The sequence below is a fragment of the Carassius auratus genome, chromosome 39 (genome assembly GCF_003368295.1).
Source record: "Carassius auratus strain Wakin chromosome 39, ASM336829v1, whole genome shotgun sequence".
Classification (NCBI taxonomy): Eukaryota; Metazoa; Chordata; class Actinopteri; order Cypriniformes; family Cyprinidae; genus Carassius; species Carassius auratus.
In genome coordinates, this window is record NC_039281.1 from 5,150,358 (window position 1) to 5,222,446 (window position 72,089).

The following is a 72,089-nucleotide window of genomic DNA, read 5'->3' on the forward strand; positions in this document are numbered from 1 at the left end:
TGAAGCTAATCTATTTTAAAGAATCCCCCGCAAAGTCCCTCTGTTAAAAAAAAGGCATGTGCAGAAGAGGTTACAATTTTTGGGTCCAAGGGCCACAGGCAGTTTGTGAGACGACCCCCAAACTCTGAATTCAAGCCACAGTACACAGTGAAGACAGTGAAGCATGGAGGTGCAAGCATCATGATATGGGCATGTTTCTCCTACTATGGTGTTGGGCCTATTTATCGCATACCAGGGATCATGGATCAGTTTGCATATGTTAAAATACTTGAAGAGGTCATGTTGCCCTATGCTGAAGAGGACATGCCCTTGAAATGGTTGTTTCAACAAGACAATGACCCCAAACACACTAGTAAACGGGCAAAGTCTTTGTTCCAAACCAACAAAATTAATGTTATGGAGTGGCCAGCCCAATCTCCAGACCTTAATCCAATTGAGAACTTGTGGGGTGATATCAAAAATGCTGTTTCTGAAGCAAAACCAAGAAATGTGAATGAATTGTGGAATGTTGTTAAAGAATCATGGAGTGGAATAACAGCTGAGAGGTGCCACAAGTTGGTTGACTCCATGCCACACAGATGTCAAGCAGTTTTAAAAAACTGTGGTCATACAACTAAATATTAGTTTAGTGATTCACAGGATTGCTAAATCCCAGAAAAAAAAAATGTTTGTACAAAATAGTTTTGAGTTTGTACAGTCAAAGGTAGACACTGCTATTTTTTTGAACACACCCCTTTCAACTAATTGCCCAATTGCACAGCCTTAAGAGCGTGCATATCATGAATGCTGGGTCTTGTTTGTTTTCTGACAATCTACTGAACCTACTGGTAACTTGTTTGCCACGTAGCAATAAAAAATATACTAAAAACCTTGATTATTCTGGTTAGTCACATTGTACTGCTATTATTTTGAACAATACTGTATGTGTATGTGTATGTATGTTCACAAACACATATTAATACAAATATTTATTAATAAAAACTATTATTATTAAATGTTTACAATGTTTTATGTGTACTATTATTATTATTATTAAAATATTTATATTAATAGTGTCTATGTAGACAATACACACATTTAAAAATGTTATTTAAAAAAAAAACTATATGTCTATGTGTACACATATTTATGTGTGTAAAAAAAAAAACACCCACTTTTTATATTATTAATGTTTATAAAACTTTAATTCAGTAACACTTAAACATCTTACAGTGTTACAAAGCAAGTGAATATTTTTTGTCCTGCTCACTCTTCCCATTTGTTGAAAAGTCTCTTTGACATTGATTCATTTTTATGGGACACTGTGACACTGAAACCCTAAACGGGTCATCGGCAGACCCCTGTAGTGAGGTGAGTCATCCCTCTATCGCTGGTGATTGGAGGGAATGGGAACACATGACAGGCGAGCTTGGGCCGCACTTGACTCTCTTTATGTTTGGTGATGTGACGGCCCGCTTTTGGAACAATAGCAGGATTACAACGAATGACTATTAAAAGACCGAAGCATCCATACCAAACAATATAGGGGTTGACTCAATCACACTGGAATGACCATGATCTCCACCATCTGCCAAGAATGCCTCTAGGGCTCTCTTCTCACTAAATTAACAAATAAGTGTTGGCGAAAGTATTTAAGTAAAATCAAGGTCCAGAGTCAAAATTTGTGTGTGTGTGTGTGTGTGTCTGTATTTGTAGACTATCGATTTAATTCTCTGGTTGATTTCTTGATTGTCTTTGATGTTTTCCTTTTTTAACGTTTGCATCTTTAAGTATGCATGTGCGAGCTGGAGTCGACGCAGAAACCTGAGATGCATACAAATTAATCGCAAAGAAACACTGGCAAATATTCAAACGAAAAGCTGCCTTATTTATTACGACAGTGAGATTGACCCATTAGGAGAGTCATAACTTCAGCCTGTCATGGCACTGGCATGTTTTTAATGGCGCAGGGACTACCTCTCTCCAAGTGTCATGACAAGTATTGATGGCTGAATGAAACCTCGTCCAGACAACAAGCAAATAGGAGCCACTTGTGCTGCATTGTTTCAAAGTTATCCATGACAATTATTTTTAGCGGCTTATACAAACTATTCCATGGGTCCTCAAATGGTCATTCTTGCAAGCTCCCATTTCATCGGGCCACATTAGGAAACCAAACCATTTGTTTCCACTAATATCTATAGTTTTGCTTCCTCTTCTCTTTCCTCTTTTTCCCCTCTCTACAAATGAACTGAAATCCTAAAATAAATAAATATATAAATAAAGGCTCTGATATTGCATCATCTCATAAAAATATGCTAAACAATATTAAGAAAATTAAATGTAAAAAATCATCTGGATCCTACTCTGTGTAATGCTATTGATGTTTTGACTATATAAACTTAATCTTCCACACACAAAATATTAATACGCTTGCCATAATTTGTGACAGTAGTTGATGGAGTGGGGCATTCAATAAATCATACAAGATGGAATATTACTTCAAATCCATCCACTGATTCTGCTTATAGAAACAAGGTGTTGTGTGGGTGTTGAGTCTGGCTCTGAAAACTACACAGCATTAGGAGGTATCACTTACAGTGGCTCAAAAAGAAACATCTGGAAAGGCATGACTCCAAAGAATACAAACCCTGCTGAGACTGGAGGAATATTGGAGACCTGGCAACCCACACAATTAAACTCCACCTCTTATTACATGTACATAAACACACAAAATATAAAGCTTTCTGTAGTGCTAATTTTCTTTATCTTCCGAATTCGCTAGGATTACTATTCAGTAGGTGCGTGTTTTCGATTTATAACTAATAAACCTGAAATATTACATGATTTGAGATCGTATACAATACATCTGCTTTGCATTTGATTCTGGAGATATGTCAAAAGGGTGCAGCTAATATAAAACCCACGTTCAAGAGGCTAATATATATTTAGCTACCAAAGCACAAAGAAAAAAAAAACTTAAGAAATGGAAATAATATGAGAAACTTTAAACTAAAATCTGCATTTGGGAATGGCAGATATTTACATAATTGTATTGATTAACAATCATGTATTTTATATCATTTAAAAAGTGTTGCTAGTTGATGATGAATAAGGAACGTTAAATGTTTAGCCACCAGATTGCTAACAACCCTTTATTGAGAGGCAGAATTACTAGTTCTCATAAACACCCTCTTATTCTGGCTGTTAGCCCTCTGCTCTTGTTCTGCACACCACCTTCTTCAGAAAGAATCTTCCTCTCCAACACTCATAAAACTTACTTGGGACAGAGCGTGTGACCACAAAGCAATGTTTCGACTGTCGAGCCAAATTGTCATTTGCATTAAGACAGACAAAGAGTGTGTGGTTACTGTGTAGATATGAGGGTTTAGGAAGGGAGTGTTAGACCAGAAACAGCACTTGCACAACAAGCTGTAGTTCCTTGAAAGCAAAGTGTTAATGCATGAGGTCAGTGTCACTATGTTTGACACTGATGAGGACAAAGGGAAAGCTTATGTAATGCAAAGTGTACACATAGGGGTTTTCCCCTCAGCCTGACCTGATTCCGCTGAAAATAGACCAAGTACGAGAGACTTACAAAAGAACAGCTAAGACCAATGGAGAGAGGAATCATTCAGGAGGGGAAAAACAGCAGGATTCTTGAAACAGTTTCTACATCTCTGACACGTCAGGTTGTTGATTGACCACAGAAATCTGCCGGTGAACCACCATTGGCTATTATTGTCGCATGGATTTTTTTTTTTTTTTTTTTTAGGTTTTCGACTGCAATCGTTTACTGCAACATCAGCATTTTACCTAAAATTACATCTGAGGGCAGTCCTTACACATACCGAACTTCCAAAGCTGCACTGGAAACTACTTTGTGGGAGCAATGCTAGATTTTACTGCTATAAAACTGAAAGTGACTCACTCAGCAGTCAATGAAAGCCCATGTGAGGCATTTTTACCCAAAGGGTATATGAAAAAAAAACAAGACATAAATAGAAATCTGATCACTTCATCACAACTTGCTTTCAGTATAATAATATTATAAATTCACACATTACTTATCACAGATAATGATGAAAGTATGTACATCTCTCAGTCAAAGAAAGCTCATTTGTAGCTGTCAAATATAATCTCACTGCAGCGCTTACACTGACACTGACGACACATTTAACTTCTAAATCAGGTGTCATTTTAAAATCTCAAACAACAACTATAACCATGTACAAGCACGTCTTCATGAGAAAACCAAACTTTTTCCTGGCAAGACACGAAGGCTTATTTCAAATGACGACGACTTCTGGTCTGCAGAGCACAGGCTGTGGGCTAAGATTACAGACATCTCAAGTTTAAAAATGCCACCGCACTTTCTCGCTCCGCCGACAAACTGCATCCCACTGCACTTTTGCAGATGCTTCACGAATTAATTGCGTATGAGCATTTCTGATTGAGCCATTTCTGGCAAATTCTTTGTCCGCTAACAGATTGAGAAACAATTTGTAGAAAGCTGGCATCTTCCAGGAGCAAATTTATGAGTTAAATTTTCTGCTCTTTTTATGTTTTACAAGCTCAATTTTTACCAGTTTACTTTGGCAACACTTAGCGAGGAACATGACTGAACAAGATGTCGCTTGTAAATGACGAAATGGTCTTTTTAACATACATTTAGCAATATCAAGGAGAGCAGTATTTTATACTGATAAAGGTTCTTTGCACCGATGCGATTGGAAGACTACATTAAAATACTCTGACAGTATTCTGCACGCTGCTGATTCCATGGATCTGCAACAATGCTACTAAATCTAGAGCGCGAACAGTGCAGTCTGATTTCAAAACAAATGACTCGATCCGGTACATTTTAATGAATCAAGAATATACAGCACAACTAATGTATCCCAATCCCCAAATGAATAACTCTTATGAATCGGTTATTTTAATGAAACCCATACAGCATAAAACTAACTAGCTAAGCAATCAGTGTAATAAAAATGTATAGTTAAAGATAAATATTACTATATTTTTTTACAGTAACATTGTATTAAAACTAAAAAACATTTAATTGCCATACGTATATAGTAATAGGAATCCCTAAAGAATCAGAACTCAAAACAAGAAGCATCAAATTATTAGATTTACATTCATAATTGGTTTTTAATGTGCAGCTGGCTTAAACAAAAGCAAAAACATCAAACAGCCACTCCGGTTTCTTATTAAAACTGTTGGTGTCTGGGATATAAAGGTTGAGCAGCAGCATCTGGGGTTGTGATCTCAGATATGGAAAATAATATAAAGCAGACACTAAAATATTCCCTTGGCTAAGATGTTCAGCCACAGCATCACTCCTTTTCCCTTTCCGCACAATCAACACTTTTTATAACTTCCCTAAAGCTGTCAGACTACCTGAGAGCAGCGAGGAGCACTCAAGAGTGGAGAGGAGGAGGGGAAGGAGAGAATGATCATCAGCTACTGCAGCTTAAAAAGAGAGAGAAGAGGGAGGAGAGGAGAGGAGAGGAGAGTCTGTCGGTGCCTCTCTGACCTTCACAGTTTGATTTGGCAGAGATGGCGGATAATAGGTCAACATCAAGCATGTAGAAGAGGGTCAGAGCGAGGCAGGAAGAATCAAGGAAAATGGAGATGAGATAAAGTCTGAAGATGGAACGAAATGAGGCATTCAGATAAAGAGAGGGGGTATGGTGTCACTCTAGTGTCTTCTGGCCGCCTGCCCTGCTTGTGTCTTCTCCACAGTGTAGGATCTCTCCTTCACACCATAGACAGCTGGAGGTGTCAACACTTAACAGGGCCTAAAGCTCTTCTACCCACAAGCCCAGCCTCTGTTTATGCTCACAAAGCAGCCGCCTGTCACAATACACACACACCCCTCTGATGCAAAGCCTTGTGTATCTTGGTGTAACTCTGTGGGTCTGTAGGCCCCTCCCTGACATGAAGTATCATTTACTTCCCAAGCAATTTCAAGACCGTAGCTTTCAGCGTCTTTGTCAAAAGCACAGAGATCCCTGTAATATGTTTGGATAAACGCCTGAGTTGATACATTTCAAGCAGATCAATAGATATTATTTTGTTGCAGAAGACTACAGTGGTGTTAAACGTCTGACTGTAGCATCTGTAGAGGTTTGTTTTTTATGTGCAAGCCATACATTTCAAAGCTACAGAGAGTAAGGCTATCACCGTGAGGAGGAATGAAACAGTTCAGTGATGCCAAAGACAATAACATTAACATGTTTCAGTCCAAGCAATCGCTTTCCTGTCTTGATACTAGCTAGGGGTTAAAGTTTCTACTACAAATCACAGTGTGGGAACACACTTAATATACTTTCTTAATAGGTTCCAGAGAAGCACATGTCTGGCAATTAAATGTGTTTCCTTGTCAGGATGCGTCCCATGAACATTTTAGTGCAGACCAATGAGGAGAATAAACAGGAGAATAACTAAAACAACACATAGGGGGTTCTAACCATTCACATTTTCATTTAAGAAAAAAATGAATGTCTGAACTTAAAAAAAAAACCTGTGTTGTCTTGCCACAGAGTAAAAGAAGATATTGAGAAGAAAAAAAAGTGGAGGACAGCACATTCCTGTGGAATGAGTTGGTCTGGCTGGCAGAGATGGCCCAGAAAAGCTGAGAGTGATGAATACCATAGGCCTGTGAAGTGGAAAAAGACAGAAGGAATCCTTATGACACATCACCAAAACCATTATACCAGTGTAAAAAAAAAAAAAAAAAAAAAAATACACACACACACACACAAAACAATTACATAAAATATAATAAAAACAAAGAACCATGAACTCACATTACAGATGCTCTAAACTGGCTGAATGTTGGACCAACTGCATCCCAGATGAGCAAATCTCCAAAACCACAAGGGTTAGTTTCCAAATTACTATTAGATCTAAATTGCATAGAAGCCTCAAAAAACAAACTGAACTGTTGTCTCTTCAGATGGGTACATAAAATAAAAATGACAAAAATGGTTTCCAAAAAGTTAACATTTTTGTCATTATGTACTCTCCCTCATGATATACCAAACCTGTATATCTTAATTTATTTTTTCTGAAATATATAAAATACGTTTTTCCATACAATGGAAGTAACTTGGGTCCAAATCTGTGTGGTAATCAATATTCTTCAAAACGTCATACAGGTTTGGAATGACATGAGAGTGAGACATTTGCGTGAATTATCCCTATAAGTAGCAGATGTGAAACCATATCTGACAGTCCAGTCTTCCCAAAAGCATGGCAATTCCCAGACAATGGCAAAGCTTAGTTACATTAGTGAAAGTAGCATTGGAAAAACATATAACTCAAAGATACCGCTATGATAAGATTTCATCTTCACCATCATCTCTGCAAATGTTGGGTGAGAAACGGAAATATGAAAGGGATTTTATTATTATTATTATTATTATTATTTCGTTTTCCCATTTATTTATTTTTTTAATCAAGGAACATAAGCAGATATCTTTTCAAATCCTCGTAATTCTACCTGAGCGAGCCTGACAAGATTTGAATCTTCTTGTGATATACTTCCAACAATCCAATCCCCCGCCCGACGCCCCCCGCCCCCCCGCCCCATACTCAAGTCATCACAGGGACACAATAAATAATAAATGAACCTGAAATTTCTGACGGAATTCCCATTTGCTGTGGGGACCATTTTTCACCACTAAGGATTACTGTTCATTTCATGCTGTCGCCTTTTCAAACGTATCTGCTTGTCGGCAAGCACACAGATCTCTTACAATCACCAACCACGGCACAAATTAAACCAAACACACAAGCCTTCAACACTTTTTTTAGATTCAGGGTCAGATTTTCTTAGATATGATTTTTGATGAAAGTTTCCAAGGTGTTGGAAGTAAAGCCACTTTCTCCCGCTCCCGCTCAGATGCTCAGATTCATTTTCATTAGGGATTCCCACCCTTCTGAAAGACTGAGGTCACAGACTCTTTGCCAACTCCTCCTTGAGATACATATTTTGGTACTACAGACATGATAAAGCACCAACAATTTCCAATCAAGATTGTCAGTCTAACTAATAGTCCAAGACAAGAGCCTATAGGAAAATAACCACGCGTCATTTTACATTCCTTCAAGCAAGCACTCGTCTTTTTACTCTCTAGCACACTGTTACATAATTTGCTACAATCAAGAAAAAACGGCTTTCATCACGCCATTCTAGTCCTCAAGGTGCCATAGGCTGGACGGCAGGGTGTTGGGAGCAGCAGGGGTGACGATGATTGATGACTACAGCTGGCTGACCATTCTTCTCAGATTCCAGTTGTTGTGGTTCATGCTCTTTGCACCTTGTAAAGTTCTTTGAGAGGAGTGTGTTGAACAAGAGAGCAAGGAAAATGGAAGAAGGTATTGGGTCCAACAGGTGCCAGTCTAGCCCCCCAAGTCATCAGCATGTTGCCATGGAGCCATTACTGCCCGGCCTGTTCAATGGGTCAGTTGGGAGACCCACTGTAGGCAAATATAAACTGAGAAACTTCAGGAAGAAAAAAAAAAACGCCATGGGTCTCAAAGCAGACAATCATGAAATTTAAGGTTTGTTTTACACTTTTTCACATAATCACAGTATTAGCCATCAACCAACTTCACTTGCTTGGCTGGAGGACAATGATCTCTTTCAGTGATGTCTACATGTTATAATGAGGGACAGGGGGCATTGGATCGATTAGCCTCATCTCTGGCTGGGATTGTGCTGAGGCAGCTGGTTCAGGGCTTCAAAGTGACCCTGCTGGTGTCAAAACTAGCCTCCATCCTTCAGTAATCAACCCCTGAGAGAGGGGTCATGGGTTATCCAGCATCCAGCAGTACAGCCAGGCCCACCACAAGCTGAAGGATTCACACCTACGTGCCACATAACCAGGTTCATGAGGTTTATTTTTTTATTTTCTGAATGAATAATTCATGATTTGAAAAACAAACAAAAAAAAAGTCCATAAAATATATTTATTATTATTATTTTTAGTAATATTTTTTTATTACTTGACATTTACACATGACATTTGAAGAATTTATGAAAAATGTTATTCTTCTTGAAAATAGTATAATGGTATAAAGCTTTTCGAAAACCTTTTGAACAGAAAGAATGATTTGTTATGCAATGTGTGATTCATTCTCATTCTTATGTACACTGAGAAACAGAGAAAAGAATTGGACAGACAGGTTACAAGACCAAGGTTGGGTTAGGGTGAAAATTAGACTGTTTTCCCCCTCTTAAAATAATGCGATCGCTATTCATCTGCAATTTAAGAACAGCAAGAGGAGGCCAGAAATATCACAGAGCATCCTCCACTCAAATAGCCCTTATTCTCAGAGTCCAGATAACTATCAAAATAAACAAAGTGATTTCAAAGACCTGTGCAGACTAACACCACAGGAATGTGAGGCAATAAGAAAAAATAATGACAATAATGACATTTCTTTTTTTTGTCGGGGTGCCTATTCATCACATAAGAGAACAAACACAAAAAAGCCCCACTGGGGTTGACTGTAATCAGAGCCAAAACACTTCAGCCTCTTCCAGGACATGCAAAATGAAGTCATTTTCTACACAGATGGACCTGAAATAGAGAGAATTCATACCTGATTTAATGAAGCTGAATTTTGGCTATAGCAAGTAACCGTGTGAATCTTTCGAGAGCCTTTGAGGGGGTGATAAGTCTAAATGCCCTTTGGCAAATCACTGGTGTGTAAGCACATGTGTGATGTTACGGACACAATTTTATCCTTGTAATTTTAGCGCCACAGACAAAAAGACTCGTTTGTTATGTGTGGCTCCACACACCTTGAATTACATCTGTCATCTTTGAAGGGTGGTTGGACAGAAGCAGAACTCATCCTGTCAGCCAAGTAGTGGCGTGAAAACTCACATTGAGCTACTGCCACACGCAGGGAGCAGACTGAACACTCAAAGTAGCCTTGAGCATTGTATCGCAATACAACCAATAAGAGAGAGGCTATGTTCGGCAAAGTTCTCCAGTGCACATAGTGAAAGGCTTTGAACTGAGCAAAACTTTATTCAAAGAATGTCCCATTATTGCCTTCAAAGATCAAGAATGATAGAATATAACATTATTTAAAAAATTTAAGGTGATGATGGTGATGTGGATAATGCAGGGAGTCTGTAAAAATGTCTGTTTAGGACAAGCAAGCAAGCATTTAAATATGACACAAGCAGTTACTGCTTCCAGATAAACTAGCTTAAAGAAATACCTCTGAATTAAAAACAACTGAAAACGTATTCTTGCAAATTAACTCGGGGGCAGAATTTTTATTCCAACTTTGGAAAGCCCCCCTGATGTTTGAATGCATTCGGTACATACCAGGGGTTACTTGCCATGCGGGAGAGCGAGGTGCCATTAAGACCTCTTGAAAACTTTTTAATTTTTAAGCAAAATTTATGAGGGCAGCTTCCATCAAAGTAAATTATGACAATGCTTAAGCTCGGCCCATTAGGAATTTATGCAGAACTATGTAGCACTCAACAAATCACAGACAGTCAGAATGGAATTTATGATGCCCGTCGCCCTTCATGCATTACAGCAATAAACTTTCAATGCAATTAAATTACACTGCTGTGACTTCAGCCTTTTTTTATACAAGTATGGTCATCTATATATCCCTTATCCTTAAACAACTCAATCTAGATTTAAAGTTTGTATGAATTTAAGAGCAATTCATAATCATAAGAGAGCAAAGTATAATCGTGGCACCCTGCTTATGTGCCAAGAGAATCTTCTATATTATCACTACTATTAAACCATTAACTACAACTTTTGCCTCAATAAACTCCTAATTTACTGCTTATTAAAAGTATTATAGCAAGGTAGTTTTTAAGTTTAGGTATTGGATAGGATTAGGGATGTAGAATATGGTCATGTAAAATAAATGCTTTATAAGTACTAATAAACAGCCAATATGTTAATAGTATGCTAATAAGCAAAAAAGTAATAGTGAGAATTGGTCCCTATACTAAAGTGTTACCAAAACTTCTTAGGTTTGGATATTTAAAGTGGCTTTGTGGGTTTCCATGCCGGTCACAGTGCACTTATCTATATGCTGATAAAGACAAAGAGATCATAAGGTAAAGTTGCAGAGATTTTTCTGTTTTGCTCATCTGTTGTACCTAGTATTGGTAATAACACTAGCAAAATAGTTATGGTTAAAATATGCAAACGCATAACCACTGTTATTGAAACATCCTTCCACCATTAAGCAAAGTCAAAATCAATTCAACTATGAGCACATAAGTGAGTCAGATACTTCAAATGCATTGCGGTGATGCTTGTGAGTGAAACATACCAACAATGAACAGGCTCAGAGGAGCAGGGCATGCTAGATTAAAGTCTGAATGATGCTTAAACCTGGCCTCTGCTGAAATGAACAGGACTTTACCTCTCTCTCTCTCAAACACACACACACACACACACACACACTGACACACGCATACACAAACAAAATGGCTTTGATTCACATAAAGTGGCTTTGCTGGCTGAGGAACAGGAGCCTTGTGGAATCATCACAACCTTATCTAATCTTGGCGACCAATGCTTATTTTTACTAAGCATCTAAGAGTTACAGTGTCTTTATCTGAGATGCTTCATACATATGTGTCCTTGTCCAAAGATAATAAATTTGGGTTTGGTTAGTAACATGTATATTATTAAAAGAATATGCGATGTGTTCTACACTGTGCATGTCTATGTGCTGTTTAAGCTATTTGTGTATTATTGTATGTGTGTCACAAATATTCTCATTTTCCTATCACAAATGAGATAAAGCTAAAGACTTCAGATATACCACAAATAAAATGTTTTAAATACATTTTAATACATTGTCATCACTTTGCAGCATCATTACTCCAGTCTAATATGCTGATATTGTGCTGAAGAACAATTATTATTATTACTGTAAAATCATATCATATATAATGTTATTACAAGGGTGAATTAATGCTGCTTAATGTCTTGTGGAAACCTTGATGCATTTTTTCAACAAAAAAAATTATATATATATATATATATATATATATATATATATATATATATATATATATATATATATATATATATATATATATATATATATATATATATATATATATATATATCTCGTTCTCATTATTACATGATCAAACACACAGGCTATTATACCTCGTGTCTTATGACAGTATATGAAACAGAATCATCAAACATCATTAGGGAAAGAACTGTATATTTTGTTACATCAAAAAGGAAGATTAAAATAAACTATTGAACGATATCTAATGAACGTCACACCAGGCACTTTACTAATTTATTAAAACTGTTATGATTCTGACATAAAAATATGTAAAAAGATAAATAAAAAAAAGGGGGGCAGTCATGGCCTAATTGTTAGAGAGTCAGAATTGTAACCCAAAGGCTGTGGGTTCAAGTCTCAGGTCCAGTTGTCGGTATGGGGACTGAATAACCACACTCTTCGAATTTCTTTTTACAAAATCTGTCACTGGGTGGTACCTTTACAAAAGATACACATTTGTACCGTTTGGGTACTAATATGTACATTTACCTTTTTTCTGGGAATGCAGCACTCACTTCCAACTTCAATACCACAGCTAAAATGAGACCCTTGAGCAAGAACCCCAAATTGCTCCCCCAGGCGCCACAGCACATGGCTCCTCACTGCTCTAGGTGTGTACGGTGTGTGTTCACTGCTGTGTATGAGCACTTGGATGGATTAAACGCAGAGCACAAATTCCTAATATGGGTCACCGTACTAGACCAAACTTCACTTTCACTTCACTTTTTCAAAACATCTTAGGGAAATGATATAAAGTGCAAATGCATCATCATTTCACAGTAAACATTGATCCATCTGAGTGTGTGTGCGTGTGCATGTGTGTGTGTGTTCTTCACATCAGGGCAGGGCATGTCTCCCTGTCTCCAGTAATGGGTAGCAATGAGAAGCTTGAGTCAACACAATCAATAAGAAAGAGTACAGCACACACAGGCAAGATACACACCCAGACAAACATAAACACACATATGAACACACACCCCACTCCTGGCACCCACTGCACCATCCACAACCACTTCCACTGTCCAGTTATCGATCAGCAAAAACTACCCAGCCCAAAGAAATTATGGTAGTCACTATCGTCGATTTAGAGGTATACTTAAAATAAAAACTGCTCCGCCTGTGAGCAACTGTCCCCCTCTCACACTTTCTTTGATGATTTCAGATTACAATCTCTTCATCAATTATTGATGAAGTTAAAGTAGTGGCATGCTGAATGTGTTGCATAGGAGATTTGGGGCTAATCCAGAAAACAGGAACAGGCACGTAATGAAGAAAAAGGCACAGATGTCAACAGTTTCACATGGGGACTGGATTAAACAGCCCCCCACAAAGAGACGGTCTACCCTTCATACACAAACACTCACACTATGTCTCACCCGAGGATTAACGCACAACCAAATAGTAAACTTGAGCTGATTTGTGTGTCCCAAAGTACCTCTGGAGGCACAAGGATGAACATAACAAAATATTCTCAGCATCAAGGTAAAGGTACAAAAGATGTTTGCTTTGTCAATATTGATAATATGGCCTTTCCTTTTCACTTTACGTCTCTCTCAGTCTGTCTCTCTCAGCCACAGTGGACTAATTAAACACTAAGCTGACTCTAGTGGAGGTTTGTGGTGCACCTGAGCAGTTGTTGTCAATGGTTCAGTAACCATCTGATCTCTTTTGCTGATGACCTCCATTTCATTATTGGACAATTTTCCCTCTGGCAAACCAGGGGCATCACCGCAGCTAACCACTCTCACTCCAGCTGTTTATTGGTCCCCCTACATCATAATTAACACTGTGCTCACATTTATATTTTCATTTCATATTTCAAAAAAGATACATAAGCAACTTGTTATATATGTAGCTGTAGAAAATTTTCTTTATATAATTTCAGATCCAACACACACACACACACACATATACATATGTGTTTGTGTGTGTGTGTGTGTGTGTGTGTGTGTGTGTGTGTGTGTGTGTGTGTGTGTGTGTGTGGATAGATTGCTTATATAGCTTATAGTTAATAGTTTAAACTGAAGTAATGCTGCCTTATTCACTGCACTGAACTAAAGATATTAAATCATTTAACATTCAAAACCGGAATACATCAGTGAACTTTTTTGCCACCATGGTAAATGTGATGTTAATAGCATATCTGCCCAAAACAAACATTTGGGTGTTTTATTTATTTATTTATTTTTAATTTGTGTGTATATATATATATATATATATATATATATATATATATATATATATATATATATATATATATATATATATATATATATATATATATATATATGAAGGTTGGAGCGAGCATCATATGTGTTCCAGAGTATTCTCACAGCCTGGATTTTGAAACCTTTGTTATCTATTGCAAGAACTGTCTGTAAAACAGCCATAAAGCTAATGAAGGGCTCTTAAGCATATTAGCTAATCTTACAAATCAACCAAGCAAATGGAAAATCTTTTTTTCCCCTATAGATTATTTATTTCCCTCATCAGGCACTTTTCCTATCGCTACCCTCCAGAGATATTTTCCTAACAACAAGTAGTCATGGTACAGAAATTAAACACACAATAAATTCTCATTTCTTGGTAATACTACTAGGCTAACATATAAGGAGTTCATAAATAGATTTGTTTCATGGTTTGTGGCTTTCTGTGCACTACTTTGATAAGCAACTGTGTAAGTATCATGAAAACACTGTGTGAAGACAACAGTGTGTGACAGCCACTTTACAGCAATTGAATGTAATCTATGAAGCAGCATTGTTATTATAATCTGAGTTATATCAATAATCTGTCAAACTATATCTGGTTGAGCAAACAGAGCTTCCTGTGTGCTGAATAGCATCATAATGAAACATACAATTATTTATTGTGCCCAAACTAAGTTATATTTAATTGATTCCTTTTGTGAAACTCAGTTCACCCTTAATGAATCCAAACTGAACAAAAGTAAAAATTATTTGTCATACTGAAGCAATTACATAGTGCCATGGGGATCTAAACTGTGATAGAAAAAGATATTTCACACCTTCTCTTTTTTTGTATTGTACTGGTCAAATCATTGCACTGTACCAGGAAATGTGCTGAAATTGCCAAGACATTTTCATTTTAGCAAAATAATTGTTTTATATGGGTATGAGAAATAGGTAATCTGTCAGCCATTTTGAATAATAAACAATAACTGACACAAAATACTGTGACCTCTCAAATGACAAACCATGTAAACCAATCCTAAAAACAAAAGTTGTAAACATTTTTATGTTTACAATTCATCTTTACATTCACCTTGATATCAATAAATATATATTTCTATGCATTTCATCATATTTATTTATCATTGGTGAGGTCTATGTGGTTGTAAAATCTTTGAACAGAGTTTTGTTGGGGACATTTCAGCCCACACATCAAAGTCCTATACGATATTATTTTTCAAGTGTCCTTCTACAACGCCAAAGATGACTTCAGCGAATCGATAGAGAGGCAAAAATGAAAAGAAGCCTCCGGTCGGCCCCCGAGGCCAGAAAATCTGCGAGCGACCCCTTTTTCTGAACTTTAGGAATTCCTTTGCAGGCTTTTTCAGCGTGAGAAAGTAAAGACTCCAGCTGCAGCCAGATGAAGGTAAGAACAATGCAAGGACAGAACCGCTGTTCGGATGAGACGGGTGTGATTGTCATTGGAAAAAAGAAAAAAAAAGTTATTCGTCGATTGAAATATTATTGATCTAGACATTTTTCTATAATTTTATGGATTAGTAAAATCAGTGTTTTTCTGATGTCTTTAAAATCATAACATAGATGGTTTTATAAAGAAGATAAAAAAGGGATTTGTAATTGGAAACTAACAATATGCAGATTTATGTAAACGAAGACTGTGATTGATAAATAAATTAATCTGTAGGCTATTAAACAATTAAAGAAAAATAAAAAAAATATTGGGAAAAGCAACGCTGTAGTATTTTGTAGCGCAAATTTCAATACACTTTGCACACGGAGGATGGAGGATGAGGTATGTAGCTACTAGATACATCTATTTTATTTGCAACAACAAAGAGATGCTCAATGAGTTCGTTTTAGTTTGATTTGTATCGGGTAATTGCAGTAGATAATAACACCAGTCAGCGTGCAGAATTACAGATAAACATGCTTGTCATTTTAGGCTCCCAGGCCTATTAAAGCTGTGATTGAGAGAGTGGGGTATTCCAGCACAGACTTGGGAATTCCCCCATGGCCGAGTGCATTAATTACTTGCTTAACGGATGTATGACCCACAATGTAAAAAACGGATTAGGCGCGTGTCCGGTCTGCTTCGCTCGCGTGAGATGCGGATGGAAATCAGTCCGATGCACGCAGATCTTTAAAGATTATTTGCATGCAAGCCAGCTGTTCACTTCGTTAAGCACACACACTTTTCAGCAGAAGTTAGCCTAGTATTTGAAACTACAGCAATGTTTTTAGTAAAAAAAAAAAAAACAAAAAAAAAAAAAAAAATTACTGTTATACAAATAAAATAAAAATTAAATTAATAAATCAAAATAATGTGTTTTCAGCCAATGATTTTCATCACATTTGTAAATATACCTTCTCAGTTTTGGATAAGACTATTTGTGTTATCGAAATATATCATGGACTACATGTGATAATTTAAAATACCTTAATAATGGGCCTATAAACATTTCTGCTCCATTTTGGTGGTCATAGTTTTAAATAGGATTCGATATGAACAATTCTATATATATATATATATATATATATATATATATATATATATATATATATATATATATATATCCAATACAGTAATGGAATAGCAATTATGTTATAATAATAAAATAAATAAATAAATATCCTAAATAAAGCTTTAAATTATTTAACCTAGGCCTACATGTTCATGTAAACTTTCATTTTCTGATTTCTTATATTAGTCGGCATCTCTGTTTCTTAACATACGAATAAATTAACGTAGACAACTTTTACACAATTGTCCGTTTGCAGTTAAAGAAAAAAAAACCTTGATTTGATTAGTATTACTAATCCGCGTTCGTCGGGTTAAAATTGCTGGTTGAATTAACTTATTAACGTGTTTTAATGGCTAATTTGTTGTCTAATTTAGCCTACCGTTTCGCATCACAAAGTTCACCCCTCTACTTGTTGGTTGTGCATACAAACACACCCACCGTGGCACGCATGCACACGCACGCGCTTATACACACAAACTCTCATTCACGCCCACGCGCTGTCAGTCAAAGCTCGGGAGAGGGGGAAATGCACCACTCTGCGTCTTTCTGGGGAAAAAGTTCCAGTCGTGGAGGCTCTGCAGAAAATATAAGTTACTAAAGCAATTTGTGAGTTTGTCGCTTAAGACACTCTGGGTTGAATGTAATATAGCTTATGTATGTTTTCGCGTTCTTTGAGAGAACCCAGATATATCCCTAGTCGATCAAATTGGAAAAGAAGAGGTTACGCTCCTTTCGGACCTGGTAGCAGCAGTTTATGTACCCGGACAACATCAAGTGCAAAGATAAACTTGTTCAGAGGGGTGGAATTTATATATTTTTTAAAGAAATTCAAGACTGGCACGGCTGCAAAGCGCCGCTTTTATCCAACCAGTGGTAAGTGCATTTGACACCCTATCTTGAATGTGAGATAATGCAAGTGAAGGAATTCGTTCCACCTCAGGGTTGCCAGCCACGGGTGAACTTCAGCTTTAGTGTAGTTTGATGGAGAGACATGATAAGTGATGCTTTGGCAGGTCTCGCCTTGACTTTGCAGTTTATAATATATCGGTAACATTGTGAGACAAACGGGACAATGACAATTTTATAGTTATAGCGTGTAATTTACATGAACACGTGTATTACTGATTAGCACAAGCACAAATATATTATGCTAACGAAATCTGCTTTCAAAAATGGCAAACAACCAAATACATAAAGTTTCAAATAATTTAAAATAAGTTATAATTAATAGGTACTTTAAATCATTTTTAAATTCTCGTTGCAACATTCCTAAAATTGGTATTTTTGAATTATCTGCGATGAAATTAACAATTTCAATTAAAAGATACATTTAAGCAAATACCAGTTATCGAAATATATTACCATTTCGCTAATACAGTGGTATCAAATTCTTAATTTATACACCAGTAAACAAGGATTAATTAAGCTTAGTTAAAAATAAATAATAATAATAGCTAATAATTCACACAAGCAAAGCTAAATTAAACCACTTTATTAATAAATCTTTACTGGCGCGCGAGACTGAGACTATCATGGTGCTATCTCTTTTAAGTGATAACAATAGGCTATTACATTTTTTATTTTTAAAGAAACGATTTTCCCAAAATAATTATTGAATCAAAATTAGCAAAGAATATTTTATTATTATTATTATTATTATTATCAGTAGTTATATTATGCTCTGCTGTTGTTATTGTTTACACTACATTTTAATTAGGCCTATAGTAGTATATATAATATATATATAATATACACATATACACACACACATACATACATATACATATATACACACACATATACATATACATATATATACACACGTTTTCTGGGTACATATTTTCATGTTTATGAACTTGCATCGATGTAGGCTACCCCAAGGTAAAATCTTATGTACTTTACCTTGTTAGAACACATTTTTTAACATGACATTTGTATTCAGTTCGCGTAAAACAACACCAAAAAACTACAAATCTACAAATAAATAAATAAATTCAGTTCAGTCAATCCGTTCATAATGTTAACGAAATAAGTAGCCAAGTCTAAATAAAAACGAAACGGATGCCATGAAGACGCTCCGATAAATGGCCATTTCACAGCCTACTTTGTGTGAAACATAATTAGACAATTATTTAGAATAATTTTGTAACTTTATACTAGCATCTCAAAATAATAATAGGATTATTTACTTTGGCCCTCACACGAATGGCATATTACGCGGCGCACATATACAAAGAAACGCAGACTAATTTAATTTCCATGCCTTGGACTAAAGGCACAGATGTGAGGCAGGTGATATAAGGGGAGGGCTGAAGCAAAACGTTGCATTCGGCGAGAGAGGAACAAAAATGGAGATGGAAAACGGTTAACAGCAGGATTGCATGCAAATTTCCGACTGAAATTATCATAAGCAAACAGCTGAAGCCTGGGCTAATAAAGGCCCATCTGTGTTACTTCATATCGGGTTAGTATAGAGCTGCGATAATGAATTTTGTAATATCCAACCGACAGACATCTCAATCAGATACTAATCCCCTGATTTTACCGCGGAATCACTCAACTTCCAGTTCTCAAACTGCTCTCTTTCTTTCACTGACACACACGCGATGCATGGTTTCTCCTCTTCGTGCATTGTTGTCATGTGTGTTTGGAGACACGAGTCTTCATTAGGAGGGGCAAGAGGAATTCAAGGGATTTCAAAACAAATTATGGGGAATGTTCACGTCCCATTACAGACAGGAACTATCCAATATATGAATGTATTTGAAATATAGCCTATCATTATTGAGTGGCCCAGCCGGCCATGTGAAAAAAAAAACAACAACTAAATATTCTCAAACAGAAGTTGGCCAACACATATGACGATTCCTGACATAACATGAACATTTTAATTAAATATAAAATAAACATTTCTGATTTTTTTTTCACAGGTGCTCAGCGTTAATCTAACAGATGGACTCCCACTGCCGCAAACTTGCATCAACGTGTGCACAATTAGGTAAGAAGATCTTGGTGAATGACAATCTCCAGAGAAGATCTGGATTCATTAATATTCTCGGCTTGTTTAAACACCTCAACATTGTCTGGCCTATATAAAATAGCTAGAAAAACTGGTCTGTGTAAAAGTAAGGCGAGTGTAAACTACCTTTTGGTGTTTGACATTTGACTGGCTATAAGGAAAGCGGAACCATTAGATGTTTATAGTCATAGATGGACATCTGGTGGTAGGACGCGATCATACATGGATAAGTGAGAACGTCTTTGGTAAGGTCTCGCGGCTTATTTAGATGACTTAAGAGTTTTAAAGCCAAAGTCGGTGTGATTTGAAAGGTTTATAATCTCTAAAATATCTTGAATTTGTTCAAACAAAATACTGATCCGATTCTTCAAAATGCAATATAGCCTATTTGTGTTTAGGTGATCACGTGCGTCCTCAATGGAAAAAAAAACAAAACAAAACAAAACAAAACAGTGGACATTAAGATAATAAACATGAGATAGTCCTATTGCCTAATTTGAATTACAATTTAGAATGATAGACTGTATAAGGCATATTACGCGCAAATATATATCCATTTTCTATTTCTATAATTTAGTGCACAAGGACGATTAAAACAGAAACGTAAAACGACTAAATTAAGACAGTAAGGGAAAAACTGTACAGGCTACTGGAAGGATGGTACTTAATGCGTGGCCGCTCTCCAGGTCATCTGGCATCTTCATTAAGCTAATTAAAGCAAACTAAAAACAAATCACAACACTTTAATCCGTTTGTCATCATAACACATTTGCCATTGTCATTTGGACTAGAACCAATACAGCTATAGCGGATAAGAGATAAAACAAAAAAGTAAGCATAAAATGCAAACAGCAGTGTAAGGGGAAAAGACACTGGAGCGACTTGATTACCGACAACCTCTCCTCCGCAGTAATATATGCAGAACTTGTTGGATAGACTCGGGGGAAAAGTAAATGTGTAATGAAAGCCTCCTCGTGAGGAGGAATATACTAATGGAAGAATCTAATGTCATCTTAATCCTATGGAAAAGGCTTTGTCGTCTCCCTTATATTGACTGAATTGGTAATTAATGGCTCTGTGGTGCGCCATGGCCAATAATCCACAGCAGGCTGTTAGAGCGTTCTGAAGCATTTTGGGGGTCCAGGATAAATACAGAGCAATAATTTAGTCCACATCTATCAGTGCATTTAACAAGAATAGAGTTATGCAACTTTGTCTATGGAATTCTGATGCACACAATTAATATTTATGTGCGTATAAACATATTCTGAGGTCCAGAATAATCAAGACATTAATGTTGTTTGTATATTTTATATTAATTCATATATATTACAAATTCAAAATGAATAAAATAAAACTGAAGGGCAAGTGTGAGAAAACAAACCGAAACATGATCTTTAATAATGTGCAGTGTTTCGAGGTCACATTCTCATACAAAAAGACCTGTACATACAAGATTTGCTGGTTCCAAGACCATATATTATGCCATAAATTAATATCCAGTACCAAGAGCGTGAGCTGAATCAAAGTCAGAGAAGGAGATGGTCGGGACATTTTCATAAGAACCAGACTGCCTTTTCTCTTTTCTCCGTTTTTTCCCCTACTAGTGTGTTTGACATTTCAGGTGAATTATATATATATATATATATATATATATATATATATATATATATATATATATATATATATATATATATATTAGGACAGCACGGGAAGCAAAATATATATATATATATAAAGTGAGAGAGTTCAGTAGTTCATTTTGTTACACAAATCTTCTTAAGGTTTTTTTTTTTTTTTTTTTTTTTCTGTGATAGAACTAAGAAATGCAGTTCGGGAAATGTATAAATAAATTAAAGTTAATTAGGGCTAATAAATAAATGGGTTCTTTTTTCAATAAAACAATGTGGTTATTACGCATGTAAATTATTGCAGTATTTTGAAGGAATTTAAGACAACAAGGCTTAAAGTCATTAAAGATGTTCGTTTAAAATTCTTAAACAAATGAGCGTCTGATAAGCCTAATCAGATCAAATAGCTACTCTGAAAAGCAAAGTGGGAGCTTTCTCCCGCGAAATAATCACGGGCCCAAGGCGCACAAATGTAACTCACCAAAGTGCTTTCAGTCCCGAAATCAAATTGGATAACTAATGTAAGCAGGAATAAAGTCAGGAAGAAATTATTTCTGATTTTTTTTCTATTTATTCTTTAAAGTTACGGTTATTATTCATAATATAATACCATTACCTATATAACAGTCTAGAACTGAGCTTAACGAATTTGTAACGCGGTCTGTAGCTGTCAACTCATTGTCGCGAAGAATCATCGTGACAAAAGCGGAACTTTCATTCAGAAGTGAGCATGGTGCGCCATAACACGTTTGTGGGCCTATTTGGTTCTGCCAATTGCTGAGATTATTGATTATTTATGCTTTGACAGAAATCTGTGTTGGAGTTAAAATGTTAATAAAAAAGCTGTCTTGATAATACGTGCTGAGAAAAAGTTGAACCATTGCCAGGTGTGCTATGAGAAATTTCACATTTTGCTTTAACACAAGTCGTTTTATGGTCGGTTGGCCATAAAATCTGTCTTGTATAGGCTCTAATGTTCCGTCAGATTGTGGGCGGAGTCTGTGTGACGTCAGGACGCATAGAGAAGCTCGGTTGGACGGATAGAAAGACAGCTGAAATGAAGAGCGAGCGCTGTGATGTGCAGGAGAGTGTGTGTGCGTGTGTGTGTATGCAAGTGGATGGATATGATATCACATACCTGTCCCTGTCACTCTGGCTCTCCTTGTAGCTCTCGACTGAAACGGAGATATATTTTACCCATTTGAAACGAAAAAAAAATATTTAAGTCTCTTCAGCACTGGGTTTATTTCTATTACGATAAAAGCCGTTTGAGGAGTATCGACTGGTTTAAGTGAGAAAGGAGCACTGACAACGCTTGCCATTACTTCACTACTGGACACATTATTTCTTTCTTTATTTTTTATATTTGTGACCTTCGCTGAGGAAGTTATATCTGCTTGCGAACCCTCCGCGAAACGCTTGTGTTATTCATGACCTCTATGAAGGATCCGTTGAGTTTGGACCACCATCACCACGTTGCCGGGAGTAAACACGTACCGCTTACGATGACCTCTAGTCTGCAACCGCTCCAGCGGTCTGTGGACTCGAAACACAGGCTGGAGGTACACACGGTTTCTGACACCTCCAGTCCAGAGTCCGTAGGTAAGCCCTGATCCTCTGAAGAGATATTTAACTGGAGTGTTTTCGGGTTTGTTGTCAGTTACCAAACCGTTTAAAACTTCTCCCTCAATTTGAAAACAGAATAGGTGCAGTGTGAGGCATGCAAATATATCGAGACATGAAACTGGCAGTTAGCTGATTCATAGGACTATTGAAGTAGGCTACATAAGTCATGCCCTTTGACAGGTCTTTATTTACTTAAAATGTGTGTGAAAATGTGGGCTTCTCACAAATGTTTACAATATGTGGCATTGAGCTTTGTATGGAATAATGCAAACACTCCCTAACCCCAATGTTCCTTTTTTATTCGTATGATGAAAAAGACATGTTTGCGTTCATTGTGGTTAAAATATTTTCTAAACATTGATTTTTAGATTTTTTTTTACTTGGATTTTTAGTTTAGGAATATCATTAATTAAATTAGATCAAATCGTTTAATTGTTACCAGGGAACCTACGTGTTACTATGATGTCAAATATTTTAAATTCAATAAAACGGAATTAGATTTATGTCCCTCACAAATGACACTTCTCTAATGTGTCAAAACTGAGCCTGAAGCTTAAAAATTGTTCCTATTGGACTAAATATTTATTGTAAAATACTGTATTCCTTTGCATTGCAGAGAAAGAGAAGGGGCAGAGTAAAAACGAAGATTCGACTGATGACCCATCGAAAAAGAAGAGACAGAGGCGGCAACGAACGCATTTTACTAGCCAACAGCTCCAGGAACTGGAGGCCACTTTTCAGCGGAATCGTTATCCGGACATGTCCACCAGAGAGGAGATCGCTGTCTGGACTAATTTAACAGAGGCTCGAGTCAGAGTAAGTTTTAGAAATCAAATAACATTGAAGTATTATGTGATAAAGCTCATATATATATATATATATTATTATTATTATTATTATTATAATTATCCACTATATTCAAAGTTCAAATTAAACATTTTAAATAGGCTACTAAAAAAAAGTAGCTAATAAATGTGTGTATACACAAGCTTACAATAGGCCTACTTAAAAAAAACTATTATGCAGGCACTGTGCGCTCTTAAGCCTACTATCTGAATTGTAATGATGTTAATTTAGGTTACATGCTAAATATGACTTTATTTAATCGTTTATATATAAACCTGCCACTGTTTGGATAAAGGTTAATTATGGGTGAGACAAGTTGTTTGCAGTCACCATACGTGACGTCCTAATGATGACAGACCTTAATGGAGTCACACGGTCTCGTTTAAAGAGGTGTAAAGCTTGTCTTTTGTGATTGTCATTATTGTGTTGTATGCTTAAGGTTAGTGTGGGAGAATACACATTCGAAGCGTCGGGCCATGGTCGGGCCACTGACCGCTTAAGACTGGATGTGTATTGGGATTCCCGGGATCAGACAAGATTCCGGGTGACTGATAGTTAGGGAACCTAACTACGTTTAACACCACCACCCATATCATTTAGCCATCTTCCCAAAACAAACCGAGCAGTGGCTCATTCTGAAAACTTAGTATCGACGTTTTCATTGTATGCATTGGTTAAGGGAATAATTATGGAGTCTGATTATGAAACTAAACGAATTTCTACATTTGTTGCAGGTGTGGTTCAAGAATCGACGGGCAAAATGGAGGAAAAGGGAGAGGAACCAACAGGCCGAGCTGTGTAAAAACGGTTTCGGCCCTCAGTTCAACGGACTTATGCAGCCCTACGATGACATGTATCCCAGCTACACTTACAACAACTGGGCTGCAAAGGGGCTCACGTCGGCCTCTCTGTCAACCAAAAGCTTCCCCTTTTTCAATTCCATGAACGTCAATCCGCTGTCGTCTCAGGCCATGTTCTCTCCTCCTAACTCCATCTCTTCAATGAGCATGTCCTCCAGTATGGTTCCTTCTGCGGTCACCGGCGTACCCGGATCAAGTTTAAACAGCCTCAATAACTTGAATAACCTCAGCAACCCCTCTCTAAATTCGGGGGTTCCCACGCCGACGTGCCCTTACGCCCCACCGACACCTCCGTATGTTTACCGGGACACCTGTAACTCCAGTCTTGCCAGTCTGAGACTGAAAGCTAAGCAGCACTCGAGTTTTGGATACGCGAGCGTGCAGAATCCAGCCTCCAATCTTAGCGCTTGTCAGTACGCGGTGGATAGACCGGTGTAAGAGACGATTGTAGAATTTACAATCCCGAATCCCAGGAACGAGAGACTACACTTTTTGTTTCAAAGGCACTAGAAGAATAAAGCACTGAAACGCGTCCAATCCTGTGATGGAATGCCAGGCGGGAAATGGAAGGCGAACGTGCCATTTCTAATAGCCTAAGATTAATTCTCTACACTAGCAATTGCACACAAGCCAGTGAAGAGTTTGTGACACCAGAATATTTAAAAAAATAAAAGTAAAAAGCTCATTTATTTTGACGTTTCAACTTTTGGACAATAATTGACTGAACGGTTGTATATAGGATATACATATATCTTAATACCATCTTCAATTTTTATAATTGCTCTAAAGCTCTAACTCTTGAGCATTTATAAGAATTCCGTTTAACACCGCATGTGGAAAAGGTACAGGAATCATGTCTTGCTTGCGTTCAAGGGAATGTACATACTAAACGCACCAAGTCGTGTTGATATTATAAATTTATTATTAAATGTCTTTGTGAATATAGATCTAGATTAGCAACCCTGGGTAATAATACAAAACTGTTTCTGCGAAATGAACTTGGTTTTTGCTCTGTGTATAATATTTGGTACGGATTTTTTGTTTCGCTTTTCAACATCCCAAAAATAAACTATTGTGTTCTATTTAATGGAAGTAAATATATTGTCTAAAAAAATTAAAAACGTTTTCTTCACATTTTTTTTTTTTTTTTTTTTTTTTGCATTCTCGTGCGTGTAGCACACATTTGTTGTTTTCTTTGTGGCACTTAAGGTTTATAACGATAGAAGGAAGGAAAGCGTATCTAATACACAACGTGACATGAGAAGTCCGGTGAAGAGGGCGAGATGTCTCGAGCAGATTAGGAGTCGAATATACAAGACTGGCTGCAGGCTGGGCATCCAGTGATCACCGATGCTTGAAATAACATTGTAATAAGTCCGGGCCAGGCTGGACCACACATCACTGAGCCATCTCCCAGCTGAACTCTTTAAAAAATAATAATGATAATAATAATAATACATAAATATGATGTGATACATGATGGACCAGTATAAAGCTAATCGGATCAGTTGGTTAAGTTGTAAACAAGACTCATATCTCATAGTAGCCTATGGGTTACGTATAATAATAGCATAGGCTATATAAAGTTCCACCCCACTGCGCAAAACATAGAAATGCGCATATAATTAATCGCGACACTAAGTGTCAGTTGACTGTAAACAAATAAAAGTTCGCCACATCAAATTACTGTATAGAATATGCTTTACAATAAATAACGAAAGATGATTATAGAAATGTCTCGCACCCTTAAATAATAATAAAAAAAAAAACTATACTCTTGTATAGACCTGTTGACTCTCGAGTTGACGTTATTTAATTCCAATTTAATAAGCATATCGACTATTTTCTTTCTCACTGTTACTATTGTTAGGCCTTGTCTGTTGTCCATCATTAACTGCACTGATGCATGTAGGCCTAGCCGATAAAAGATCTCTCACAGACGATCTCATTTATAGAAGAGCAATCAAACCAAAGAGAGGTATGCGACAGACAGGCGTGTGTGAGTGTGTTTCTATCCATTAAAGTCATGTTACAGCGCGCACAGATCAGAATGAGAGAGCGTTTACTTTGGGTACAACACAAGCGAGCTATTTAACATGAATGCTCTCATGTAATGATGATTAATGAAGCAGAATGAACAAGGGTGAAATTGTAAGACTGAATGGCACTATTAAAGTTACTGAAAATTAGCACTGCAGTTGAATGAAAAGTAAATGCTAATGCTAATTTTAAGCATCTTACAACAAACACTTGTCTAAAATCTAAATCACCCATTTTCAGGTGTACACATTCCTGATTCTCTCAGCGCAGAGCTCTCAATCTAACCAGGCCTAAATTATTCATTTCCAGCAACATGACGGTCTAGGGTCCCAATACACACCTCAATAAACACTGTGAGTGGGGGGCCCACGGGAGCAATACAGAGCAGATCCAGAGAGGAACCCTTCAGTCGACATAAACACAGCTGAGAAAGCTGTTCCGTCTATTCTCTAGAAGACTGCATAAAGGTAAGGAGTTTTAATGCGCATTATCAGAAGAAAACTAAAAGCATGCCCTTGCATGATAAGGAAGAAGCGCCAAAAGTTTGCATTCATTTGTTACTCGCGTTTTCTATAAGCTTCCCTGCACAGTTTAGGCCTACAGTTGTTGTCTTGCCGTGTTCTTAGTTAACTTATGAACTGACTCAAAATACGTTGCTTAAGGAATTTTAGTCGTTTCTTTTCGAGAAAATGTAGCCTATTTAATACGTTCATTCAGATAGCCTACTCCCTGAAGCGGAATATTTATTTGATTGCAGCTTGAATTGTTTGTTCAGTGTCAACGTTAATTTGTAAATTTATACCATAATTATGCACGTTGAAGCTAAGAAATAGCCAAGCTTACGTTTACATTTGAAAGAGGCCAATTCCTATTTTTTTTATTTTCAAAATTGCCGTAGGCCTAACTCTTAATGCGGATGTCTTTCTGAATGTATTTAAAAATATTTATATATTATAGCTAATATTGTTATCACTTGTGATTTCCGTAATAATTGGCTTTTTTATTATTTATTCAAACTGTGCAATGTCTCTTATAATAATTGTTTTGTGTTCCAGCATTAGCACAAAAAAAAGTTAAATAGGCTACAATCTATAATTCAGTGTAATTCAATTCATATCGCATATTGAGTTTGCAGTAGACAGGCTATTTAACATTTTGCAGCATTTCATTTTGATTAATGACTAACAGCTGCGCCAAATAACACCAAATCTAATTTTAAATGCCTTCAGAAATTTCGTTAAACCCCTTATACTTTCTGAAATCCAGCAATGTGTGATAACTGGACTAGTCAAATGCTCACAAATTAACTCTCTGTAGATTGAATATGTGTTAGTCTACAGTTCTGAGTGTGAATGGGTGGAACAACTGAAATGTTTACCTAATTTTTGCAACAATTATTTACCTTTCGATGATTAAATATTTTTAGAATATCCTAAGATAAAGAGAGGTACGTAAAATCTGTTTAGAAAAAAAAATCGATGGTGGCCTATAGGTTGTAGTGGATAGGCTAAACATGTTTTCATTTGCTCCTGTTTTTCCAATATCCTACAAGTTCTACTGACCAGACATTACTGGTCAAAAAGCCAGTTTCATTGTGTCCGCTGTCGTCGTAAACTGCATGAGTATGCCTAGTATGATATTGATGAACTGGACTACGATGTTGTTACCACTCATCGTGGCAAAATCACAGATTGTCCAATCAGATTGAAGCCATTTAAGCGCAAGGTCGGGGTGAGATGACCTCGCACATTCTCGCGTTTACTTAGTTCTCCGAGAACAACAACACTGACTAACACGTTCAGAACTAAAAGGAATAAGACAATATTCATATTTCCACATTAAATAATAAAATATTTACTTCAAATGTATTTTTTTTTTTTACATTATCACTAATGGTAATTTCCCATTACAAATTAGCATAACATAAATCTCAAATGTTTGTCGACGGAAGGGACAGAACGATATTAAACAGGCCAGTTAATCAGCTGACATTTGGCTATTTTGAGATGATTATTGGCACTGTACAAAAACAGATGTCCACATAATCAATGCAAAGGTTATGTGCCAGTTCCAAAATTCACTAACAGCCATGAACTTTCCATTTCTTTCTTTTCTTGTTCAAGTAAATCCAGTACAAAAATGCATAAAACATTAGCGTTACCTTGGCATTACAGACCTACAACAGCGTTATTTCGACTATTAGCTGCCATGCTTTCTCTTGGAAACTCACTAGTCAAGAACAAACCTACGATGTCTCTTGCGTGAGAATAAAGTTATTTAAGAGTAGGATGCTTCATTCATTATGTTCTAAAATGCACCTCTCCATTGTCTCCATACATCCTATACTGACTGAGCTGGAGGTTTTTTAAAGTGGTGAGCTTGAATTGCTGAGAGAAGATGTATGTGTGGAGAAACTTCACCTGTCACTGCCTTTAGTTAAAGGAATAGTTGACCCAAAAATGTAAATTCTGTCTTTTGCTCACCCTAATGTCATTCCAATCATGTTTGAATTTCTTTCTTCTGTGGTTCACAAAAGAAGACATTTTAAAGAATGTTTCAGTTGTTTTTGTCTGCACAATGAAAGAGGTCTAAAACAGGAGGGAGAGAGAGAGAGATTTCAAAATACCTTCTTTTGTTTTTTAAAATAAATGCTCTCCAACAGGTTTGGAACAACAAGAGTTTAAATGTTTTTTATTTTTTTGGGCGAACTACTCTTTTAAGATCAGACCATTGTTTGAAAAAAAAGTCACAATTATGCTTTCTAGAGCAAATCTAGCGACCAGGGAACAATTACAGGAACACTTTACCCCTGTATTTGCCGGAATGGCAGTGTGAAAGGGGCTTATGTGTCATATAGATGTGCTCTTCTCTCATATGTTCTCTGTGTGCATATCTCTGTTCTTTTTGTGTTTGGAAAAAGTTTTGGCATATTGCTAACATGCATGTCTATACCCTTTCAACTGATGTACTTGTGTTTCGTTGGTCAAAGTGTGTGTCTACCTTTCTTAGGATGTGCCAGAGCTTGTGTGTATCCGTGTATATATCTATCCTTTGACATGCTTGAGTGTTTTTTTTTGTGTATTCGGGTGTGTGTGTCTGACACGGCCCTGCCTTTGATGAGCTGAGTGTGATGTCGGGACGGCTTCGCTGGCTGTAGGCGTGTGTGTGTGAGCGTGTGAATGATCAGACATGGAGAACACTCCGATGACTTAGACACTTCCTGCTTTCTCAACTTATAATAAAAAGAAACATCTTAAATGTTTTGACCCTAAAATCAATTAGAGATTCCACACAGTGAGTACCATGAAATCACAGATGCACGGATGTGTGTGGAATTAACAAAGATAGTTTTAGTGAAGAGGCCCAACCACAACATTTCTCTATTGTTTTGCAGTGGGAAGCATGTAACGGAGAACTGATGATGTAATGCAATGCTTAAATAAAGCCTATAAGCTGTCCAGACTGCGAGAAGCTTTTAATTTTGGATGCATAGAGATACAGAATATTTCCCCAAAATAACAGCTTTGATTGTGTTCCAATAATATTGGGAGGATGTAGCTACTTCATGTTGATATGCAGCATGCACAAATACTTGCCAATATGTAGTATAATAATACTAGCAATTTATCTGAAAAAAAAGAAAGAAATTAAATATTTCTTAAGCATTAGACAATGAAACAAACAGTTATTCTGTCAAGAAATAGCCACTGATAAAACAACATGCAATATATGTCTAAGTTTGTGGTGAATAAAGACATGTAAAAAGATATATTTATATATATATCTTTTTTTTTTTTTTTTTTTACCGAATACCTGTTGGCCATTTTTTTTCATAAACAATTCAAAAGGAACTAGTCATGCTATAGGAAGCACACGCCCTGAAACAGAGCAGAGCTCCACACAGGCCCAGAATATATACTGTAGTCTTCTCTATTGTTCTGTCAATTCTGCGCTTGCTTTTGAAAAGCAGCTGCATACACACACAAAAGTTGACAAGACAATGTATAAGAGTTGCAACTTGTGTTAAACCGTGTGTGTGCCTGCAGTGCCTAAAGAATTAAGTGAAAGGTAAGAAGAGAATGAATGACAGCATTGTGAAGCTCAGTGTTAACAGTAACAAAAAAAACTCCAGCTCTCTCAACCTCATCACCTTTCACAGATATGACATCATAATTTGCTTAAGCTTTAACACATCAAATGTGAATAGGTCAAGAGCATAAAGCCTCAAGCAAGACAACCATATCAACGCTGTTACTACACAACTTACTGACTAGTTGCTAAAATATACTGTATGTCAGCTGCATGAGAAAATATTCAATAAGTCATTTATTATAAACAAATCATGCTCTGCAGAGCTTTACGCGGCAAGCTCAGATGCACAATGTTCTGCGACCCTGGAAGATGTATTTAAATGCATACACCGCAGCCTTCATCTGACGTATTAAACTTTCATAAGGGGAGACAGGTTTGAACCCGCAGGCTGCTTAAAAAACCAGTGAAAGCAATCTACTGTGATTCTTTTTCAAACATCCTCCTCATTACGTGCCGCAGTTTGTGCTCCAAAATCCTGCTAATCTCAGTGGAAAGATGACGTGAGCTGAACGACATTAATGGATCTGTAGCTGAAGTAATGGCAGAGGGTTTAGGAGTGAAACAGACTATTTTGTGTCCATCCATCAGCTCTGTCTCGATTTTGTCTCTCGATTTTGATGGCTTGATTAGCTGCAGTATAGAGCTTTTTATCTGACTTTCCAACTTAATGCAGGAAATGAAGTGTTTCATGATGTTTCCTGCTGTGGATTTAGATGGGAAATCTACATATAAAGAAACAATACAGGCTATCAATGCCAACCTGATACAATAATAAGATATGAATGTAATTGTGTAACTATGGCTTAGATTGTTGCCCCCATTATTAGGAGATGGGAGAATAATTGCTGTAATTTGTTTATAAAATGTACTGTACTTTCTAAAACATCATCTAATGCCCTGTGATATAATACATTCAAAACTCCACCACACCTAACTAAATCCTTAATGCCTGAAGCACAATTTCAAATGTTTGTAATACAAGTGCTATAAACGTCCAACAGGGGGCAGTACAACTATTAAAATTAAAAGTACAGACCCATAATTGAGAGTATTCGACCGTTTAATGTCCCACACCTCTATCCTTATTTAAGAAACGGATATTTTTAACAAAGTTAATTTTACATTAACATTATAATAGTCTTCTGCACCCTAACCTCTCTCAGCTCCTCAGGATGTGTGAACAATTTGTTCAAGCAGTCACAATAGCTTTCTATAAGACAGATGGTGATAATTTGCTAAAGAGTTGTTTTTAAGATCAATGGGCCAATACTGTAGATGTAGATCTCACATCTCAAAAATGTAACTTTTTTTTTTTTGCACATTAACTGATGCAGGTGAAAATTAATATTAAAATTATCAATTTATTTATTTGTTTCAGTTTGACAAAAATTTTATTAAACATTAATGTAGCCTACTGAAATTTCACCAGAGAACGGTTGTTTCAGTACATGACCACAAGATGGTGCAACAATAAAGAGGAACAAGACAAAAAAAAGTGTTGTACAGACAAATTGTGTGCAAAAAAATAAAAAATAAATAAATAAAATAAAATTAACAGTTTTGCCTACTACAGTAATGTCATAAATATTGAATTATGGAGTGATTAAAATATAAATTATATAATATAATTTAAAATATAAATTATATAATACAATTAAAAATATAAATTATATAACATTAATTTCAAAATAATAATAATTTACTAAGTTGATGTGATGCTCTATCATGCTATTATTATATGAATTGTGAATAATAAATTGTGGGAATTGTGAACCACAGAATGTGTACATTTCATCCCATTATGATGTTTTACTTTTATCCCCAGTCTGCACATCGCATCTCTGAAAAAATTACTCCATAATTCAATATTTCTGACATTACTGTAGTAAATGCATTTGTTAAATGAAAGGTAAGCATTAATCTTTACAGAATAACTTAGATGATCAACACACAGCATTGGCTCAATATCAGACAAGCTTTTTTTAACGACAGGATCTGACATGTTTAATCCGAGGATGACAAATGAGGATTGGACATGTTTGTGAAAAGCGTTTTTAAGGGGGAAAAAAACCCCCACAGTCATTATGCTATTAGATTTGGCTCCACGGACAGTATGAGAAAATGATCGGAGCGATCTTTATAATCAAACATATCAGCCTTAACAGTATACTTTACTGATAGAAATCATTTTCTGTTTACATAATATCAATCATCGGGAAAGATCAAATGCAATAATGCCACTTTAACCAGACCAGTGTTATGTGATCAATTTGTAATTCAGTTTTGCTCTAATTAGACATCATCCATAATTATACTTTCATCCTCCATGAGAGCAAAAACACAAATGACTAAAGTAAAGGTATAATAGCAGCACAATTTGACAGGTAAATTGATATCACAATAAAAAAAAAAAAAAAAAAAAAACTGATCAAAAACATATGTACAGGCTAAAGTAAACTGATATCCTCTGTTATAACATTTATTGTAAGATTAAATGTAATTTAGTTGATAATCTTACTGGTGACACCCCTCTGGATGGTATAGGCCAAGCCCATGTGCATATCCAAGAATTAATTTTGTTCATCTCTGTGGTTTTGATTCTATGCCACAGCAGAGAAATCATCACTCCTCCACTTGTTGGCCCAAATCTTTTCCCCTTATTCTACTACTATTGTGCCTCAGCCCATCACAGTCCCAGCAACAACAACTGAAGGATAATTATGCATTTTGACAAAGAAATAAGAGCAAGTCTTAGGCCACTAGTATTTTATTGAGCAAGGCACTGAATCTCCAATTGCTCCCTGGGTGCTGGAAAAAACAGCTGCCCACTGCTCTGGGTGTAAGTTAACGGTTTGTTCCCTACTCACTGCTTAGTGTGTGCACTTAGATGGGTTAAATGCAGAGCACCAATTCAGAAGGAGCAAGGAGTCTGCCAAGAGACAGTACTCTCACCATCACCCAGTCTGTCTGGAATAACATGAAGAAACAGAACAAACTGAGACACACTAAATCCAGAACTGTGGTAATGTCTCCAGGACACTTCAAGAAACCTACCTTCAAAGCTACCCGAAAAACAATGTGCAAGTGCACCTAGGACAAAAGCCTTTTTTTAGCTCATTGTCTGGTCACACCAAATGTTGATTTAATTTGATTAAGTTAATAGATGTTAATTAATAAAATCTATTTATGGCATTATTTTTGATTGCATTCTCACTTTACAGCATTTTTACACAAGTGCCTAAAACTTTGCACAGTATACTGTAGCTTTGCATGTTTCTTGAAGTGTCTTGGAGACATTGCCACAGTTCTTCTGGATTAAGTCTGTCTCAGTTTGTTCTGTTTCTTCATGTTATTCCAGACAGACTGGATAATGGTGAGAGTACTGTCTCTGGTCAGACTGCTTTTGCAAAGAAAAATCTCACTAGATTATTACAATTAATGGCAAAAATAATGTTTGTAAATGTAAACTGGTATTTACAGTTATTTATTTATATATATATATATATATATATATATATATATATATATATATATATATATATATATATATATATATATATATATATATTTATTTATTTATAATTTCAATATTTTAAAAAAGAAAACTGTTAAATTACTGTTTTTATTAATCATACTTTATTATTACTATTTTCCACATTTTTTAATAACAGTGAAGTAATCTAAACGATGAAACAGGAACTATGGGAATTATGAAGTGTTCAAAGAAATTTTTTATATTTTGAATTCTTTTAAGTATGCATTTGCATAAAAAGGTACAACGCATCCAAAGTCAAAAATACAAAAAAAAAACACATCCTAAAAAACCTGAAGGCTCAGACAAAAAATAAAATAAAATAAAATAAATAAAATAAAATAATAATAAATTCAAGCATTAAAAAAAATTGTCCTTACACTGACCCTGATGAAGACCTGATAGTTGAAACATAATACCAGTAGGCCTACCAATAAATTCTTTGGGGAAAGTTTTACCAGTGTGTGGACAATTTGTTTGGCTTGTTTACAAAGTATTCAGCCATTATCTAGATCAACCTGTGGACCACGGTGGTATTGCAGGTGGGCCGCCAATAGTGTTAAAAAATGTAAAAATGTCTAAGTCATAACATAATAACATAATTTAATGTATATAATTAAATAACAAAAAATAAATATTCAATTGTAACTATGATTCCAGTATTCAAGATTGCTGATTGGTTTAATAATAAAAACCGCCAATTTATCTCAGATATTTTTGCAGCATATGCTACAGAACAACAGCAGTTGTGCCAAGGTGGGCCAGCTCGAGTTATTTTCTGTTCATTGCCAGATCATTAATTAAATACAGTTAACAATCTAGCTTCTGAGTAGGCTACTAAGTTATTAACCCAACAATAGAGGGGCCAGTTAATTTTTTTTGCAGTGCGCAAACATATGTGTTTGGTTTAGTGGGCCGCGAGATGAAAAAGGTTGGAAACCACTGATCTAGATTAAAGCTTCACACTCTCATCAGGGGCCATGCATAAATTTAGCCACCATGTTAATACTGTCTTAAGAGTTTGACCAACTAGCAGTTTCCAAGGAGTAATCAGTCTTACTTGTCCAATACAAATAAGACCAATCTACCTTTTCATAACTGAATTTAAACAGTAATGTTAATGAAACATTCAACTCATTCATGAAAAAAAATGAAGAATTCAAGAATGTTGTTTTAATACGTAGGCCAAATTCAGATTCACTATTTCCTATAAGCCTTTAGAATAGATCAAATGGATCTAGACCTTTATTTGTATTGTATAGGCTTTAAAAAAAAAAAAAAAATTATATATATATATATATATATATATATATATATATATATATATATATATATATATATATATATATATATATATATATATATATATATATATATAGCCTATTAAATATGTTTAATAGTTCTACATTAGTTATTCATAAATAAAATGTTAGAGAATCCACGTGAGAGTCTGTTAGAAACACCTGCACATGATGGATTGGTTTTGACATGAGAATATGTTAGGCTTGTGTTAGCTAGCTGATTTATTTCCTCAAACACGAATGTATGCCAAAGGTCACCGCCGTCTGGGATGACGACAGCTCGGAAGGATGCATCGGTTATGCGGCATTAGGACCGCGCGCTCCTCTTCCTCATAAGAGAGGAGGGCGTATGCCGACTCGGGCTGAGTGTCAGGCTGGCATTCGAGAACAGCTTAACGAGTGTGCTGGGGTGGCAAGAGCGATGCGAGGGCAAGGCTGGAGTTGAGCCTGCGACTCTGCGAGACATTGATAGGAAATCCGTGAAACTGAACTCGTTTAGTCGATAAAGAAAGGGTAACGTTCTACAGTGAGCGTTTAAAGGACGGGAGACCATGTCGGTGTTGGCTTTGCAAGAATACGAATTCGAGAGGCAATTCAATGAAGATGAAGCCATTCGATGGATGCAGGAGAACTGGTAACGTTACAGTAGCTCTGATGCATGATAGATAAGCTGGACCATAATAATCACAGCTGTGATGCCAACAAAGCCATTCATCAGAACATTGTTTTACACCGGGTGACTAGCATTTTAAACATTTGAACCAAGCATTAAGCCGAATGCTTAAAAACCGTCAGGGGACTCTTCAAAGTCGAGTGGCAGGTACCATCCAGACCATGATGCACTGTGTGATTCCCCTCCTCGAGACTCAATATTTCAGCATTGTGTACCATTTAATATTACAAATGATCTACGTATAATGAGCGACGCTATATTTGAAGCATCGCCGCACTCTAATCAGATCCAAAGCCTATTTAAGGTGATGATGGTCTGCTTGTGTCATTCGTGACATTTGGATCTTTCGTCCTCTAAGATACCGCACTGGTTCATATCTTACACAAACCGTTATTTTTTATTTTTATTAAACTGTGGGTTTGTTTTAAAACCGATGTTTTTCCAGTCTTAAATAGCTTGGCTAAAGTAGCGACGTCCGATTCGGAAAACAATCGTTGTTTTATAGTCGGATCTTTACAATAAATCGGTTGAACGGGTCCACAAAACTGGTTTGATTCCTTATGAGATACGAACTGATCTGGGTGAATTTGACTAACACGGGACTAACGTACACGGTACAAACACAGTCTATGGTTACAACAAGCAGAAATCTTAGGCTACATATACAACGTGTTGCTGACTTGATTTTTTGACAGTTACACACACAAAATATAATTAATAAACGCTCAGGTAAATAAACAATTAAAAACGTAATTGTTTATTTATATTGTTTATTTTAAACTTAAACAGGAATATATATATATATATATATATATATATATATATATATATATATATATATATATATATATATATATATATATATATATATATATATATATATATATCGGATGCGATTTTACTGAAACGTAGAGTACACCGGTTTATCAGGCATCTCGTGGTCAGGCTTTTTTAAACGAATTCGCGAAAATGAGTCGGACATCCGAATCACTACCTCAAATCCTAGCCTAGCCCACAGTCTCTGTAGCAAAATGTGAACGCCATAATTCAGGTAATTAAATGGAATCACACGCATGCATGCCAGGACATGACCTTAGTCGATTTGCGGCATAGGAGGACTTTGTATTGTCTTCTTTATACAATCTATAATAATAAATAGGTGCCTGTGGATGATTCTGTAGTTGATGTCAGAAATCATTGCTAGTTAGGGTGTATTTGCCACTATTCCCTGTTTGGAAATTCTGGTGTGTGTTTAAAATATCTGGCACATGGTAACGTCAACTCGATTACTCGCCATGGATCAATTTCACGCTTTTACGATTATGTAGCGCGTTTGGAGACGGTGAGGCTGGGTTGGAATTCATAACTAACCAATAGGATGCGGTTGTTGATGTCTGCTGACACGCATCTGACCAATCACGTATCCGCGTCCTCTGCTGACTTCTCGGGGATGCTTGCATCAGATTTACCATCTCTCGTGTGCCTTCCTGTGTGGAGAGACACTGTCTTGAAAGTGAAAGTACCGTGTGTTTTGAGTTTTATAATTCTTGTTTTGTTTATCAGTTAAGCCCGTTTCTGATTAATTAAAAACGCAAAGAAATGACTTTGTCATGTGCTGTTTGAATGGTTTTAACGCTGAAATGCAGATTTAAAGACATAGTTTACCTAAACGCTGCAATTCTTCATTAGTCATAATTTACTCAAAACACTTTTTCATTCTCTTTCCAATGCTTATTAGATTTTATGGAAACTAACAAACTCAGTTTCTATTCACTTTCATTGTATGGAAACATATGCATAAAATAGCTTACTGTCATTTTAGAGTAGTTCATTGATTTTTATTTTTAACTTTATTTTTTCATTGTTGAGACATATCACTGTAAGTGTAACCTGCACAGCACCTACTCGCTGGCCACAGTCACATAAGAAAAAATAAATAAATCAGAGACACATTTATCTGACACTTCAAGTTAACCAAGTCATTAAATCATAACAAGTCATAAATATAAATTCAGCACAGACTTACACTTATGCATTTAGCAGACAGTTTTATCCAAAGCGACTTACAGTGCATTCAGGCTATACATTTTTTACCCATATGTCTGTTCCCAGGGAATTGAACTCACAACCTTTCACACTGCTAATGCATTGCTCTATCACTGAGCCACACTTCCATCCAGGCATTTAGTTAACTTCAAATGTCACAAGTCCTGTGGTTTCACAATACATTGTTGTAGTGACATTTTATGGGTATTATAATGGCCCTCCCTGTTTGTCCATTTTATTTTAATTATTATTATTATTTACTGTTCCACCTTTCATTAAGAAATATAAGATTTCTAACAACCCACATCTTTGCCAATGTTCATTCAGCTGAGTGAGGGGATGAACAAACGGTTTAAATACCAATTAGCTGTTCCGTTACTCAGCATTTTTTAAGACTATAGATCAGCCTTGTAATTCACATTTTGAATTCAAGGCTAATGCATAGACACGGAGACTAAACATTTGCTTGAAAAGCATTTTTCAGAACCCCACCCCTGTTCGGATTTAAAAAGCAACTGCTAGGCGCACGTCTCAGCTTTAATAATCCAACGCTCTTCTGCTCTGTGATGAATGACTGCAGCACCACAGGATCCTTGCATTCTTGATCATTCCCGATGATCAGGGAAACGGAAGCCATTTTTCAACATGCAGTCTCGTATGTACTTGTGTTCTGGTGGACTTGTGAAACTAACTTATCAGTTCCAATTCATAGTTTACATCTAACCAAGTTCAGTTCAAATCCCTGGATTGGTTCTTGCTCCTCCCCTATTATCGTGGATACATCAAGAGGTGACTTGTGTGAACTTCAGGCAGTTAGGTATCCCACAATGCATTTCACACCAACCAACAAGCATTAATGGCAGAGGATAAAAACCTGCATACTTTGAGTATTTCTCATTATAATATTGTTGTCATGAAATGTAGTTTTAAGCTTTTCAGGTTAGAATGTAGTCGTTTAAAACTCAAATCTGCAGTTTATTTATAACAATAACATCTATTTGAAAATTCACTTCATGTCCTCACATTGGTCGAACTTGCAAAGTCCGAACTTTATACGAACAGCCAGAATATAAGCTTTGATGAACAATTCCTGAGTTATTCCTGAATAAACGCAGGTGTTTCAAAATACAAGTATATTGAGTATATGAATAGATTGCTGCAATACAGGTTTATAAAGCACCCTGTGTTTTCATAGGTAACAAGCATTTAAAATGTGACAGACATAGAAGTCCTTAACAGAGAACTTCCTTCAAAGGAATTGGCCTTGTGAAAATGTGTAGAAATATTTTTCATTGTTTCAAATTCAATACTTCTGGCATTTCAATAGGTGTGCCACTGCTCATACATTCAGCGTTTGTAGCAATAAACGTGGATGTGAGTTTCCAGGTCATGTACCTGTTATGTAAAACATGACTTTACTAAAATGAAGGTAATTAATATTTGACAGTGCTGAGTCATACCTGCTAGATGGAGGCCATATTGGCATCTGTTCTTGCCATTTTAAATAAATAAGTAAATACATTCTTAATTTTTTTTTTTTTTTTATTATAAGTTATTATGATTAGGTTTAAACTGCTAAATAAAATACAGTACTGAAAAGTACATACCTTGTTGTTATCTTTTTTTGGTTACTATTATGTGTTTTTTGATTGGCAGAACATCTCTGCGAAGATCAACAAGAAAGAGTTGCCATAGCTTATGCGTTATGCCATGTTTTGTGTTGGTCTGGCTCGACCAGAGAGAATTAACCTCAGGTTGTGAAGATAGCCACAGGTCATCTCTAATCTGGGTGTATTTTTATTCTCTATCCTCACTATGCTGCACTGCCCAAAAGTTTCTTTAATGAGCTCTCATTGTAAGAGTCTGTCTCTCAAAATAAAGGCACAAGCAGACAGAAAAATAGTGTGGATAAATAAAAGTGGACTGATTCTTGCACAGGCTGCCAGGCCTACATAATAGAGATGCATAGAGAGGCACCACAAACCATTGTCCCTGCAGTAAGTGTCATTTAATATGATCTTATTTATGCAGACAGTCACTTTTTAGTACACCATTCCACTGACCTTGAGAGATTACTGTGTGTTTAGAAATAAGATTTGCTTTTCCTGCAACCTTCAACTCACACTTCAAAAAGGTCTTTGACAAAACGTAAAGCCTTTGCTTCTCAACCACAACCAATGACAAAAGAAATCTCTGAAAGAGCAGTCACCTTGTTTCTATTTTCAATGCAAGTAACCCTGAAGAAGAGATTGCATTTGATGTTTGGAGAGAAAACAAATACCTCTGGCTAAAGCCCTTACAAACATGTCACAAATTATAACATCAACCACTGGTTTGTTTAGTCTTAGCCACGCTATCGTACTTAGCCAGAAACAGTTTAGCTTGAGAAAAAAAAATAATAATTTAAACAAACGTATATTTTTTTTTTATCTTAAATTAGTAATTCAGACCAAATAATTGCTTAAAATGTACTCCAAGCAAACCAAGATGTAGATACGTTTTTCAAACAGGTTTGGGGAAATTTAGCATTGCATCACTTGCTCGCCAGTGGATCTGCTGCAGTGAATGGGTGCCATCAGAATGAGAGTCCAAACAGTTGATAAAAATGTTGCAATAATCCACAAGTAATCAACATGACTCCATTCCATTAATTAACATCTTGTGAAATGAAATGCTGCACGTAAGAAACAAATCTATCTTAACTTTAAACTGTCCCTTCTTGCTGAAAGACTAGTCAACTGATGGACTGGAGTCATGTGGATTGCTTGTGGATAACTGATGTTTTTAGTAGCCGTTTGTACTTGACGGCACCCATTTACAGCAGAGGATCTACTGGTGAGCAAGTGATCTAATGTTAAATTGCTCCAAATCTGTTCCAATTCATATTGGATGGCCCAATGGTAAATACATTTTTCATTTATGGGTGAACTACTCCTGCAACATGAAAAAAAAAAATCCTTATACCAAGATTTTGCTCTGACAGAATATATTTTCTGTGCTTGTACATGAATTCTACCATCCTGCACTTTTCAAACATTGTGCTGCGTTAGGTTAAAAATCACTGAATCTAGCAGAACAGATTCTGCTGTCGTCATTAGCCTAAAACAGCTATTAGGCTGCAAATTCTGTTTATTTAGCGGCTCTAAATGACTTGGGAAGCACTTCTATCTTAAACAGCTTGGGCCAGATGTGAGCCCTTGCAGGTAACTTCACCATCAGTCTTTGTCCACTACACGTCTGATGCTCTCAGCTGGAAAAATGAGAGCATAGACAAAAACACAGATGAAGAAGTCAATGACTTGATGGTCTTGCAATACATAGACCTACTTACTGGAAGTTGATGACGCAGGACGTGAATGTTAGTTTTATATCAAATATTTGTTGTTTAAGATATTTCTGTCCTACTGTCTTTTTGTAGATCATTTTTATTGCATCATACAAAAGCTGCGCTAGCTCTGCTTTACTGACATGGTAGGGCTGCACAATTAATCGAATTTGTAATCGCAATTACAATTACAGATGACACAATTATGTAATCGTTTAAAGGCACAATTACACAAAAAAAAAAAAAAGTTCACTTACATCATTCTGTGTGCATAAGATATGTTGTTGTTCTCTCTACAGATTATCTTAAACTGGTTTTTTTCCCAATTGTTTGAATTTCTTTGTTTTAATATAACATAATACCATGCATAAATTTACTTTGGTTTGGTTTCTCAGAAAAAATAAATAAATAAAATAATAATAATAATTATATATATATATATGATATTTGAGGCTTAAAAAAAAAAGAAGTTTTTCAGGAAGAGTGTTTTCCGCTGGTTTATTTTGATATAACAATATGGCATGCAGTGGCTTCAAACAGTGGCATAAAGCTGTTAAAAAAATTATTAAATCTAAATTGTGCTAATCGTAATATATAATCGCAATTACAATTTCAAGGGAATAATCGACAATTATGAGTTTTGTCATAATCGTGCAGCCCTATAACAAAGCCTGATGGGAATATTCTCTTGCATCGCCATTGGATGGTCAGTAGAAAGGCAGTGGTTTACTGCATTTGTGTGCCGTATGCCAAGCACTCACTCTTCTAGCAGGATATTTGAAGTCCTCCCCAAAACATGTCTCCTGATTTAAAAATAAATAAATTGACAACAAAAATTTAATTCCCAACATCTAGCTGCATCTAACGTTTGGTTCTGGCATGATACATAATGACATACAAAGACAGAAGCTAGATTACAATAGCAGCATCTTGCTGCCAGCGGTTTTCTCAAGTAGAAGCTTCCTGCTCGCTGGCACTGTGAAGTCTGTTCGTGTGAGCAATTAAACCCAGTACATTTAACTGATTAGAAACAAGAGTTTGGTCATCCAATAACACTGATAAATTGGTCCAATAAAATGTGTATACTGCTGCAGCCTCCCTTTGTACACAAAGAACAATGCAATGACAGTTCAAGGATGGAGGGGGGCTGTATGCATAGAATGAACCCACTGTTCTGAACAGAGTGAGGTCAGTTTCTCTCACATCCAGTGGGCAGAACCTATATAGGTTATACATACAGGTGTACAGATTGTTAAATATAAAAAAAAGAAGATTAGCACTACTACTATACAATCAATTTTGATTTAATTATGTATCACCTGAATTCTGAATTGTCTGAGGCTTTACCAATATGCAAATGGAGTAATTAAAACAGAAGAACCTCCTTGTTCACCGATTGGACTAGTTCTTGGAAAGAGAACAAAGTTACACACATCTTCCTGGAGATGATACTGGCAGGGAGAGACATGCCCCAGTTGTGGCTTGTAATGCCAGCTGGATGCTGGACTGGCAAAGCTCCCATCTGACTGACTTCTGCCATTAACCGAAAAAAAAATAAATAAAAAAAAATAAAGATGCTGTCGTTATTAATTAAAGTTTTAATTTTAATAAGAATGAGAAACACTGTTCATTTTATTTAAAGGCCTGTTTTTTTGGCCAAACTCTGACAGCATTTATTGGGTATTATTACACATAGACTCTTTGATAATATTTACTTGATTATGGTGTGAATATCAAGTACCTAAAACAGTTGTTTTGTTTGTGATTTTGCTTTTGTTTTTTAATTGATTATTACATGCCATTGTTTTGGTTTAGTTTGTGAGCATGGTCTCAAAAATCTCTCTCATGTTGGTAATGGCTACTGAAATTTTGATATTGTTATGTTTTAACAGTTTATGTTAGGTTTTAAATATTAGTACCCTTCGGCATAATTTTGTCATAATGTGTTTAACAGACATACTTTATACAGAGATTTCCTAATGGTGTCAGAACGTTGGAACCAGAATGTTTTCTTTCCAATGACCCCCCCCCCCCCACCTTTCCAAAGAGACACGGATGAAGACTTATGGAAACTAATTTATTGCAAATCAGACTTAGGGGGCATCAGAATACCCTCAGTATTTAGACTGCATGTTGGATATTTCCAGCTATAAGATAAATGCATTACAACACTGCCAGATATGAGATCATAAAAGCATCACAAGCTGTCAAAATAAGCCCAATAAGCTGTTTGTGATGAAAAGCTCATTTCATTTTGGCAACAGATTAGTGATGAATATATGATTTAAGAGACAATTGCATATTTGTGTAATGTTTGACGCATTTGGACAAAGTTGCTAAGCCAAATTTATTACATTCTGAGGTGTATACATCTGAAAACCTTAACGCATTATACAGGTATTTGTTTTTATAGTGTACACACACTACAAACCAGTACGCAATTTTTTAAGACTGGAATTGCGAGCTGGAATAAGATCTGGCTTTGCTGCTGCTTTTGTAACAGCTACATAACTGCAGTATAATATAGTCAGAATAGTCAAGGGACCAGTTTGCATGCAGTTGTTTCACCATATGCAAAGTCTGCAAATTTGACTATGTAATATGGAGGATGTGTGTTTCCATATAAAACATGGCATAATTCATCAAAAAAGAAAATGCACTCCTGATTTTTCCTGATGCATTTCTGTTTAAAATAAACAATGTTTATTTTTCTAATCTTTTTTTTTTTTTTTTTGTATATCTATTCATTAAAGAATCAGGGTTTCAATCAGGACCACTTCCGTCAAGTATATTTATGACAATTATAATTGCATACAGTTAGTGTTGGCGGTATGGTTATGTTCTGGGCATATATAATTACAATTCACAATTACATGAGTTGTAAAGAAAATGTGATAGAGACTGCTTCCAATGAAGACACTGTAAAGAAAGAACAAGTTAGATCGGATTGCAGGTTCAGTTGGTGGAATTGGGGTTGGAGGAGGGAGTTAATTGCAAGCAGCAATGAGATGGAAGAGACACTGAATAATGGGAATTTAAATAGACCGCAGGTGATAGGTGTCAAGACTGGATTGGTACACGTCAGGAACAGCTGACTGTCAGCTGATGCAAGCGTGACTAATGTGGCCTGACTGAACTAACGCGATGCTCGATTTCCACAAAAACATTAATATTAATGTCGAAAAAAGTTGCTTAATAAGAAATGTTTCTAGAGCAGCAGATCAGCATATTACAGAAAAGCTAAAATATTTTTAAATAGTAAAATATTTCACAGTATTACTGTTTTAAAAAAAAAAAAACTATTTATGATCAAATCCACCCTCAGTAAGCATAAAAGACATTAAGAAATAACAAAATGTGTTCTTGCATATGAATATATAGTTTAGATAAAAGCATTATGAAAACTTACAGCATATAGGTTTCATAGTTGGTCCTGATATTTTATAAATAAAATGTTCAAAATACTAATGTAATCTGACCTGGAATAGTTTTCATTACATCAAGAGATCGGCTTCAAATTTAAACCTCAAAAAAAAAAAAAAAAAGTAAATCCATCAAAATGACTCAAAATATGTTGAGCAGACGGTCAAGTTGAAGGTTGAAGGTTGAAGTGAAGTTTTCTTTTGACTTTTCAATTTTTTTGCCATTTCATTCTTTACAGGAAGAAGTCCTTCCTCTTCTCTGCGCTCTACGCTGCCTGCATACTTGGTGGGCGGCATTTAATGAAACAAAGGGAGAAGTTTGAATTGAGGAAACCTTTAGTACTATGGTCTTTAACACTTGCAGCCTTCAGGTAAATATGTCTATAGATAAATGGGTCATAGGTCTTGCATGCAAATATTTAAGTGCGTATCTTAGTGCTAAAACATATTTGCTTACTTAACATATTGCAATGCTATGAGTGATGGAGATATAAACGTAACGTAAATAAATAATATGCAAAGTAATAACCCACATAGGCCATCATTAATAGAGACATTTCTAAGGCTTTCACGGACCATTCAATCAGATGTCATAATGCAATGGCAGTGCAAGATAAAAGCGGTTTGCTAACAGATTATAGTTTAAAATTGTTTAAGACACTTCATATTTCTTAGATATGCACTTTGTGTTTAAAGTGATGCCTTTTTGCACATAACACACTGTAATGAATGCTGTGCGTTTATAAATTGTTTCATGTTTTAGCAGATTAATGGTGTTCATTATAGCCAGAAAAACAAGCCACTTCCTCGTTCCAAGTTACTACATAAAGACCTGCATATATGGTACACAAGAGGCCTGCATATATAATATTGTATTGAGCTTGCACCTTAACATGTCATCTAACTTTTAAAAAGATACATCCCACTCTTCTATGTGTGGAGATCAGCACTAAATCACACTTCCAGGTTTATCACATGATCCAACCTTTGGCAGTCATTATACGAAACCTAAAACTGTGCTGCCCAGCCACACAATGTAAAGTCTCAAATAAGCACACCCAATAAAAATAAAGTCAAGTCACCTTTACTTGTATAGCGCTTTATACAATACTGGTTGTGTGAAAGCAGCTTCACAGCTGAATAAAATAAAGCCTAGTTTTCTTTATTATTAATGCTATGTGCACTAACACATACATAAAGTATATATCATTTAAAAAGTCAATTGAGTGTGATTTAAAATGTCTTTTTTTTTTTTTGTTGCACCTCCTTCTTCAGTATATTTGGTGCCATCAGAACTGGAGGCTACATGATGAACATCTTGATGACCAAAGGCCTAAAGCAGTCAGTGTGCGATCAGAGTTTCTACAACGGACCAGTCAGCAAGTTCTGGGCCTATGCTTTTGTCCTTAGCAAGGCACCTGAACTAGGTGAGATTATGTATTTATGATGTCTATTTTTTTAAGTCGTAGGTCTCCATTCTCACACTGTTAAACCGAAAACATCAGTTTATGTAAATATATGACAGCCACAAAGTATAAACAGTTGTAATCACATTACCAGAGGTCCCAAATCCTCAATTCTTTTTAAAACAACTATAATCCTTTAACATGGAAAAAAAATTAGTTCAATGCTTTCAGGTAAATACGTTCTGCCTCTTCTGTGTAGCTTGCTCCAGTGACAAAGCACTACTGAGGGGCCCAGCATTCATCTACATGGAAATAATTGGTTGTGAAAGCGTAACAGAATCTGTTAGCGTGAACCTTGCAGCATAACCCCAAGTCTAGAATCTAGGCTAGTGGTTGTATTTTCCGCCTGCATTGGCCTATTGTGTTTGCTATGTCCTGGTGGGTAGTGGGCTACCAGGCCCATTGTAGAAACAAAAAGAGAGACAACATGAGGACCATTAACATCCTTCCTAGGGACAGGCCGAGCACAACGAGTCATGATGGCCTGTGATAGACCTTTGATCAGCTGCAATAACACACTTGCTCTACGATATTCATTTATGGACAATTTAAAGTGAACAATTTTACAACAACTAACTCCCCTATACCAGCAAATATTTTTTTTTAAATAAATGAATAATGTTATTTAGCAAGGATGCATTCAAATCCATCAAAGTGACATAGCTGTTTGCTATCTATTTTAAGTTTAAGTTTTAAGTAATGTTATGTAATACAACAATAATAATAGTGATATTATTGCATTTTTGATCAAATAAAAGTAATGTTTATTAATGTATTAATTTTTCAATGGAAGGTGTGATGCGATTTCATGCATTCTGACTTATTTCCACTTCTTAAGAGTTGGATTCTCATGTTAAACATGGATAAAAAAAAAAATTAAAAAAAAAAATTAAAAAAAATGTACACTTGTACAGGGTTCGTTTAAGTTTCTTTTTTTGAGTATAGCTCTGTATGACCCTGTTTGACACCATAAAGAGCCGAATTCCTTGATTGGGCACTTCTCTTGGAAGAAATTGGGAAGAACTCCTGGGAAAACGGTGCAAAGGGTCAGTAATAAAAAGTAGCTGCAACCAGGGATTACATTTTCCAAACTGATAAAGGAGTTGTGCTTCATAGTGTGCAGATGAAACGCTGATCATATAACTGCAAATGTTGTCGTGTTATCCTGATTTCTGAGGCAGATGCCTGATGTTTGGGAACACAATGTCTGACAAAGTTCTGAAACTGCGACTCCAAAGTTATCCAATCGCATGATCTGTTGCGCAGTTTTTTTGTTACACATCCACAAATTTATTCCGTATTTTTTCTCATTATAGTTTATGATCATTTTCTCTCTTACAAAAAAATAAATACAAATACACTATCTGCCTGCAAATGTTGCCACAATAACAGTAAACTCGCTGACATATTTTAAGGATTCTGTGCCGTGAACTTAAAATATTTTACATACTTTTGAGAATCCAATGTTTAGCTGATCCTAATAAGCACTCGATGTCAGTTGTAAACAACAGCTTTATTTCATGAAAGGGTTTAACGGCATCATATCATGGTACGTTTCCAGGTGTTCTTCCATTAAAGAACACGACACACACATTTCCTGGAAATACTGTACAATTCAACCAATCCGATGATGATTCCGAAACTCCTGAAACGTTTCCACTTTTGTGTGCTAAATGCATCAGACTTTCAGCCAATGATCCGTGGGCTTGACTTCTGAGACTAGGCTAGGCTAGTGGAGCTTACAGTTGATAATTTACAACTTTAATGACTGAATTTGTAGCTTTAAAGTTTTGAATGTCTACACTGTTTGACCTTGTTACATTTAGCCAAATAAAACTAGTTTTGTCTGCTGAATGCATTGGCAAACCTTGCCCTGATTAGATATTCAAATATTCAAGGTCTATAAAATGCAAGTTTAGCTTCAAACATTAACCTTTACTCACTGAATCAATAACACAATACTATCACCATTTTCAAAATCCAAAAAAAAAAAAAAAACACATAGCATATCTGAGACAGCCACTAGTCCAGCCTTTTTCACCAAACATTTGTAAAATCTTTTACTCCTTCTATTCCCTTTCTTTCTGTATCTGTCATAATCAGTCTCTTGCACTTATACTTTCAGGAGACACACTATTCATCGTGTTACGTAAACAAAAGCTGATTTTCCTGCACTGGTATCATCACATCACAGTTTTGCTCTATTCCTGGTACTCCTACAAGGACATGGTGGCTGGCGGGGGCTGGTTCATGACCATGAACTATCTGGTGCACGCCGTCATGTATTCTTACTACGCTCTTCGGGCCGCCGGCTTCAAAATCTCTCGCAAGTTCGCCATGTTCATCACCTTGACGCAGATCACCCAGATGGTGATGGGCTGCATGGTTAACTACCTGGTGTATTCGTGGATGCAGCAAGGCCAAGAGTGCCCGTCTCACGTGCAGAACATTGTTTGGTCTTCCCTCATGTACCTCAGCTACTTTGTGCTCTTCTGCCAGTTCTTCTTCGAAGCCTACATCACCAAAACCAAATCCAATGCAGCCAAGAAAAGCCAATAAGTCAAGAAAATGATTTTTAAAAATGAAATGAGGAGAGGCGGGGAAAAACTAAGTGGACCAATGACTGGTAGTGGACGGATGAGTCTTTAAAGTTAGGGCTTATGAACTTGCAGAAGAAAGAAGCAAAGACCATGAGGGACTACTATCAAAGCTTGTGCATACTGTACGATTAACGTATAAAGATAAATCCCCCCGACACTAGGGAAGATCTTTTGAGCTGAACTGAGAAATCATTATGATTATATCAGTAAAAAAAAAATAGTGTCTTTATGTCATGTTTGTGTGCCCAATACAATTCACTGTATTTTAAAGAAAAAAAAAAAATATGTATAGATAAAAAAAAGGGATACAAAATAAATTAAAACATAATTAAGGAGAATTTTGAGAAAAAGGGAAATTATATGAACAGAATTAATATTTGTGTGGTTATGTCGAAACATTAAATGTTACTGTTGTATTTTTATTTTGATTGATTAGATAGCTTGTGTACGGCAGTTTTGTACGAAAGCCATGTTAATGGAAGACTGGTAAATGTTGAGCTAAAAATGCCACAGTGTTTTCTTTGTTCTGTGTCGCAGCACCAAAATTCTCTCAGGTCTTAGAGTTTTCCATTGGATGTTCATATCATTTTAGAAAAAAAAAGAAAGAAATAATGAAAGAAAAATCAAAAAGGGAAAAATTGTCAAGGTAGTCAAATTGGCCTAAAATCTTAAGGCCATTGGATTACTCATATATATATATATATATATATATATATATATATATATATATGTATGTATGTATGTATACACACACACACACACACACACACACACACACACACACACAATGAACAGGGAAGTGGAAGAAAGACCAGTGAAGGCCATTTGTGAGGACATTGGGGCCAAATGATTATCAGAACACATGAGACTCTTGTGAAGTATGAATCCTCAGACCTCTCTGAATCTGCATTTGCTCTGACCTCTGAAAGGCCTCGTCTTCTCATGGCTTAAGGTCATCATTATAACCATCTATCCCAAAGGCAGACGAGAGTCTAATCAAACTATCCTGTCTAAAGGACCATGAAGTCAAGCATACTTAAAAAAATAAATTGTGTATATCATTGTAACAAATCTGAATAATCTCTGTCACTGAATGGTGTCCATTGTGCTTTTGTGCATTTGCACTGTATACATGTAAAGCATCTATAGACGATTTTAACAAAGAGCCAAGAGTGCTGAAATAATCACGTGTCTGTGTTTTTTCATTTACCCTGATAGGACTGTGTTAGAGATTCTTTCTGGCACATATTTTGCTCTCGACTCTGCAGGAGGGATATCTGAACTGTCACTCTTGCTGTGAACAGGCTTAGCAACATGCCAGATGGGAGCACTACTGCCTCAGCGACAGTGACATAAGACATAAGTTCCGACTGCCCTGGATTCTAAAGCCATACTAAGCAGCATGTCATGCATGTCTACTGGGGGGGTTAATGTGCGAGAAAGAGCGACACAAATTATGGCAGCAGATAGTCTGTTGAAAGCACTGTGAAATTGCACTAACCAGAGGTCACTGGACAGTTGAAAAATGGCACATACATATATCACATAATGCCGTATTTGACTGGAAATATTTGGACAACGTAACTACAGAAGATAAAGTGCAATGCAATACTGCCAGTTATCACTGGATAATATGGATCAAAGTGTGTAGGCATTAGATCTGAATTCAGTTTGCTGTGTTTTCCACTACATAAGCTCTAAAAGCTTGTAATTCCAAACAGACCACAAAACCTCATTCGCATTACATTATACACAGCTATTATACTGAGATGTTCTTACACTGTTATGTGTAACTCCAGATGTCCATGAAATCCGTACCAGCAGGGCAGGGGTAACCGTCCTAATGACTTCACAACAGAAATTTATGGGAGCACTTTTTAGACATATTAACACAATATGCATTGAATAAAAGTATGTTAATGATTATTTTCTTTAAAATAATTGCTTTATGGCATTATAACTCTGTTGCATCATTCAGGTGACTCACGAGAGGGCCTCTGCACACCTACAGGAAGGCCCTAATAAGTCTTAAAATTATAAAATGCATTTTAAAAAAGCACAAAGATGTACAAAATTAAACAATGTTACGTATGTTTATCAGAGGTACATATCAGTTTATAAGCTTAAAGATAGGAGGGTCTTCAAATATTGTCTCAGACAAATGCGGAGGAGGTGGGTGGGGAGGCTGGAGTCAGGAGTTAGAAAGGTTGAGATTTTGCCATTTTAAATGAACAAAATCCCCAAAAGCCTAACAAACATAGCAATCAATAAATGAGGGTATTCTGATCAACTAAGTGTGCTTAAAACAGTGTGCACCAGTGTAGAGGTAGACATCATTTTAACATACTGAATACTGATTTCGTAAATCACTGATCTTTCTACATGTTCAAGTATGTTCCAAAAGAGTGATCAAAAAATCAGGTTCCTTTACAGTTTTACTTTCTTGTCAATCCTTGCAAACTTATTGCTTCTGAAACTATAAAAACTAGTGAAAAAGTACAACAAAATCTGGCTAATGTGATGAAAGCTCAACACATCCATGGATACATAGGAATAACAAAAAGTATTCAGCAACAAAAAATAAAATCTAGATATGAAAAATGTTTTGACAGAAAAAAAACTTACATATTTACTTATGCAATACTTAACCTCATCTATACAAAAATTTTATATACATAAACTTGATTTGACTCACTCACTGCCCTATGGAGAATGCCACAAAAAGCCTTAGGTCCGATGTGCCATGCTCTGTCTAGCTCGGTTATCATTTTGAAAGGTCAAAGACTCCACAGACTGTGTAGCAATTTCACATTTTAACAATCAGTTGCAATTAGGGCTCTAATAAAACAAAAATAAAACATAAAAAAAAAAAAATTCACAGCTGATATTATGTCAAATGGTAAAGGAAATTGTAGGTCATGTTAAACACACTGCATTATGGGATATGTGAAGTGTTCACCAATAAAAGGGTATTTCCAAGAAATGCAGTAATTCAAATAGATATGTATAAAATACAAGAATGTTCCTCTTAATTTACTTATAGCTACAGCATAAATGCACAATAAAAAATATTACAACTATTAATAACTACGTCTCAAAAAAGCACTTTTTCAAATACTGCTACATCCATAATGCACTACTTATAACTTATATACCTTTTAACACAAACATCAACGTCGTCGTCATCATCATCATCATCATCACTATCATATTTGTTGCACAAGAAACAAACAAAACATTTACCAGACGGTAGCTCCAGACTTTCTCAATTTCAGTTGCACGTGTCAGTATCAAAAGGTCAATTTTTTTTCATCTGCAGTATGAGTCACTTCATTGAAAACTGGGAGGAAATGATAAGAGCAACAAACAAGTGTTTAGTCACCTGTTCCACGTGTTCCTTGACGCTCAAAGGACTGTCAGCACCTGCAAACGCATGACTCACGTCACATCTTGACCAATGCTGTTTGACATCGCCCCCTACTGGACAGGTGATACTCACGCAAGCTTTCTCTAATGAGGTTCCATTATTACAGAAACAAATGTATTTCCAAAGTATTTTTATTCCTGCACTCTTTTGGTGGATTTAATGATTGTGGATGCAACATACAAATGCAGCAAGTGAATCTGTAAGTATACGTTAATGGTGCAAATAGACTGCAGTCTATAAGAAAAGGTATAAGCTTATATATATATATATATATATATATATATATATATATATATATATATATATATATATATATATATATATATATATATATATATATATATATATATATATATATATGATAACATTATATTAATCATAGATTTTTGCTGATTAGTCTTAGATTATTTATATATTTCCATTGCAGACGTATTTATCTCCAATCCCATGGGCAGAGTGCCCTCACTTATGCTACAGTAATGCAATAAGGGTATTGCATTGATATTTGACATCAAATATAAGTTAAGACTTGATTAAGATGTTAACATTTTAAAATCAGTTTGGAAGGCAATTCCTTCCAGTGGTAATTTGAGTGAAAATACGTTATTAAATAAGTTAATCCCACACTGAAACTAGTTTACTGTATGTGGAGAAGCTATATGTAGGTCAATGTGTTTGACATTCAAATCAAATCAATGTCATTTCAGGATTTTGACGTCAGTTTAATTTGCACATTTGACCTGTTTTTGACGTCTTTTCGACGTCAATTGCCCACAGGTTGCAAGTCTGAACTTGATAAATGTAAATTCCCGTACACACTAACAAAGGATTTCGTCACGGAATAAATTAATCATATCTGAACTCGAACTTTCACATTTCAACAAATGAGTCAGTAAACGAAAACTTTTGCGTAATAATCAAAAAAATAACAAAGCAAGTTTTTAAGTTGATATAGTGCACTTGTGATAATAACCTTATTTTTTCAAAAATACACCTATATATACTGCATTAGCCATAGGCCCTAAATCTGCTCAAACACAACATGGTAGCTCAAAACACAATTCTCTCCGGTCTGTCTTTCAGCTCTATTAGAGGACTGACAAGGATCCTCGTCGATATAACTGAGCCTTAAACTCGTTTGCCTGTGCTCAGATTCATGCATTATCCCTTGCACTAAATCTACTCAAAGCCTAGCAAAGCAGCACAGCTCTGGGCAGGTCACAAGCCACAAGGGCGCTACGCTGACCTGGAGGATCAGCGTTAAAGCCTTTGAGTGGGCCTCTAATGCTTAATTTAGTCTCCTCATCTGTGCACCTTTTGGAATCTCCACAGGCCAACTGCTCGCCTGTCTGATGGGAGGGAAAAGAATGGGGAAAATGTAATGCTGAAAGCAAAACACTGATCCATTATCGCAGGCCAGCCGCAAACGCCTTTGTTCACACCCTTTTCCTCTTTCCCTCGCTCTCCCTCACCATCTTTCTCTTCCACTCTCAGGTGGATTAGCTCTCTCATCCTTTGATCCCCCCCATTTTAATTCCCTACAGCTGAGAGAGGGAGTGTGGCCAGATTGTTTCAGATCCTAATTCACATTTTGTCAGTTTGAAAAAGCAGAAAAGCATGGCTCTTTCCAGGACATACTGAAATTGTAATTTTGGGAGGGATGGTTCACTCAAAAAAGTGTGTGTGTGTGTGTGTCAAATTTCATCTCTATTACAAGCTCCAGTCCCACAGTATGGAATGAAACCTGGATATATATATAATATAAGTTGACCCTCTCTGGAAATCAATAGATATGTGACCCAGGGACCACAAAAACAGAGATTGAAAGAGAGAGTGTGTTTGTGCTAAGCGTGTGGGTTGTTGTGGCTAGCTGACAGATAGTTGACCTTTGTCAAGACGTCAGATGTTGCTGATATTTCTGCTATAGAACAGAAATTATATCATGACCATGTTTCATTCCTATATTTGTATTTCCTGCATGAAGACGAGCATTTAACCATTACACAAATAAAGCAGTCATTTTATTTTGGGATGTTTACTTGTGCATATCTTACAGTTTGGTTATAAATATGTATATCCAACATTACATTACAAGAAAAATAAGCTAAAAGAAAAAAAATGGAGTGAGACAGAAGGCATCAGGTCAGATGTTATTCTGTCTGGTCTCATGTATTACATCATCTTTCAGTGTCCTTTTTCCAGTCTTTTGGTTCAAATCAGAAGCAGGTTAAAACCTTATAATCCCAGCATATACATTTTCTGTTAGTTAGGAAGATATAGATTGACAGATTAATATACAGCTTGCTGCTTTTAGTTTGCCATAACTTCTTGGAATATCTGTGAGACATTTGACTGAGGAGAGGCAGAGAAGAATCTGAGCCACTTAACTTCCCTGTTCTTGAATAAAGCATGATTCAGTCAATAATCTGAGACCTTACTTAATTTAAATATTGTTTTTTTAATATCTGTTTATATCTTTTTGATGCCAAATGTTTTCTTGTCATCTTATTTAATAATGTTTTGATACCTGAGGTTTTTATAATTGGTTCATTGTAGGATGTGTTTTATATAGTAATCTCTTTGTTATTAAAACAATGATCCAACTCAATATGCTCTGCATCTCAACGTAAACATAAGTATCTTTACTATTTACAGAGCTATGGATTCAATGTCTAATGGCTCAAACGTGACAAAAAAACAGCAACCTTCAAAGCAGAAAAACAAGAGTCTCTTAGATGACCTACATTAAATGATCTCATTCTATAGCTATTATGTATTTCATAAAACCATTTGAGGCATGTGCAATCATTTTACAAATCTTACTTCAACAAATAGTGACCAAGTAGCGACCTACTTTTTTAAGAAATCTGTTGACAAAAAAACTGTTGCAACTTGATTGTGAACATCGTCAATGTACTTGGTAATTTGTACTGTAACACTGAACGGCAATGACTTTAACATTGAACTTATTCACATAATCAGTTCACGAGTGAATCACTGTGTTGCCTGAAAGGTCTTCTAAGGAGAAGAGATGATCAGTTGCTGTAACCAGCAATTTGTGCATATCGCATGATTTACTGTAACAGTGCAGTTCGTAACATCCAGAGTCTGTAGCTTTCCAGCCTCTTCTAGAGCAAAACTGTCACACACACACACAAATATATATATATATATATATATATATATATATATATATATATATATATATATATATATATATATATATACTGTCCCCACTCATGCTTATGGAACCCACATTATCATATTTGTCACCAGGACTGTTCATAATATACATTAAAATCAATGCATGAAAATAAACCTATTACTGTAAGCAAGTTTTAATGTCAGTTTTACTGTAATGCAAAGCTTGACATATGATGTATCGTTTCATTTTTTTATTTTTATTATTTTATGTAGACTATGCTTGTGACACTGTCTTCTTTAGTTATGAAGTCTGTAGATTAAGTCTGGCTCGGATGAAATATAGAGTAATTTTCATATTTCCGTTCATGGATTGGCACCCTGCTAACAATCTCTAGATCCTGTTGAGTGAGAATGAAATATGGAGACCTGCAGAGCGTGAAGGTATGACAAGTAGTATTATTACAAACATGTGTATTGGATATGTGAGTCTCAACCCTACACCTGGGGCAATCATGGGCTTTGGGATAAACCAAACCAGTTTATCTGTGAGAGTTAAAGTGTGTTAAGTTGATAGGGACAGAAAAATGAAGAAAAATGAAACGAGTGACCGCCTGAAAAAACACAATTTTAGACAGAAACATTGTCACCCATATAGCTTTTAAATAAGGTTATAGATAACTGGGTCTATTTTTTTTTTTTTTTTTTTTTTTTTTTTTTTTTTTTTTTTTTGGGGTGTAGGAATGACCTATTTTGAAATGTAATTGCTGTAATAGAAGCTAAACCAAGCATGTAATTGATAGCGTGTGACAGAGGAACCCAAGATAAGTATGCTGCTTTAGGAACATAACAACACACCATACCACAGCTCAATGTCACTAAACCAACCAAACACAGGCATAGAGAATTAACTTAACCAGGATGAGGGAAATATCACCCAGCTGTTTTGACATGCGCATGTGTGTTCTGTCAGTGAACGGAAAATGGAATATTAGAATAAAAAGGTTTATTGAATATGCTTAAGTGTCCTTTTGTCAAGGGCAAACGTTCAGTAAAAAGCTAAATGTTTTTTTTAGTACAATAGTGCCATCTATTGCTAATATGATTAAAGCCTCGTTTTATAAAAATCAGTTTATGTTTGAAGCTGGAAGGAAACTGTGGAATATGCAAGAACAGGGATTATGAGAATCATAAAAATCAGGTTGAAGCTTGTACAAAAAGCTATATAAGCAAACACTTGATTGCAGGCATAAGACTCCATCTCAGGGAAATAGAAGCGCACTCCTTCTTACAGACAGGATGAGGCAGCTCTACACAGCATTATTGTGTTACCATGGCGATGTGACATCAAGTGGACTTCCCTTACTCAGTCAAGAGGAGGCGCTCTTAAACTCCTCTGCTGGAAGGAATAAGCAGGTCCTATTAAGCAACTGGTGGAAGATATATGATGTATGCTTTTAGTTGTTTCCAAAAGTAGTACTTGATCAGTAAAACTTAATATTGTGAAACTATTACAATTTCAATCCCTGCTTTATATTTTAACAGACGTAATATTAACATTTTAATTGTTAGCTATTATTTATTTACCCTGTTATGGCAAAGCTATTAGTTTTGTCTGTAACATGATCCTATAGAAATCTGTCTCATACTGATCTGATGCTCGAGAAACATTTATTATTATTATCGATGTTGAAAGCAGTTTTGCTGCTTAAGATTTTTGTGGGAACCATTATAAAGTTTTTCAGGATGTTTTGCTGAAAACATTTTAATTCATTTGGAATAAATACTGTCACTTTTGATCAATTTAATGCATCCTTGCTGAATAAAAGTATTTAAAAAAACATCTTATTAAAACATTGCAGTATTGCATATAATTTAAATTGATAATCCTAAAACTGATATTCAGACTAATGTGAACACTGCTTTTATATAGCAGTTCAGTAAACAAGTTAATATTAAGTAATAAAGTAAGCCCATTACATTGTGTCATTTTTCAGCATCAAACAAAATAGTTGCAAACGAATCAAATGCAGAATGAAGCATTACAAGTCACCGTAGTGGCGTTACTGAATGAATCAATGTATTTGAAACAATTATATATATATATGTGTGTGTGTGTGTGTGTGTGTGTGTGTGTGTGTGTGTGTGTGTGTGTGTGTGTGTGTGTGTGTGTGTGTGTGTGTGTGTGTGCGTGTGTGTGTTGTCATACCCCAGTCTTGCATTGGCAGAAATATCCATCTGCTGTGTTCACACACTCAGTTTCAGATATTCTACAATCTGCCAGGCCTGCTTTGCATTCATCAACGTCTTTGCAAACACACATACACACACACACACACACACACACATGTTGTCAATACTGTATGTGATCATGTAAACAAACCCAAATTTACATAAAGACTGATCAGTACATCCAATGACAGGTGCATACTGCACCCACACACACATCAATATCCATACACTCAAATTCAGTTTCACACATACATCACAAACTGCTTCAGTCCTTACTAAATCAAAATCATCTGACTTGTAGCACAAACATACACAGACTTACACACACTTACCCACACACAGCTCCCCATCACCAGCAAAACCTCTCACTCACTGACACACGGCTCGGCCTTCCTTCTGCATGCACTGATCGTTCACATCACATCTGACAGAGTAGCAGTCATTCTAGTCTAAATGAAATCACATCATTCTCAAGTTTGCTCTGGAATACTTGATTCTGGCTGGTCAATTACAATATTAAGTGTTCAGAACAACTGGATGCAAATATTGTCTATGATGAATGTGATTCTTGCTGATATTTTTTTTTTTACCTGAAAGCATCCTCTCTGTGGAACGCATGGCCAGTGGTGTGATCCGTTCATTCAGTGTTTTATTTCTCAAACGATCACTTGATTCACCATCATCTGTTTCTGAGTGGAGAAATACAGCTATTTTTAACATATGCAAAGAGTCAAATTGCTTTAATGGTTTAATGTGACTTTCGAAGACAAGCATTCTTTCCATTTTTGTATTTTATTCTCACTATACTGACCAGTGAATGATGCCAGACAGTCTTTTCCATCAGCTGAAAGAACGTCCTTTGAGTGACATGAGCAATGAGCCAATCCCAGTCTGCTGTCACACACTTGGGCAAATCCTCCGTTTTCATGAAGACAAAAATCTGCTCCTAGGAGACAGAAAAATAAAGTCATTTAAGGATATAGGAATTAATTTGAGGAAGTGTGTTTGTATTTGTCTGTATCCTACCCTCTATCGTTCCAGTACAGCTTGCGATGGACCCAGTCCACAGCCAGACCCTCGGGTGAGTCGAGTCCCGTGGAGAACAGCATCTCTTCAAAACCTCCATCCAGTGATGCCCTCTCAATTCACTTCAGGCCTTTATCTGCAAAATACACCTGAACAAACATATGACATTTAATGGAAAAATAAAACAATTAAGCACATTTCGGAGAAACATGTTAAATAAATAAATACATTAAAATGTAAAGACTGAAATGTAAAGAATACAGTAAATAGAAATGCGTCCTCTTGCATTTAAATTCTGTGGCCACTAGATGGCAGTAAATGCATCTTTAAACAAAATCAACATGAGCCTCTGAACTTCACTCCTGTTTCCTAATATTATCTGGGATTTATCTAGGTTTTACTTATGTCCACTAGAGGGCAGTTATAAACACATCATAACTGTGGCCTCCTCAGCCTGAGCAATCTTCCAGCATGTGTCTCATCTTTTACCTGTTTCTTCACTGGATCATAGTCTACAGATATGATACTGCCCCTTGGTTCCTCCAGAATTCTTTTGCTTTTTTTTTTTTTGCCATCTGCGTTAATCTGTCTTATATCCACTGTATTGGCAAACGACAAGTACATTGGAGGTCCTGCTTGAAGCAAAGAGGTTCCAGAAGATTCCAGACACATGAGGTCATTGGAAGCAAATGAACTTAAATACTGATTAACTACATGATTAACCCAATAATTCTAGGAGACGAGATTGGGGAGACAGACAGGCATCCTGGCAGAATGTAGACTATAAAAACATGTTTGTAGGCCTTGCCTGGGGAAGCACAGTGTCTTCCATCAGGATGGAGCTGGTATCCTGGCTGGCACTCACACACCCACCTGCCTGGATATAAAGTCACACACATCTGACTGCAGCCCCCTCGATCTGCAGACAAACAGTCTGAAACAAAGAGACAATTGTGAAGAAAACAGTTACACAGGGATAAATGCATAAGGCTTTTCATGTATTTTGGTTCACGAGCGGCCATCAGGATTTTGTACAGATCCCTCTGGACACACACACACACACACACACAAATCTCCTTCAGCAGTGTGTTCGCATGCATGATTACAAACTGTTCTCCACACATGCATGGTTTAGGCTCTGTAGACAAAAGTAAGCAGGTCATTTAATATGCTGCTATTTACAACAGTGTATTACAACAACAAAATTAATTCATTCATCTATGGGTTTGAATAAATTAAGGTTTAAAATGACCAATTCACAACATTTTAATCCCATTGGCACTTCAAATATTGTCCTCAAACCGAGCATTAAATCGTGGTCATTTGGGGAAATGGAATGACGTGTCGTTGGCCGAACAGTCTGCTCCAGGATGACAAGACAACGCAAACAAGTCTAAAGTCTAAAGCTAATGGCCTCAATCTTTCATTTGCAAAACCCCTGTCCTCAGATGATCAGTTCTCACCTCTGTGTTTCCATGAACAGTTCTTTGAACCAACAGACCTTGTGGCACTGTGCCTATCAGACAGTCCTTATTCTGACATCTAATAATCCCAAAACCAATCATCCTATACTTGCACACACCAGTCCTGAAATTAATTAACAATGTCTGGGCAATTTGGTTTTATTCATTCAAACAATGTTTGTATATAAAAACAATGCTGCCATTTACATTAAATAATTACTAGGCAATATAGGCAGTTGCCAAGGGTTCCAGAGGGCGCCAATGAGCGCATATCTGGCACTGCATTTTAGCTGGTGTCCTGTAGAGTTTAGCTCCAACCCTAAGTAAACACACTTGAACCAGCTAATTAAGGTCTTTTTAGGCATACTAGAAACTTCCAGTTCGAGCTAAACTCTGCAGGACACTGGCCCACCATGACCAAGTTTGGAGACCCCTGATGTAAGGGTGTCATAGCCACCCTGAAATATGATTGCTGCCCCACTGGTTCCCCCAACATCACCAGGTTAGGGTTCTGTAAATCTGACAATTACTATTCGCTGTTGGATCAGTGTACTGTCAAATACTGTCTTACTGTTGCATGTAATGTTTGCATTTGGAGCGTTCAACAACACCATTAGATCAAAGAGCTTGGTCAATGCTTTGGTAAGGCAAAATTGGCCAAAAGGGCAAAGGTCAATTTATAGGAAAAAAAAATAGCAGGTCTGTATTTTGTTAGGGGAGTTTTGTGGCGGTCGAGGAATCATAGTGTGAAAGGGGCAGATAGTATAATATTGCTCTGTGTGTATTGTAGAGGGCAAATTATAACTGCACTGTATTTCATGATCAAGTGAGTGTGTGTGTGTGAATATTTTGACTTTATAAAACTTTTACTTGCGTCGCCAAAAGGCGTTTTTACGCCAATACATTGTTAAAGGATCAGTGACTTTTGTTATTGTCCCATATAAAACCTCAACGGCCAGTTTTAAAAATGGTATAAAAATTTGCTAATACACAGCATGAACAGGCCTACATCCTTTATTAAACCACTTTATTAACAAATTAACACATCTTTATGGATGGTTTCGAAATGCTGAATCAGTTAATTCTGTTCTAATTACTGCTTATGCTAGCAGTATCATACACACAGGCTGAATCTGAAAAACATATAAACGTGCTTTTCATGCTTTTGTTTAACAAAAGTTTATTGCATTATTTAAGTATGATGTATGTTACCATAGTGGTGTTTCGTGTTTGCATGAATGACTCTGTGCCCCTTCTATATATTAATATATACTTCTGCTTGTGGCGAAGCTATACTTGTGCTGATCTTTGACTCTTCATGTGGCTTTCTCTTTTACCACCTGCATTATTATGGTGGTTGTTAGTATGTTAAAGGTACAAAACATATTTTAATAGCGTGTGTTGTTGAATTTACTGGTTTAACTTCAAATTTTCTAGTTTGTAAATTACAGCTTTATACTGTAAAATTAAGTTTGTGGCCGTAAATGTGTTTACAGTTTTAATGTAATTTTTACAAAAGTATTCGGGCAACCGCAGATGCCAAAACTATTTTGTAAAAACTACAGATTTTTAAAAAAAATTTTTTTTTTACAGTGTTAACCATATCAGTTGCACACTTTGTATCGCTGTGCATTGTGGGATTGAATGAGTGCACTTGATAATGTCCACTAAGGTTTCAGACACCAATAAAAATGGCTGTCCCCTTAAATAGTGCCTTATTTAAGGGTATGGGGACATTGAGACACAGGGACAGAGGACAACAAAAAAACATTTTGTACTTTTATTATTTATTATTTTATTATTCACAATAAATACAAATATATTCCATAAATTATGTTCTTGAATTTTCATTTCCCGATCACTAATCATTCTCAGTGTCAGAAAACATGACAACAAGCTTGATTGCAGGTGCACATGAGCATCCGCAGGTGTGGGAACTGTATTGAGAGTTAATCTCGCTGCTGATTTGCTCTTGACCTGCTTAGCCAGGCAAAGCTGCTGACTAAATATGTTCCTTATTACTGATGTCACCTCATTATCTTATCGCACTGTGCTGGTCGGCTTTACCTCGATGCACTATTAGAGCACAAGGAATTAAATCTAGAGATGCTCTCTGTCTCTTTCCAGTCCTTTTTCTTTTAAAATTCTTTCTTGCGCTCTGTCCCTGACCCATCACTTCCAGCTCATTCATATGTATGCTATTAGAGCCAGTGTTTCATAATCCATCCCCTATTCTCCAGTCATATCTTGGCAGGTCTTCAAATCGGGCAGTAACAGGTAACCTTAGGGCAGGTGCAGAGGTATGAGTCCGGAGCGTTCTCACATCCCAGAGAGCAGCCTTGATTCCACAGGGCACATTCATTGATATCTACAAGAGAAGAGAAGTTTCCATAGAAAGCAACTAAGTGATACAATCAGTTACTTTTGTATAGAGTAACACAATATTGTAATGCATTACTTTTAAAAGTAATTTTCCTCAACACTATTTACAACCATCAAGTTTGACACAGTTTATGATTATAGATAGAAGAGTGGAGCAATTTTGAACATTGGAATAATTGTTAAAATAATTATAATAACTATTCAACTATGTTTTGGTTAGATATTTTAAAAGCAAACACTCCATCATTTTACATAACAGTTAAGATTAGGTGAAATCATTGAATTTTTCATTACCAACCTGCAGTGAATGACTTAGAATCCGTTAGTTACACATAATCAAGGAAAATCGCCATTCTCAGAGACTGTGATCTAGGAGTAGGGCATGTAGGACATATTAACTGATTTTTTTTTTTTTTTTTTTATATAATATTAGTGTAATATATACCGTATTTTCCGGACTATAAGTGACATTTTTTTTTCATAGTTTGGCTGGTCCTGCGACTTATAGTCAGGTGCGACTTATTTATCAAAATTAATTTGACATGAACCAAGAGACATGAACCAAGAGAAAACATTACCTTCTCCAGCCACGAGAGGGCGCTCTATGCTGCTCAGTGCTCCTGTAGTCTACCCCTGAGAAGCATAGAGCGCCCTCACGCGGCTGTAGATGTTAATGTTTTCTTTTGGTTCTTGGTTCTAAATAAATGCAACTTATAGTCTAGTTGTCACACCCTCAGCTCGTTCCCTTAGCCCCAGTCACCATTGCCAGTCACCATCCACTCAATCTCCCATGCACCGCTCACGTGAACCGTCACCTGAATACTGATTACCTGCACCTGCACCAGCAATCACCACACCTTTAAATACTCACCTCACTCATTCACTCACCGGCTGGAATCAAGATTACATGGACGCTCTTTGTGGATCTTCTGCCTGCTTCTTGTGGACCGTATTGTGACTCTGTGGAGATTCAGATACAGCGATTAAGGGAAGTGACTCTTTGTTGTCAGGCCTAGCTTTGTACTTGAACTCACCTATTGATCAGTGCTTGAAGATTCACCGTCTGTGACCACACTTACCTGCTCTGTTGAAATCCTATGTTAATAAAGCTTCACGAAAGTACTTACCCGTCTTCTCCTCTCCTTGTGTGGATGTGACAGGATTCCAGCCCCGAAAACAGAACTTCATATCTCCCATGGATGTTAACGCTGCTGCTCAGGAAGCGGCTTCGGACCCGTTCACCGAAATGGTGACTGCTCTCCGCCAAGTATTACAGTCAGTTTCACCACCCACCGAAACTAGTGCTACCACCACCAACAGCACGCCCCTTGCACGTCCCGCGTGCTATGCGGGTGAACCGAGTGGCTGCAGTGGGTTTATACTGCAGTGCTCACTGTTCGTCAACGCGAATACCAGTAAATTCCCCAATGAGGCCACCAGTGTTGCCTTTGTGATCTCTCTCCTCACCGGACGAGCGCTACAATGGGCGGAGGCTCTTTGGAACTCCCAGAGTCCGGTTCTATCCTCATTCGATGCCTTCACCACCCACCTCCAGGAAGTGTTCGGGATGGCTCTAACTCCTCTTTCAACCCATGATGAACTCTTAAATCTCCGCCAGGGAGCCACGGAAATTCACGACTACACTCTCCGTTTCCGGACATTAGCCGCCACCAGTGGTTGGAACCAAACTGCCCTGCTAGCTGCATACCGTAAAGGTTTAAAGCCCCAGATCAGAAAGCAAATGGTCATTTACGACGATAATGTCAATCTCGAGACATTCATTAGAAAAACTATAAATGTTGCTCAGCACCTCTCGGCTTGTGCCTCCCCGGCTTCATATACCATCTCTCCATCAGCCAGAACGCCCTCGCCTCAACGAAACCAGGAGGAGCCCATGATCACCGACTCCTACCGCCTAGATGCCTCTGAACGGAGACGCCGCATCCAGCTGCGGCTGTGTTTATACTGTGGCGAGGCCACTCACCTGATCCACGCCTGCCCAGTCCGTCCGCCTCGCCCAATGGTGAGTACAGTTTCCATTACCCCATCTGTATCTCACATACCTCATATCAAAGCCCAGATAACAATTAACTCACGTAATCTTTCCATCCATGTCCTGGTGGATTCCGGAGCCGCAAGCAACTTCATCTCATCTCACTTCGTAACCAAGCACCGTATACCCATCACCCAGAATGAGACCACCTACCGTATCACTACCATCCAAGGATCACCGTTAGGGGGAGGCAAAATAACTAGAAGGACACACGATCTGGAACTCGTTCTGCCCCACGGACACCGGGAACAACTGGCCCTCCTCGTACTTCCTCGCGCTACCGTTGACGTCGTCCTGGGTAGGCCGTGGCTGGCCCAACATAACCCACAAATCAACTGGAGCACAGGGGAGATCCAGGCATGGGATCCGCGATGCCAGAGTCACATTCACCGTTCACCAATCCAGAGTTCACAGTCCGAGCCACCGCACCTTCAATTGCACTCCACCTCCATAGGAAGACCTGCCCTTTACTCCTCCTACTCCGATGTGTTCAGCAAGGAACAAGCCACCCGATTACCACCACATCGGCCCTGGGACTGTTGTATCGACCTGCTGCCAGGTGCCAAGCTACCGCATGGGAAAATATATCCACTCTCCCGTCCTGAGCAGGTGGCGATGGAGGAATACATCCAGGAGGCTCTCGATCAGGGGTTCATCAGACCGTCCACATCTCCAGCTGCGTCCAGTTTCTTCTTCGTCCCCAAAAAAGATGGCGGACTTCGACCATGCATCGACTATCGAGTGCTAAATGACGCCACCGTCAAGTTCGCCTACCCATTACCACTCGTTCCGGCGGCTCTGGAGGAACTGCGTGAAGCCAAGGTGTTCACCAAACTCGACCTCCGCAGTGCCTACAATCTGATCCGTATCCGAGAGGGAGACGAGTGGAAGACTGCTTTCATCACCCCTGCCGGGCACTATGAATATCAGGTCATGCCCTATGGGCTTGCTAACAGTCCATCCATCTTCCAGAGTTTCATGAACGAAATATTCCGTGATTATCTCCACCAATTCGTCATTGTCTACATAGACGATATCCTGATCTACTCCCGGAACATAGAAGAACACCAAACTCATGTCCACCACGTCTTACAACGACTCCGAGACCACCACCTCTACCTAAAAGCTGAGAAGTGTGAGTTCCACTGCACTACCGTCTCCTTCCTCGGATACGTGATCTCTGCGGAGGGAGTTCAGATGGAGTCAGCCAAGGTAGATGCTGTGGCCAACTGGGCGGAGCCCACAACGGTGAAAGAACTCCAGCGTTTCCTTGGCTTTGCCAATTTCTATCGGCGCTTTATCAAGAACTACAGCCTGCACTCGGCTCCTCTAACATCCCTTCTAAAAGGAGGTCAACGCCGGCTGCGCTGGACACCCCAAGCTCGAGAGGCCTTCAACCATCTTAAACACCTCTTCACCTCGGCACCCATTCTTCGACATCCTGACCCGTCCAAGCCGTTCGTCGTAGAGGTTGATGCGGCCAATCACGGCATTGGAGCCGTGTTGTCTCAAAGGTCTGGTGAACCTTGCTCACTCCATCCGTGTGCGTACTTCTCTAAGAAACTCTCTCCTGCCGAATGCAATTATGGAATCGGAGACCGTGAGTTGTTGGCCATTAAACTCGCCCTTGAGGAGTGGCGGCACTGGCTAGAGGGAGCTCAGTTCCCATTCACTGTTGTCACCGACCACAAAAATCTCCAATATCTGCAGAATGCCAAAAGACTCAATGCTCGTCAGGCTCGGTGGTCACTCTTCTTTGCTCGCTTTAATTTCCAGATCACGTATCAACCCGGTCACAAGAACACTAAAGCAGATGCTCTGTCCCGTATGTACTCACCAGATCCAGACACCAACAAGCCTGATTCAATTCTACCACCCTCCGTTTTCCTCGCGCCTATCCTCTGGCAGATCGACGAGGAAATTCGAGCCGCCACCCTCGAGGAGCCTGCACCTCCGGAGGTACCCACGGGTCTAATGTACGTGCCCACCAACCAGCGACTCCCCCTACTGGAAAGTACGCACACGTCACCTGGCTCAGGACACCCTGGCAGCAGGCGAACCCTCTCGCTCATCCAGCAGAAGTACTGGTGGCCTAACATGGTTCGTGACGTTACCCGGTACATCCTCGGATGCTCGGTCTGCGCCGTTACCACCACACCTCGTCAACTTCCCGTGGGTAAATTACAACCACTACCCATTCCTCGCCGACCCTGGACCCATCTAGGGGTGGATTTCGCCACTGACCTTCCCCCCTCAGGGGGGTACACTACCATTCTAGTTGTTGTTGATCGTTTTTCTAAATTCTGCAAACTAATCCCATTAAAGGGTCTTCCCACAGCGTTCGAGACCGCCGAAGCCCTCTTCACCAACGTGTTCCGGAATTATGGCACTCCAGAGGACATTGTCTCGGACAGAGGACCTCAGTTTGTCTCCAGGGTCTGGCGAGCGTTCTTCCAACTCCTCGGAACATCCGTCAGTTTATCTTCTGGATATCACCCTCAGACCAACGGCCAGACCGAGCGGAAGATTCAAGAGATCTCACGGTACCTCCGTACTTACTGCTCCCAACACCAGGATACCTGGAGCCAGTATCTGCCGTGGGCTGAGTATGCCCAAAACTCCCTTCGCCAAACCACTACAGGCTTAACCCCTTTTCAATGTGTTTTAGGCTATCAACCACCGCTGTTTCCTTGGTCAGGAGAAGTCTCTGAAGTGCCCGCGGTAGATCACTGGTTCCAGGAGAGCGAGAGGGTGTGGGACTCAGCTCACGTCCATCTCCAGCGGGCAGTTCGGAGGCATACAGAGACCGCTAACCGACGCAGATCGCCTAATCCCGTCTATCTACCTGGAGACAAGGTTTGGCTCTCCACTCGGGATATCCGCCTCCGACTGCCCTGCAAAAAGCTGAGTCCCCGCTACATAGGGCCGTTCACCATCCATTCTCAGATAAATCCCGTCACCTACCGCCTGAACCTACCACCACACTACCGGATCTCACCCACGTTTCACGTCTCACTGCTAAAACGTCACACTGATCCAGTTTCTCCTTCCTCCACAGAACCAGAACCGCCTCCCCCTCCAGACCAACCCGAAATCCTCGGAGACAACATCTACCAGGTCCAAGAGATCCTCGACTCCCGGCGGCGGAACGGCCACCTGGAATACCTCATAGATTGGGAGGGGTTCGGTCCCGAGGAGAGGTCGTGGATACCACGCAATGACATCCTGGATCCGGCTCTCCTCGAAGATTTCCACCGACAACACCCGGACCGCCCGGCTCCCAGAGGTCGTGGTCGTCCCCGTCGCCGCTCTAGGATGCCTGGAGTCACCCGTGGGGCGGGGGGTAGTGTCACACCCTCAGCTCGTTCCCTTAGCCCCAGTCACCATTGCCAGTCACCATCCACTCAATCTCCCATGCACCGCTCACGTGAACCGTCACCTGAATACTGATTACCTGCACCTGCACCAGCAATCACCACACCTTTAAATACTCACCTCACTCATTCACTCACCGGCTGGAATCAAGATTACATGGACGCTCTTTGTGGATCTTCTGCCTGCTTCTTGTGGACCGTATTGTGACTCTGTGGAGATTCAGATACAGCGATTAAGGGAAGTGACTCTTTGTTGTCAGGCCTAGCTTTGTACTTGAACTCACCTATTGATCAGTGCTTGAAGATTCACCGTCTGTGACCACACTTACCTGCTCTGTTGAAATCCTATGTTAATAAAGCTTCACGAAAGTACTTACCCGTCTTCTCCTCTCCTTGTGTGGATGTGACACTAGTGCGACTTATATATGTTTTTTTTTTTCCACATCATGGCGTATTTTTGGACTGATGAGACTTATACTCAGGTGCGACTTATAGTCTGAAAAATATTTTATATTAAACTTTCAACAGTTATTGTAAAACATTAATTACAGTTTTATTACAGTTTTATGTGAAACATTAATTACAGTTTTTAATATATGAATATAAACTAGATGATGAAACAATATATGGATATTTAAATAAACATACTCTTATTACTCTATTACCACTTCTGTTTTTACATTAAGATTTAGATTATTTGTCATTATTTAACAGTCACTTAAGTCATTTATTACATGGATGACTGAAATTCGGACTGAAATTCGTTTCTTGTACCTCACTAACATCACTTTCAGTCTGTCTGCCCCTTTCAGCACTGCTGCCTTCTTCACCTGTCATGCCTGAACGCTGGATGCTGGAAGTCAAGCCATCTGACAGCCAGAACATATATCTAGAAAATTGTTGTGGTAACATTCTTATAAATCAATCATACACGTATTACATCTTTGTAGCCTTCAACTTAGCATAATCTCTAAAAGTGTAAAGGATTCAAATAAATTAATTCTGATTATATGTATTTGTGAAACAATGTCTTCAATACAAATTAATTACAGTTTTGAATACTGGAATATATATTGAGAAGTCACCAAAATATTACTACAATATCAGTTCTAGGCTGAATAATTTATTTAATTTTAAGTTTTCACTGTTATTTATGTATTTAGCCAAAACAGTATGTCAGTAAACCATTTTAACTTCTGATGAAGTGATCATTGGAATACAACTGAAAAATATTTTCTTTTCAGTTCCCCCAATGAATACCTGTTGATAAATTTGTATTGAAACCAAAATGATTGCTTGATAATCTCTTCACAGACCAGTCCTTTAACAGAAAGGTGAGGCGGGTGTGCTGTTTGAGGCCTCAGCAGTAGTTCCATCAAGTCCCGCGCTGTTGATTTGTCCTGCATGTGTGTCGAGCTAGATATGATCCTTCTCTGGCCCCACCATGAAGATTCAGTCTCTGAATGGTATTTCCAAGGCCAAGTAACAGATAAGGTTCAGGATCATTCAAGAGACAAATAGAGAAGCCTGATAGAAATGACACAAACTGAATGCATAAAACAGTAACACCACTTCTAATCTGATCATAATTTGAGTTTATGTGTTATATTTCATTTACCTGTTCAAAACACTCTTCAAATCAAGCTGATTCTAAATCCATTCTAAAAATTTAATTGCAAAAAACAATAGATTTTCAATGTCAAATTATAGTGACTAATAATAAATATTTTGAACACAGATGTAAAACATAGATTTATAATCAAGCAGGACATGCTTGCAGACCTTTGTTTTTACTGCAAACCATTTCTATCAACCAATCACAGCCCTCTGAATTTTGATATTGATATTGAAGATATTGAAAAAATAAGGTGCAAGACAATAAGCTCAGAGTTGTGAGGAAGAAATCCTTATGTTGATAACACTGTATGTTAGGGTTCACTGTATTCACTAGTTTAAATAAAATACCTTTAACTTTCTTTGGTCATACAATTTATAATTATTGTCTCTTTGTTCCCTTCCCATATTAGCACGTATAATGTCATTAAGAAAGTAAGCTTTAATAGGGAGACGAGGGATTCACACATCAATCTAGCAGATGCCTGTAGAAATAAAGCAAATGTATCCTAGGAACACACACCATAGTGGATGATTGAATGGATTACAAAAACACACAGCCATGTTGCTGATGGTTAGCATTTAAAATATATAGTCACTAATGTGCAGCATTATTTTTATCCATCAAAATGTTTGCTATGATTTTTTTTCTTTTCTTTTTTTAATAAAGGGAGTTCCTTTTCGGGAACTCGAGCTGCGTCGATATCGCTTTGGGGAACGTCCCTGACGAGACCGGCTCTGAACATCGTGTGCAAACTGTCCAATGGACGGGCGTGACGTCACGGAGCGGGGTGACGTAGCGACCAGGAAGCTATATAAGCACGTGCCGTGCAGCTGGCTTCAGCTTCGCTCTGTCAGCAAGCGCTCTGTGTGTGCATGTTAAAAAGTCTGTCCCGTTGGTCCTGTTTATTGTTGTCTGTCTCCTTAGCCATTAAAAGATCGCTAATACAGCTCAATAATGCCAAAAGCAAAGCAAAAGACCAAGTATTTAAAGGGCGATTCCAAGCCGCGTTACAGATTGTGTGTTCCTCCCTGCCCTCGCTACATCACGAGCGGGGATACACACAATCTGTGCGTGGCTTGCCTGGGGCCGACTGTCCGCATTGCGAGCGATTGCCAATGCGGGCGCTTCGATCCCGGAGGGCTCTCTTCGAGGAGGGAGCCTTCACCAGCGTTCCTCGCGGTGCTGGCCCCGCTTCTGCCGAGGCAGAGCGGCTGCTGCACTCGTGGGGTTCGCAGGTGGATCTGTCAGAGGGAATGGAGACTGGCCAGTCCTTATCTCCTTCCTCATCTGCCAGATCAGGCGCCCAAACCCTGGGTTCGGAAGCACGCTCGTCGGTTTCTTCCCCCCAGGGTGAGGGATCAGCTCTCCGCCTCTCTTCCTCCGAGGAGGTTGACGTGGAGACTGTTGCTGGGGATTCGCCACCCCTGTCGCCCCAGTATGAGGAGCTTTTGGAGGTGGTTACACGCGCAGTTGATAGATTAAAAATCGAATGGCCTGCAGAAAAACACACTGAGCCGCAGAAAAGCAAGCTAGATGAACGCTTTCTGCGGCCGAGGCAACCACCTCCACGCCGGAGTCTACCGTTTTTTCCCGATCTCCATGATGAGTTATCAAGATCGTGGAAACACCCATATTCGACCCGCCTCTTTGGCCCCGATTCACTATATTATGGCAACGTGATGGGGCTGGGAGAGCGGGGTTATAGGACGTTGCCACGGGTTGAACAGACGCTCGCGGGCTATCTGTCACCCGGCTCGGCATCGTCCCTAAAGGCTCCGGCATTGCCCACTAAGCCGCTGCGAGTTACATCATCGCTTGTGGGCAAAGGTTATGTGGCAGCAGGTCAGGCTGGGGCTTGCCTTCACACCATGGCAGTCCTTCAAGCTTATCAGGCCGACCTGCTGGGAGATATCGATGAGGGAGAGGGGATTAAGTCTGATGATATTGAAGAGCTTAGAAAGACCGCTGATCTCTCCCTCCGCGCCACTAAAGAGACCGCTCGCGCGATTGGGCGGTCTATGGCAGCCTTAGTGGCCGCGGAGAGGCATTTGTGGCTGACCCTGTCAGAGATAAAAGAAAGA

The 72,089-nt window shown here is 37.6% G+C and overlaps 2 protein-coding genes, 1 long non-coding RNA gene and 1 pseudogene across 9 annotated transcripts; 2 read left to right on the top strand and 2 right to left on the bottom strand.

The window, feature by feature from the left end:
* Positions 1–17,303: 17,303 nt before the first annotated feature.
* On the top strand, positions 17,304–25,882 carry LOC113057769 (pituitary homeobox 2-like). 3 transcript variants are annotated; one of them, XM_026225281.1, is made up of 4 exons: positions 17,304–17,686; positions 19,744–19,811; positions 23,706–23,905; positions 24,670–25,882. In XM_026225281.1, the coding sequence occupies exons 2-4, from the start codon at positions 19,766–19,768 to the stop codon at positions 25,231–25,233; spliced, it is 810 nt and encodes a 269-aa protein (XP_026081066.1). In that variant the 5' UTR covers positions 17,304–17,686; positions 19,744–19,765; the 3' UTR covers positions 25,234–25,882. The 3 variants fall into 3 exon arrangements, with proteins under 3 accessions (XP_026081066.1, XP_026081067.1, XP_026081065.1); XM_026225282.1 differs by lacking the exon at positions 17,304–17,686 and adding an exon at positions 19,098–19,277; XM_026225280.1 differs by lacking the exons at positions 17,304–17,686; positions 19,744–19,811 and adding an exon at positions 21,644–23,065.
* Positions 25,883–26,410: 528 nt separating this feature from the next.
* On the top strand, positions 26,411–49,893 carry LOC113057776 (elongation of very long chain fatty acids protein 6-like). 5 transcript variants are annotated; one of them, XM_026225290.1, is made up of 5 exons: positions 26,411–27,302; positions 45,466–45,597; positions 45,990–46,069; positions 46,502–46,653; positions 48,818–49,893. In XM_026225290.1, the coding sequence occupies exons 2-5, from the start codon at positions 45,571–45,573 to the stop codon at positions 49,249–49,251; spliced, it is 693 nt and encodes a 230-aa protein (XP_026081075.1). In that variant the 5' UTR covers positions 26,411–27,302; positions 45,466–45,570; the 3' UTR covers positions 49,252–49,893. The 5 variants fall into 5 exon arrangements, with proteins under 5 accessions (XP_026081075.1, XP_026081077.1, XP_026081074.1 ...); XM_026225289.1 differs by lacking the exon at positions 26,411–27,302 and adding an exon at positions 36,074–36,394; XM_026225291.1 differs by lacking the exon at positions 26,411–27,302 and adding an exon at positions 36,074–36,394 and having other exon boundaries at positions 45,993–46,069.
* Positions 33,448–51,091, bottom strand: LOC113057793 (uncharacterized). Its single transcript, XR_003277883.1, has 3 exons — positions 50,045–51,091; positions 37,574–37,576; positions 33,448–33,458 (listed from the first exon to the last, which is right to left on the bottom strand). It is a non-coding gene; the product is annotated as an uncharacterized LOC113057793 (long non-coding RNA).
* A 7,925-nt stretch (positions 51,092–59,016) lies between these two features.
* Positions 59,017–69,227, bottom strand: LOC113058019 (pro-epidermal growth factor-like; annotated as a pseudogene).
* Between the last annotated feature and the right edge of the window lie 2,862 nt (positions 69,228–72,089).

What these genes read in the sequence shown, in the direction of transcription:
- LOC113057776 (XM_026225288.1), top strand. Translation starts at nt 36,312, where the DNA reads ATGTCGGTGTTGGCTTTGCAAGAATACGAATTCGAGAGGCAATTCAAT. An exon ending in TTAACACTTGCAGCCTTCAG is followed by an intron (nt 45,598 to 46,501) that starts GTAAATATGTCT and finishes CTCCTTCTTCAG; the next exon opens with TATATTTGGTGCCATCAGAA. An exon ending in TAGCAAGGCACCTGAACTAG is followed by an intron (nt 46,654 to 48,817) that starts GTGAGATTATGT and finishes TTATACTTTCAG; the next exon opens with GAGACACACTATTCATCGTG.
- LOC113057769 (XM_026225280.1), top strand. Translation starts at nt 22,894, where the DNA reads ATGACCTCTATGAAGGATCCGTTGAGTTTGGACCACCATCACCACGTT. An exon ending in CTCCAGTCCAGAGTCCGTAG is followed by an intron (nt 23,066 to 23,705) that starts GTAAGCCCTGAT and finishes TTTGCATTGCAG; the next exon opens with AGAAAGAGAAGGGGCAGAGT. An exon ending in TAACAGAGGCTCGAGTCAGA is followed by an intron (nt 23,906 to 24,669) that starts GTAAGTTTTAGA and finishes CATTTGTTGCAG; the next exon opens with GTGTGGTTCAAGAATCGACG.